At 28.8% G+C, this 72,089-nt stretch overlaps 4 protein-coding genes and 1 long non-coding RNA gene across 11 annotated transcripts; 3 read left to right on the top strand and 2 right to left on the bottom strand.

Moving 5' to 3' along the window:
- Window positions 1–1,890: 1,890 nt before the first annotated feature.
- On the bottom strand, window positions 1,891–18,646 carry LOC135951373 (ral GTPase-activating protein subunit beta). Of its 6 annotated transcripts, none has more exons than XM_065501018.1 (17): window positions 18,105–18,646; window positions 16,571–16,790; window positions 16,394–16,423; window positions 15,888–16,286; window positions 15,556–15,816; window positions 12,974–13,579; window positions 10,083–10,193; window positions 9,866–10,006; window positions 9,263–9,806; window positions 8,964–9,193; window positions 8,401–8,640; window positions 8,141–8,281; window positions 4,058–4,672; window positions 3,299–3,982; window positions 2,750–3,241; window positions 2,410–2,665; window positions 1,891–2,319 (listed from the first exon to the last, which is right to left on the bottom strand). In XM_065501018.1, the coding sequence occupies exons 1-17, from the start codon at window positions 18,294–18,296 to the stop codon at window positions 2,205–2,207; spliced, it is 5,277 nt and encodes a 1,758-aa protein (XP_065357090.1). In that variant the 5' UTR covers window positions 18,297–18,646; the 3' UTR covers window positions 1,891–2,204. The 6 variants fall into 6 exon arrangements, with proteins under 6 accessions (XP_065357090.1, XP_065357086.1, XP_065357087.1 ...); XM_065501014.1 differs by lacking the exon at window positions 16,394–16,423 and adding an exon at window positions 5,050–5,067 and having other exon boundaries at window positions 4,058–4,618; window positions 18,105–18,645; XM_065501015.1 differs by lacking the exon at window positions 16,394–16,423 and having other exon boundaries at window positions 4,058–4,618; window positions 18,105–18,645.
- Window positions 15,684–16,637, top strand: LOC135951375 (uncharacterized). Its single transcript, XR_010575970.1, has 3 exons — window positions 15,684–15,823; window positions 15,898–16,417; window positions 16,499–16,637. It is a non-coding gene; the product is annotated as an uncharacterized LOC135951375 (long non-coding RNA).
- A 3,052-nt stretch (window positions 18,647–21,698) lies between the features above and the next one.
- Window positions 21,699–23,276, top strand: LOC135951063 (uncharacterized). Of its 2 annotated transcripts, none has more exons than XM_065500634.1 (2): window positions 21,699–22,147; window positions 22,250–23,276. In XM_065500634.1, exons 1-2 carry the CDS (start codon window positions 21,788–21,790, stop codon window positions 22,760–22,762), a joined length of 873 nt encoding a protein of 290 aa, XP_065356706.1. In that variant the 5' UTR covers window positions 21,699–21,787; the 3' UTR covers window positions 22,763–23,276. The 2 variants fall into 2 exon arrangements, with proteins under 2 accessions (XP_065356706.1, XP_065356705.1); XM_065500633.1 differs by having other exon boundaries at window positions 21,702–22,147; window positions 22,238–23,276.
- Window positions 23,277–25,179: 1,903 nt separating this feature from the next.
- Window positions 25,180–28,556, bottom strand: LOC135952457 (putative lipid scramblase CLPTM1). The gene is made up of 3 exons (XM_065502403.1): window positions 28,192–28,556; window positions 26,742–27,710; window positions 25,180–26,597 (listed from the first exon to the last, which is right to left on the bottom strand). The coding sequence occupies exons 1-3, from the start codon at window positions 28,222–28,224 to the stop codon at window positions 25,671–25,673; spliced, it is 1,929 nt and encodes a 642-aa protein (XP_065358475.1). The 5' UTR covers window positions 28,225–28,556; the 3' UTR covers window positions 25,180–25,670.
- Window positions 28,557–30,016: 1,460 nt separating this feature from the next.
- On the top strand, window positions 30,017–31,083 carry RpL40 (ribosomal protein L40). Its single transcript, XM_065499492.1, has 2 exons — window positions 30,017–30,162; window positions 30,470–31,083. The coding sequence occupies exon 2, from the start codon at window positions 30,470–30,472 to the stop codon at window positions 30,854–30,856; it is 387 nt and encodes a 128-aa protein (XP_065355564.1). The 5' UTR covers window positions 30,017–30,162; the 3' UTR covers window positions 30,857–31,083.
- Window positions 31,084–72,089: the final 41,006 nt, after the last annotated feature.

Consider the following 72,089-nt stretch of genomic DNA (forward strand, 5'->3'; position numbering starts at 1 on the left):
TAAAATTCTGTTTTTTAAATTTTTCTTTTGGTGAAAAGCCATCTATTTTTCAATTTTGAATTTTAAACAAAGGAAGTAAAAACCTGTAACACAACAGCGAAAAATAAGTAAGACAAAATTTGTTTTTGATAAACTCAAAATATGCTATTAAACAGTAAAATATGCTCTAAAAACGCAAAATATGACATAAATATGCTCTTAAAACAAATATATGCAAAAATATGTATTTAAGGGTAAAATATGCAAAAATATGCACTAACAAATCGATGCCAAAATTCTTAAATAGTTCTGAAACGTGTAAATATCTTATCCATGTTCTCATTAGACTCACCAGAAAAAACATGCATTTGCATATTTTGGTTTCCCTGGTGATCACAGATTGACCTTATTTTCCCTAGAATCGCAGTATTTACAAAGTTATCAACGATTTAACATATTTGAGTTTTCATACCAAAAATCGATTTTTATATGAGTGATCACAGATTGACCTTATTTTCCCTAGAATCGCAGTATTACCAAAGTTATTAACGATTTAACATATTTGAGTTTTTTATACTAAAAATCTATTTTTGGTATAAAATATGAGTGATCACAGATTGACCTTATTTTCCCTAGAATCGCAGTATTTACAAAGTTATTAACGATTTAAGATATTTGAGTTTTTTATACTAAAATCTATTTTTGGTATAAAATATGAGTGATCACAGATTAACCTTATTTTCTCTATAATCGCAGTATTTACAAAGTTATTAACGATTTAAGATATTTGAGTTTTTTATACTAAAATCGATTTTTGATATAATATATGAGTGATCACAGATTGACCTTATTTTCCCTAGAATCGCAGTATTTACAAAGTTATTAACGATTTAAGATATTTGAGTTTTTTATACTGAAAATTGATTTTTGGTATAAATTATGAGTGATCAGAGATTAACATTTTTTTCCCCTAGAATCGCAGTATTTACAAAGTTATTAACGATTTGAGTTTTTTATAGTAAACATCGATTTTGGTATAAAATATGAGTGATCACAGATTAACCTTATTTTCTCTATAATCGCAGTATTTAAAAAGTTATTAACGATTTAAGATATTTGAGTTTTTTATATAAAAATCTATTTTTGGTATAAAATATGAGTGATCACAGATTGAGCTTGTTTTCCTTAGAATCACAGTATCTACAAAGTTATTAACGTTTTAAGATATATGAGTTTTTTATATTAAAAATCGATTTTTGGTATAAAATATGAGGGCTTATTTAACGATTTAAGATATTTGAGTTTTTTTTACTTCAGCTTATTTTCTCCAGAATCGCAGAACCCCCGCCGTTTTGGACTGTCGCACAGTGATATTAAGCCAATTTTTATAAAATTTTAAACATTGGTTCCTCCAGTCATACAAAAATTAACTAGCATGGTTCTATTTGGAACTCTTGTGTGAAGGAAGATCTAAATCCGAGTAAACAGCGTGGTAGTTTTTTAAACCGATTTGAGTCGTTTTAGACATATCTGTGTCACAAACAGTTTTGCCAAAATGGAGTACTTTGAAATTTCAAAATTATATAGTGTGGTTGTGCGATGTGTTGTTATTTTTTTAATTGGATAAGAAACGAAAATCATTACAATAATTTGTATGCTTTATCCATGGAAATTCGAAAATGTTTTATTTCGAATCGAATTACACCACATATCGCACATAATACATAACCAATGAAATTATTTAAAAAGTCAGTTCAGTTTGCCTTTATATGCCTTTGTCACTTAGATTCTCCCAGATTTACAGTCCAGTCCTTAAAACTTTCGACTATTTTCTCAGCCTAAGAATGTGTCCATTCAGTTTAGCTGGAGAGCAATAAATAATGACTTGTAGTTAAAATAAAACAACAATCATTAATATGTTATGAAAAAATAAATACTATATTCTATATTTAAGTAAAAGAAAATGCGATATTTGTATGAAATACATTACTTAGCAGCTAAGTAAAAAACTAAAATTAATATTGGAGTTAAACGAAGAATTATTGAATAAGTAATAATAAGTAAAAAATCACCCAAAACCAAAAGAAAATAATAAATTACTTATAGTAGATAGAATTAGAAAACAATTAAAAACTATACTTTAAAAGTACAAAGTTTTGTTTCGCGCACATGCATAAATAAGTTTTAAAAAAAATAATACGAATATAATTCGAGAAATACTGTATTTAAAATGAGGATTTAAAAAGATGAGCCAACAGTTCTGGCTCAGACAAATCCATTTTATATTTTTGTACAATGTCCTGTACTTTCAGACGACGTCTAACATGGGGTGGCTGGAAACTGTAATTTAAAAAAAAAAAAAAAAAAAAAAAAGGGTATAAAGGGTATAAGTATAAAATATATTCAGTTGAATGAAATGTAGAAATTTACCCTTCATTGTCTAAGCGCCTTCTTTTAGCCATATTGTGAGCTGTCTGTCTCACAAGATTACCCACTACTCTTCGGCTTAATACCATGCCATCTACCAAAGGTGTGGCAAAACTCATACGACCTGGAGGACCTTGCAACTTGACTCTTAAGAGGCCAGATTGCAAAGCATGTATAAAAATAACATGAACATCACAGGCTCGTGGTATTTGTAAAATATTTGCTTCTTCTCCCGTTTTTGTATACGGCAATAAATCCTCTGGAAAATTTTAATTTTCATGATTTATATCAAAATATTGGCAACATGTTAGATGATTTGTAAGTTGTGAGTCAAGTATCTTACCAATTGGAAAATTCAAGAGATCCTCAAAGGATTCCAGCCAAACTAAATAAATTTTTGCTGGTGGTTGAGCCAACAATGAAGGTTTCATAGCGTTAGCCTTGCGTCTAGTCGGTGGCACAGGATCTTTAGACTTATCCAATTCCAATGACATATTTCGTGATCTTTGTGGAACATTTTTATTTGCTTCGCCCAAAGTCGAATTCGTTTCAGTGCTACGTGACCAAACATTTGTCGATTGATCTGTGGAACTCGAAGAAACACAGCAACCATCTGTATCGGAACGTAAGTTCCATTCTGTGGGTACTACAAAAGCGATTTCGGAAGCCACATCAGCCCAATATAAAACTTTGGATTCACCATTGAACTTCATATCCAGGGGTTGAGATCGATTTTGGGGTTTATCTTCAGACTTTTGTGTAGCAGTCTTTAGGGACCAGGAAGTGGAAACTAAACCAGACCAGCCAGAATGCTCAGCTATATCAACGGGCCAACCTAACGAAAATAATGTTGAAGATTTTTTCGATCTAAACCTATAAAACTTAAGCTTACCTAAAGTCAATAACATATTGCCAAAATGTGGATCCAATGTGCGTATATTTTCTTCATTCATATTGCCCACTATTTCATCAGCTGTGGTTTGGCCAGATTTAACATAAAATACATGAACAGTATCATAAGTTCTGGCACTCAACTTGTCCAAAGCATTCAATTCAGCAGCAAAGTTGGTACGTTTCGTATCCAATACAATTAAGGGTCTTTGAGGCGGAGCTCCCAATGTTTCTGCCGGACTATTTGGATTTCTCTCCTCAAAGGTTAGAAATCCGAAATGCGATAGAAACAAACGGGCTGCTTGAAATTCGTGACACACGGAAGGTGGACAACTTTCCTGAGCATGTGATAAAGAATCCGAACTGTTATCAGTTTCAGCCCATGCCAATTTTTCCTGTATAGTTTGATTTTCCAGCATAGTTTCCAATTGTTTTATATTATCTTGGCCATATTGTTCGCGTATCTGTTCGAAAGTGGGTATAGAGAAGTCTGCTACACAGGGTGTAACTTTTTCAACGCCTTCGGGAAAATGTTTCTGATCAAATTCAATACGCTGTGGTACTTCATTCATGGGTATGGGTCGTCCGGGATTGACAGCATGATATTTTGTGCCAGATTTACTGCGGGGCAAATGACGCAATTGCATTGTCCAGGCATGACGTCCAAAGGGGCCGCGAATTAATACTAAAAGCATTACAATCAGTTAAAAATAAATCATATTTCCAAATTAATATTTTATACTAATTTTCCCAATCTTACATGTTACAGTGGGCTGGGGATCTTGGTCGTTGCCCAAAGGTTCCTCCAACAAAGCCAAAATCGTAGAGTTTTCTGTTACAAAATATTTAAACTTTGAAATGGCTTGTTCCGTGGTGATCGAAGAACTATTGGTAGAATCCAAAGAGTTACAGTGTTTCATTAAAGCCACTTCATCCAATAGTGAAGATATAGATTCCGGACCGCATTCACTGGGAAAATAACCAACTTGTTCCAATATTATAGTCAACAAAGCTTCGGCAGCATCACGCACACGCATTGAGGCTGGTTTCAATTCCTTTTCATCCTTAAACTTGGGTATATCTCCAGATTTTCCAATACTTTTTGTACCCGAAATGCCCAATTCGACCACTTCTAAAACAGTTTGCAGGCAATCCTTGTCCTGTAGCAGATACGGATGCTGCATAAGCCAAGCAGAAGTACATTGAAAGGCTGCCACTATGGTACTGTGTAGATCTTTACTGTGAGCCGGTGGTGGACGAGAACATTGGTAACAGATGTAGTCGCAAATCCATTTAACTGCACGCTTACATTCCAAGGCGTCTGTGGAAATTATCGTAAGATTTTGACTTGGTTCTTCAATTTTTACTAAGTTTTCTAGGTATTTTTTTTACATTATGTGTGATTTGAGTTCAATTTGTTTTTGGTATTGAAATCAGTTTTTTGGTTTTGTTTTAACATTATTGAGGTTGAAATGTGAATTTGTATGTATGTTTTGATTTGAGTTTGGTTTGAAAATAAAAATGTACAAAGAAAAAGAAAAACATGAATATGTTTTATGATGTAAACCCAATTATGACCCAATTTTTTATATTTATTTTTAAGGATTTTTTTAGGATTGTTTTTGGGAAAATTTCAATTCATTCAAGTAGTTTTTATGTGTGAATTAAAAAAACATGTAGCATGAGTAGTAGAAAGAGAAAGAAAAAAACGAAAAAAGAACCAGTGTTAGTTATAGTTTAGTTATTAATTACCGTTTGTAAATTTCCTGGCTGCAGCATTTATTAATTTGGCAGTGTTATTTTTTTGTTTGTTTATACAAATGGGAATTATGGGGTTTAAGTGAAAAGTAAAAAAAACAAAATAGAGGGGGAATATAACGGAAAAAACATCACAATATTACAAACAAAAAATGTCAGTTGAATGTATAATTATGATTTGATGAAATGTTTTGTTAATTGTAATAAAAATCAAAAAATGTTTATAAAAAAAAAGATGTTTATTTGTGTGCAAAAATAGTAATAGTAAAAAAGAAGGAATAAAAATCGTGTCCAAGGATTAGTATTAAAAAAAGAGAATAAAACAACAAGAAAAACACATTTGTTAGGATATAAAAAAAACTTTGCATAATTTTTGTAAATTAACAAAATACAAAATAATATACAAGAAAAATTAAAGCCACACTTAATCCATTTTACAAAATAGTAATGAATGATAAGAAGAGTTAAACATTTCATTTAGCATATGCACAATTTGTTTACATGAGAGAATATTTATTAGAAATGTTGATTTATGTGAGATGTTATATAACATTCATTCCAGCGTATATCACCCAAAAATGTATCTTAGGTCTTCAGATTTTTTAAATTTTTGACACACATATACCCTGCATTTCCATATTTAAATTTTCATATTATGAAATTCCAATTTCGATATTTGAAAAAGATATCTTGTAAAGCTGAGATCAGATTTGGTTGATTCGGGAACCATGTGAATTTTTATTATGACTTCTTTAAATTGTGCGGCTAAAAAATAATATTCACATTTAAAAGAGCATTCATAATGCAAATGCAATTTTCTAATGCAGTTTTGACAAATTTCTACCTATTTAATGTTTACTATTTTTTAATTAAAATGTGAAATGTTTAGTAATCAAGATAAAAAATGCTTATAGAAAAATCCGCCATTTTCTCATACAAACATGTATGAGTTTATGTATTCATATCTTGTAAAATTGTGGATTTTGTTGATTCGGTAACCATATGAAAAGTTATCTTCTCCTCAAATCGTAGAACTGCAATGGGATATTTTAAAATAAATACAATTTATTCTTAATGCAAATGCAATTTTCTGAAGCATTTTTTGACAAAAAAGGAAAATGTCAAAATGGATTCAAAGCGTATATGTGTGTCAAATTTGAACAAAGTCTGATCAAAAAATAGAATTTTTTTATAAAAAATTTTTTTATCAATTGGATAAAGTTTAGTAAAAATTATGTATATTCTAACCTACTGGATCTATTGAAAAATTACTCAGTGAAACCAGTGGAGATTCCAAGGATTTAATTGTTATAAGTTCAAACTAATGTTGGGCTTATAATATTCCAATATCAAAAAGTCCTAATTATGGATGCTCGGAACAACGAAGAGTATCGAAAGACGAAACTTGAGTTATTGCAAACCTTGAATTGTTACATTTATTTCATTTAACGTTCAGTTGGAGAAATTTTCCAGAACAGTATCAATCAAAAAGACTATCAAATTATTCCATTAAAATGTTCAATCGATTCCAATTTTTATTCGATTAAAATTTATATTGAATTTTTTTATTTCGATTTTAATTTTAAAGCATTAATTTTATTTCTATATTAATTTTTTATTCGATTAAAATTTATATTGAATTTATTTATTCGATTGAAATTTGTATTGGCATTTTTTATTCGATTAAAATTTCTATAGAAAATTATTTAATCGAATAAATTCTCTATAGATGTTTGTTGAACCGATTCAAATTTCTATAGAATTTTAATAATAAAAATGTCTATAAAAATTTTTTATTCGATTAAAATTTTGTATTGAAATTTTTAGTTCGATTAAAATTTCTATAGATATTTGATCAGTCAATTCAAGTTTCTATAAATTAAAATGTCTATAGAAATCTTTTATTCGATTAAAATTTACATTGAATTTATTAAATTTTTATACCCAAAAATTTAAATTTTACACTGAAAAAAATGTCATTCCTAAGTCCAGGTCCACACTGTGAAACATTTGCTGCAAAACATTTGAGTTTGTTGATGAAAGGGGAAAGAGGAATGAAAAAGGGAACTTTGTTTCATGTACATGAAGTTTTTGTTGAGTATGTCATCCACATTTATTCGTTCGTATTCGTACTATACAGAAATGTCAAAAACTGAAAAGCAAAGACTTCACTATGTGGACACGAATGTAGTTTCAAAAGAGAATTGAAAAATGTTTTGCAGAAAATGTTTCACAGTGTGGACCGGGACTAGGCTGCAAACTTTTCTAGCCAAATTTTAAATTAAGACATTACAGTAAAAACTTTATTTATTCTCCTAACAACATCCAGTTGAGCTCCACTCTTGTTACTTATAAAGCTGCCAAGATAGTTGAAGCTTTCCACACATTCAATGACAATGAGAGCAGTTGGCTTAATCCGTCATTAATGATTTTTTTCTTAACTATTTATATTGATTTACAACCCAGCTTTGTGTTCAGTGCAGTGATGTTTTCATGAATATCATTTAATTTTTTAAGTGTAAATTGATTACATTCTCTTTCTTCCAGTCATGGTCATGCTCATCACTTTTTCAAGAATTAGCATAACAGTAGCATAACAGCAGTACAAATAATATGGGCAAAAGTGTTTACAAATTAAATGCCAAATGCAAATGTTTTATTTTAAGCTCTTTTAAGGCAAACACATTTCAAAATTGTTTATAATATGGATTTGAGGGGAAAATATTTACAAAGTATTAATGTGCTGTTTTTCTATAGCAAACGAGTGCTTTGATTGGAATTAACACATGTTAAATTTCCACTCAGAGTACTCTTTTGGATTAGAAAAACAGCACATAATTTTTATTATATACAAAAAAAAATCATTATTTTCATTGCAAAAGCATTTTGTAAGTAAATATAGATCGTCACATAAATGAAAATGAAATTTAACCCGCATCAAATTAAGAAAAAATAGATGAAACAACAAAAAAAAAACATTCAACCCAAAACCAAAAAGAAAATAGATCAAAGATATATTCAAATGTATAGCAAAACAACTCAGAAAATAAAACGAAAATTAAATAAATGAAATAAAAAAACTTACCCGAGTCTCTTATAAACAAACGAGCCAATCCCGAAAGCAATTCCAAGGCAGCCAATGAAACATTTAAGTCAGTACGCCAAGATGAAATCAAACGATGGCACACCAAATAGGTGGCATGAACAAACAGAGCATGAGCATTATCTGAATAGAAAACAATTACAAATATTTAAACAATTTCATTGTAATGTTAATAATATTGCAAGTTACAGGCAAAGATGTTAAGCTCAATAAATAAATAAATCAAATTATAATAAAATTACCATAACCAGTAGCTGTTTCATATTCATGTAATACTTCCAGTGGTAAATCATCAAATAGTGTTAAACTGGGATATTCATGTTGTGATGTATTATCACGGGCATTTAATGTGGCCGAACCATGATATGAATCGGCTGCCGTTGAACTACCAGCAGCTACTGAATTGCCAATAGTGACGGTACTATGAGCACCTAAGCTACTATTACCAACACTAGCTATTGAAGCGGAACGCTCCGAACAAGCTACTCGTACAAATAAATATATATATTTTTTTTTGATAATAAAACAAATAAAGTAACGCACAAATAATGATGAAATGCATAAAAGCCAACAAAAAGAAGACATGAAATAAAATGTAAAAGAAAAAAAATAAATAAAATTAAAAACCAAATATTTAAGAAAAAATGCAAGTATATGTAAATAATTATAAAAAAAATAGATTTAATAAGAAAAAAGTATAAAATTCAGAAACATTTTATATAGTTTTTTACTAGTATATAAAAGTTTTAGCATAAACGCTAGAATTTCATATATTATACGAAGAAGATTTATATTATTTATGTACCTGAACTTAAAACATTTGTTTCAGCATTTCCCTGGCCAGGAGAGGGTGAACCATGATGCAGATTATGATCAGCCGTTAAAGATTCGGTATCCTCAAAGGTAACAGCATCTTGTACTGTCAACAAAAGACCACCTAATAACATGTGAGTATTTTGAGCATCGGTTTCCACTTGCAAAGCATTCATTAGAATATTAATCAATCGGGGTTTTAGTTGAATAAAAGTGACAACTCTATAAGGACAAACGAGAAATAGTTTTAAATTTTCGTTTAATTTTTATATAAATTTCGGATTAAATTACTTTTCCGAAGACTCATTTGTTAGATCCCTTATGGGCAGCGTTTGAAAATGTAGCGGCAATGTTAAAATCGATAGTAAAATTTGTATAGCTGATCTTCTCAACTCAATTTTATTAAATTGCATAGCTTGAGTTTTGATTTTCAAATCTTTGGCTGGCAAAACAATTTCTAAAGCAGCTATAAATGAGGGCAATAAAACGTGAATGCCATCTAAATCTAAACGAAATAGATCTGCCGAATTAAGTAAGATGCTGGACAAAGTTTCATCACATTCTTTATTTTCGGTAATTTTTAAGCATTGCTGTAGGGCCATATAAAAACGAGCCAAATAAACGGGTAAAATTTCTTCGCCCGTCTTTTTAGCACAGAAAATTTTACACAATGTACCAATTGCTTCAGCCCTACCCGATTCATATTTATCTATAGTTAATGTGGGAGGCAAACTTGAAGGATCATTTAAAGAGTTAGGTTGCGATAAAGATATGCTACCCTTACGATTCTCCATAATCATAGAGGAAGGACGTTTACTGGCCTCAGAAGCTTGTTCTGCAATTAAAAAGAAAGCATTAAATTTCGGCAATTATATGTAAGTGAAATAAACTTACTTTTAGTATTTATTAACCAGGAATCGCCACCAATATGGGCTGCTTCAAATAACCATTCACCAAATAAGTGCAAAATGCTGTTGCATTTAGGTCTAGCAGCAGCTAATGGTGGTCTTTGTTCTAAGCCCAAAGAGGGTAAAGCTAAATAGAAGGAAATGTATATGAATGAACGTATTTAGTTATTTTAATATTATATAGTAGAGTAACAAGTACTTACAACTCAAGCTACTGCTAGAGGGTGGTCCTGAAGTTGGAGTCAGAGGTGCTGGAGCAGCAGCTGTAGATGAACGAGAACTCGTCAAACCAATTAGAGCTGATTTACTAAGACCTTAAAAAATATTAAATTTTTTATAATGAAAATTAAGCAAATGTTAATACAAATGAAATTAAATTATTTTTTTTTTATAATTAAAAAAAATAACCATAGAAGGAGAAGGTAACCAAATGATCCAATTGTGAATACATACTGTTTAATTTTACATTAATTCAATTGCATATATTCTGCAAAATATTTTCACACATTAAGTATTTTCAGTTACAATAGTATGTGTAATAATTTATAATTAAAATGCAAGCTGCTGTTTCATATTACACACAAAACAATTTAATAAATTGTTTCATAATTTTATGTTTATTAATACATAGAATGTAAAGTGGTACATTGTGTTGAATAATTAATTAATTTACAAATTTACTATTAAAGACTGTATCCAGTTATTTTTGAAAAATTCAAAATAGGCTATTGAAGAGGTTTTAAAATGAACTTTACGTATGAAGTCAACTATTCTATTTTATGAGAGATCAATTACGACCCCGTTGCCATAAAGGCCCTTCCGTACCAATTAGTTCTGCAGAATGAAGTTCACAAAAACTGCACTGTTCATTCTCAACATTACCTAAAATAAATTGGTGATACTTTAAACCACAGTGTCCAGTGAATAATCCAGTAAGAATTATCAAGTTACCCTTTCTGAGCGATAGAAATAATTGAGATAGAGAAATTAACCGTTTGGACTTAAGTTCAGTGCGGTTACTGGGTTACTGCGTAACTCAATCCAAAAACGAAAATGTTCGAATTTGTGGGCAAAATACATTTAATTCGAAACGATTTCCTTTCGAATCGAATTAGGGGTATTATAAACTCCAAAATCGGGCAAATTCCGATTCAACCCAAGAACGTGTATCCACGTGGGATGCCAAAGTCGTCGGCATAATCATATGTATGGAATTATAAGTTGTTAAGTTCTTCTAGTAGTTCCTCGATAACCAGAGCCCACTTGTAGACATCTCCTAGTTGTTCGCTGTCGTAAAGTATGCCTGGGTTGATTAACAACTGGCGCGTCATTGTAATTATTTTTTAAGTGCAATCAGACCCGTTTTAGTTTTTTGCCTTCGACAATTTTGCGTCTCACTCTGGCACGTGTGTGATGTAAGGCTTCGTATAACGGTTCCTGTTCTACGTCGTTTGCACCAACCGCGTGTCTTTTAATTTGATAAACCTTGGTGGAGAACATTAAAACTCTTCGTTACTGGTGGAGTACCAATTAAAACTCATATCGTGAAGTCTTTTAAACGTTAAGCTTCCTATATGAAGATATAGGTCGACTAGGGACTTACTTAAATCGAGTGGGATACTCTGGTTTTTTGGTTACGTACCCTTGCCATCAATTTTGAGAATTCAAAAAAAAAATCATCCTAAATCCAACTTAATAACCCTCGATGACAGCATTTCCAAAATTCATTTCCTTATATGTTATTGAGTAAATCGTGCTGATTTTTGGAATTATGCATATCGGAATTTGGACATTATTTATGTATTAGCATCACACTTTGATTTAGTTTTAAACCATGCAAAAATTTTAGAGGAAATAAAGGGTAACAAGTTAATAAATCATTTCCCAAATATGTAAATTCACCCCAAAATCAACATAAACCTGATAAAAGCATTTTTGTGAAGTGAGACCTTAAATACATGCTATAATGTTTGTTTAAAAAATTAGTTTATGATAATTTCTTGATTTGTTTGGAATTATCAACTAAAATGTTTTAACTTTCTATATTTAATATATGTTACTTACTCAGTAGCTGCAAGTACACATATCCTCACTTACTTTACACAAAATATAACTTCTATCAAATGACACAAAATGCGAAGTACATACTACGCTATGCGAAATTCTCTAATTAAACTAAACATGAATTCAAATTCGGCAAAAAATCATTAATACAAAGACTTTCAAGTTTAACCTCGTATCAAACCTGTTCTTATTAAAAATGGTCTAATAACAATTTTCGGCGCAACAATGAGATGCGAAAAAAAATTATTTACTACACTCTTGTTTTTGTACCAGTTTTAATTCAAAAGCAAAAAACACAAATATAGAATTAAAAATTAGCTTGTTTAATGTCCCGTAACGCTCTAACATACAGATCAACAGAAATATTATTTTATCGTATGTTATAAAAAAAATATTTTATGCAAAATGAGATTGCATGTCTACAATGTTTCAAAAATAAAACGATCGTTATATCATTTTATTTGTTATAAACAGCAATCAAGGTTAAAATTTAAACAATTAAAATAAAAGCTACAAATTGCAAAACCATATTTTGAGAGAAAACAAAAACTCACAAACAAATACAGGTCTTTTGGGTACCTTCTTCTCCAATGAATAATATTAACTGACAAACAAAATAAAATCAAGTGCACTGAAAACTCAATAATGTGCTGTGTGTTATAAAACAAAACAATTAAATTTTGTGGGCGTAAATTTTGAACCATAAACAATTGATAACGCTTAAAAAATAAAACTTAAAACTAAAAAAAAAAATATACATAAACATATAAAAATTACTTAATTACATATTTACACATAGTGTGTAGGGTTATTTACAATAAATTTAATGTTGAACTAAAAGCAAACGCGAAAAGCAAAAAAAATCGTACAATTGGATTAAAACCTAGAATAAAACAAGATATTAGTGTAATTAAACAAATCATAAGCTACAAAAAATATTTGTTGCAAAAAATTAGCAAAAATGAATAAAATTACAGGGGTTACGAAAAAAAATTAAAACGAAAAATTAGTTGTAAACGAAATATCGCACCCTTTTGTTGTGTTAAATTTGGCGCAACACTGAAACTTTTTGCCAAGCGTCTTTGCAATGGTGGCGTAGGAGAATGTGGTAAATTCTGCGACGGCAATTGATCTTGCCCAGCACCTGCACTTGTTGAAGGCAGACCAAACGATATAGAACCTAAAACACCAGCAGATTGACTACCACTTGCCGCAGTTGCGCCAGTCGAAGAAGTATTTCCAATATTAACACTCGCCGTCGATGGAGATGGTACATTAGTGGTGGAGCCAGTTGCAACACCACCACTGCTACCATGATGATGGTGATGTCCCATTATAGCATTAAATGCTGAACTAGCCGAGCCACTTATGAAATTATGAATATGGGAATGTTGTGCCGATTGGTTTTGGTGTTGCATAGCCGATTGACTATTATTATTTGTTATATTACTATTATTCATGTGTATACTAATACTGCCATGATGGTGAAAAAAACTATGGTGGTGATGATGCTGATGTGTTGATGCTGAAGTGTTTGTGGTTGTACCATTTGTGGTGGCCTCATTTAGGGCTAAACGTATGTCCATTAAATTGGTAATACCATCTTCAGCTGTACGTACATGTGGTACAAAAATACCTTTTTTTGAAAAAGTTTTTTTTGTTTGTATTAAAGAAAGGCCATTTTTTTTTTTTTTGGTTTGGCATCAAAGTGATAAGAGGAAAAAGTGATAAATATTTAAAATTCAAATTAAAAATAATGTACAGATGTATATGTAATAAAATACTATTTACCGTACAATGAAAAGGTATTGAAATCAGAATTAAATAGAGATTAGTATTTGTAAATCAGTGTAGATTCTAAAAATATTGAGTTTCTCAAAAATCAGAGTTTCATATCGTAAAGAAACTCTGAATTTAAATATTTTAATTTTGAAAATTCGATATTTGCACTAAATTTCTATTAATCTTTAAAAAAATTTAAAAATGTATGTTTGAAAGTTTAACAATTTTGAGGAAGTGTAAATCTATGAGTTCAAATGTAAAAGCTTAAGTTAATTTTATAAAATTCGAACAATATTCCAAAAATATTGTAAACCCAAAATGATTATTAATTAGATACAGTAAAAAAAAGAATTAAAAGATGTAAGGGAAGGAAGCTGTTCACCCTCTCCAATAAAATTTCAAAAATATTTGTACTAAATTTCTTTTAAACGTTAAAAATTTTAACTTCAAAAATTCGAAATAATGTTTGAAAGTGTAAAAATTTTGAGGAAGTGTAAATCTATGAGTTCAAATGTGAAAGCTTTTTTATAAAATTCGAAAATAATTCCAGAAATATTGTAAACGTAAAATGATTATTCAATATATACAGTAAAAAAAAGGATTAAACGATGTACGGGAAGGAAGCTGGTCACCCACTGCCTTACAGAACACATGATTTTTGTATGTTTTGGTCTGTTTAAATCATAGCTTTTGATTTTCGGTTATAATTGATAATTTATACGGCTTTTTCGAAGTATTTGAAACAAGTGAATTATTTCCTAATGTTATAACAACAACATTTGTATAACAAAATAAATATGAGTATTGAACTTTCGGCGTCGCCATACAGAGGGAGAATTTCAAAAATAGTGGAAATAGCGGGCGTATATGAAACATTAAAAACGATGCCAAATTTGTTAGAAGAGTTCTACAAAATATTTCAAAAATGAGGAAAAACGTAGTTTTATCTGAAAATTAAAATTTGTACAGTGCAATAAAGCTTTTCTTTATCAATCTTTTTCAATGACATTTTACAGTTATATGTATACATACATTATCGATTTCAATGCAAAAATTAAAAAATAAATTTGTGATTTGCTCATAAATTGGATTTTTTTTAGATTTTTGGTTCTATTTACGGTAACAAGGTCGAGGCGATAAATTCCCTTTTCATAATAATTCAGAACACATTGGGACATAATTGGATCTCCGTTCCGGAACGACCCGAATCGTATTCGGCCAAAGATAGTCAACTCAGCGACATCTGTACAAACCGAAAGTTTTTTTCCCAGGAAAGAACAATCGGTCGCAGTCGAACTATTGCAACAACAACTGTTCCATACAAAACACTTGTCCGTTAAAGATAAAGATGCAAAATCGGATTGAGAAAAAATTCTTCATGTAAAGGGAGTGCTTGACAAATGTATTTCGGAAATTGTTTTTACATTAGAAATATTTCGGTTTGTTTCGTCTTGGGACGAATATTGATTTTTAGCCGAATATTAGACTCGGTTCTGTTCCGGCGTAAAAGATACGTTTTGCTCCATGTCTAGTAATAATGTTTAACAAAACATAGAATACACATTAAATATTCATTAATTTTTCTCTAATTCTAATTTCAATACCAATTAAATTCAAACTTTCCTTAAGCTTAAACAAATAAAACTATATATGGACAGAATATACAATAGTATTTAAAAAATTAACTTAAAACCTTCAACCACCAACATACTTATGACAACATTAACAAATAAAAGTAATGTATACCATTAATATGCAGTTCATTATCATCAACCTTAAAAACGTTTAATAATATTCATTTAATTATAATTACGTAGACATAATACTTACCTAAAAATGCATCAACTTGACTAGAAATACCCTTAATAGCTTTTAGAAATATTAAGGGTAGAGCTTGTAGACAAGGATGTTGATAAGTTTCGGCACCTTTGTCGTGAGTTAAAGCCCACTGAACAAAGTGAGAAGATTTGCTGATAATATGTGGTGAACATAGAGCTGTGGGATTGCCAATAGTACGCAAAAAGCGATACCAAGTTTGGGCTACACAATCATTAGTCATGCCAACTGGTATTAGTTGAGCATCTTCTTCGGCTAAAAGGTAAAAAAAATTATTTAACTTAGAAAAAGATTCAAATTTTTGTAATAGATAATTAAAAACATACATATTTTCAGTTCCGGAAAAGCAGGACCATAAGTAAATTCCAACAGTCTTGCAGTTAAAGCCAAATTAACACGATTCCATTGGTCTACTAAAGCCACACGATGACGCCACATAGCACAAGACTCCTGCAATGTTTTCCACAATGAGGGTGAGGGAAAACATCTTACGCAAGCCAAAAGCCAAACTTCAAAAAGCACCTGTAAAACTCTCTCACACAATTGATCACCAACATCGTCTTTAATGGTGGGTGGTGCCAATAAAGTTTCATTTATAGCCAAAAGAAACAGTAACAGAGACTCCCATGTTTCACGATCCATAGTTTGGGAAATCTGTGCCGTCTGTTGTAGAGTACGTAAAACACGATGACATAAAACAGCCTGGCGATTAATGGTATCAATGCCTTTAAAGTAAAGTGAAAAATGATCAGGCATGTTTAAAAGCTATTATATTTTGTTATACAAGCCCTAATTTGGTAAATGCATGTATTTCTAGCTATATGACACCTACCAAGCTCTTTTTGATATATAAATGGTAAGACTTGAAATGAGAATGTGTTTAAAATTTAGTTAGTAACTTTTCTAAATTAAATGGTAAATTTTGTTCAACTTGCAGAGCCTTTATATGTTCGTGATAAAATTGGAAGCATATTTACATATGTACTATTCTTTAACTTCATTTACTTACTTTCGCCATCTCGTGGTACGAAAAGATTATGAAAATGGTTAATTATTTTGCGACAATACATATTGGCATCTTCACATATCGGCTTGGGAACACTTATTTTAGGTTGCGGATGCAATGCAGTCATCCATTCACAATATACATTCACGCAATCCTTAATGGTTTCGTGCTCTTGCAGCGGTAATGATAAGCCAAAGCAAATGACATCCATACACCAATTAACCTGAAATGAAAGTAGGTAATATGATCAATGACAAATAAATTTAAATATTAATTATAGATGTCTATCTGACTATCTAATCTCAACAGAATTGTTTGCCTATTTGTTTTATATACATGTGTAATAATGAATATAATGTATGCGGAAAAAATTTCATCATTTTGACGCTGGTTAAAAAAAATACTTGATCTATAGGTTTTTATCTACTTATTTTCAACAACCTAGCCTATTGGACATATAGTGTTCATTTAAATATAGTGTAAATATATCCCTCACTAGTTGGACTAATACATATATTAAAAAAATAGATTAGTGCATTAGTTTCATTTTACTGATAATAATATATTTTTCCTTACAAAAGTTTGTAGAAAGAACTTATTTTTGGCCAATTTTATCACAATACTAATAACTGCTTTATAACTGCTCAAGCAGTATTCTGAGGGTAATTTATATGGGGGCTAGGTGAAGTCATGAAACCTTATCAACAGAAAGTACATACATATACATATGTGAAAAATTTCAGTCAGCTAGCTCCTTCGTTTGGTCCCTATCGTGTTTTAAACAGAAAGACAAGGGTGGACATAGCTAGATCGCCTTAGAATATTGTGTGGATCCACAGTTTATATTTTTATAATTTTTTTGTTAATATTCATATTTTCTGTATTGCCGGCCTTCGGCCGGGCAAAGGAACTTTATACTCTAGGGTGTATCGAACACCGGCTTCGCTAAAATAACTTTTTCTGTATATAAAATTTTTCTGAAGTACTGTCATATAAAACTTTAAACTCTAGGGTGTATCGAACACCGGCTTCGCTAAAATCACTTTTTCTGTATATAAAATTTTTCTGAAGTACTGTCATATAAATTCAAAAAGGAATTTTTGGCTCACAATATATATAAACAGTATCATATTAAAGGTATTTTGAAGCTCATGATACCCATAATGATCAGATTTTGAAGCACAATTCAATGATACCCATAATGATCAGATTGTTTTCCAAATATATGAGAAATGTACTATTATATGTATTTACTTTAAATTCCTATAACTCTTAAACTTAGAGAGAGCAGGCAAAAATTTTAACGTTTTTGTGGTACTAATTATGAGAGCTATCAACCCCAACTAAATTATAAAAATGCATGCTGAAAAAAGTTTCGCTGATCTAGATTTATGCGGTGAGATCTTAATTTCTTCACAAGTTATTCTACAAAATACAAATTATTTACACGTATAAAATCTATTTTTAAATGCATAATTACCATATTATTAGTTATACATACATGCATTAGTATGTACTTTTATAAATAAACAATTACCTCTTCATCTTTAACCAAATGACTTGGTTCAGCATTCTGAGTAATACCCAAGTTTGTGGCCAATTGTTTGACCACAGATACAGCAACTTCACGACCAGCGCTAGCAGGAAATTTATTCAGAACGCTATAGCTTTGAGCACCTCCACTATTAGCAGATATTTGTGCCGATAGAGACACCCATTCGCCATACATTTTATTTTTGAAGTAATTTCAAAATATGTTTGAAACTATCGGTTTGCTAACCATTCAATTCCTTGTTATTGCTTATTTATGGTAATACACCAACAATACTTTATTTTTCTATTATTATTGTTCTATTTTTATAAAACCATGAATTTCAAAACACGTCAACAAAAAACTTTTCTTAATCACTGGGCGAGTCTGAGACTCTTTTCACTATAGGAAATTGTTTTCCATTTTAAACCCGTTTATTTTGGCATATCGAACTATATTAAATTCTATATTTATATTATATTTATTTTTTCAATTAAGATAATTTATTTTTATGTTTTACAGATATTTCTAAATCGTTTTTATATATTTTTAATAAAAATTTACACCTGTCTGCAAAATTTACGCACAATTCTATTTTTTTTCTGTCATATGTCATTTTTTACCTAAGTAGCAGGGATGATAAATGAGAATTACAATATTGTACTAAATTCTACCAAAAAGTGTACTTTCTTGTTTTATCAATGATGGTCAATATACATATTTCGGCATATTTATTTCAATTGGCTTAATTCAAGATTATCAGCCAATTTTAATAATGTGAAAGCCCTTTTTCCTTCGAATAACTCTCAATTTAAGAATATGAAATTTTCTGGCAAATTCGACATTAGAATTTTGTGTTGTATTTAAAAAAAATGGATTTTGTTGAATGAATAAAAAAAAGTAACAAACATCAAAAGTACATTTTATTGAATTGATCATCTCTGTTATGTGCAGTGATGTTAACTAAGCGATTTTATTACCAAATCTAGAGATTTTAAATTAAGAATAAGTATTTTATTTATTAGTAGTAATTCTAACTATTTGTTTTATAAAAAGAACGGAATGGTAATGTTGTAAGTAATATGGCGTTTGTTTATATGTTTTGTAATGTGTTTCAAATTTGTCTAATGTGTTCCGCAATAAATGAATGGTAATGTAAGTAATATGGCGTTTGTTTATATGTTTTTTAATGTGTTTCAAATTTGTCTAATGTGTTTCGTAGTAACTGTTGGTATTATATTTGACATTTCCAGATGCTATATTCGTCTTTAGTGTTTTGAATATATATAAAAATAATCAGCAGAGCTTCTCAGTACACCTTGTTAACCCCATCAAGACTAACCATAAATTCGATCAATCAGCGAACAATTTGGTATCTTGATTTTAGCCTTTGTTTTTTTATTCCTCTAATGTGTTATGTAAGTAAAATAGATGAGTACACACCAACCTTTAGTGTTTATACCCTAATCCGCCCAAAAATATAAGTCTGACAACCACCGACTCAGAATCACTTTCTGAAACTGGTTGAAGTCGGTCCATTTTTTCACCTAGTCCAATACAAATGTCTTTCCGTAATAGAATGATCGGTATCCTCATATATACAGATGTCATGCCACAAAACGGTATGACGATTGGTTAATAATTAGTCATTGTGCTCATATAAGGCCCACTTCCGAAAATCAATTTCACCAGCATAAATGCCTTAAAAATGTTGGTTGCCCAATAAAAGTTAACACAAGTGGCGATGACGATCAGTCCATAGAGACCCACTTAGTAAATCATGTTAACGATCATAAATCTTTAAATCATATATACAGTGAGCCTCAGAAGTGAGTATGCACCAAAAATTATTTGATTTTTTTTTAAGATAATGAAAATCCTAAAATTTATTCATCGATTAAAATTTTAATGTTTAGGTTTGTTGGAGATGGAGTTGAATAATAGATTCGGTTGTGAAAAAAAAAGATTTAAGTCGGACTATAATGTTTTTCATGATCCTAAAAAAATCAAAAAATTCGCGGGTGTTTACTCACTTTTGATGCTCACTGTATTGACAAAAACACAAAAATTTTAAAATCCCTGAAACAAACTTTAAGTCTCCATTATTTCTGAAATAATGGCATAAATATCTACTTCATTAAGTAGAAATTTATAACCGATTATGGCCAATAAGCTAGGTTGTTGAAAAAAAATAATAAATAAATAAAAAAAATAAATAAAATAAAAAGGCTATAGGTTTTGTGTCCATTCACCAAAGTGATGCCCGAAAACCACGAAAGGAATTTAAATTTTCAAAAGACTACTGTGTAGGGCATAATATGGTCAGGCTTGACCGACTAAATTGTAATAGTTGTTTTGTATTTTGGATAAGCGAACTTTATGAGTCAAACCTTCATCAAAATAAAGTATATGAAATATTTTCTGATTAAAATACGACGCTATATTTTATGCCGTTTCGGCGCGTCGCCAATTTCGATAGATATAATATTTTTCGGAAAATGTCTTCAAAAAAATTTTCTTAATTATACACATACAGCCTTGCCGAAGGCACAAAGTATACAGAGGCGACACGACAAAAAATATATATTTGTCTCTTTCGCTCGAAACAATTTCAGCCAGTTTGGTTTTGTGCTTATTTATATAGTTGTTTGTTTTAACGCACTGTCTGTATTAAACCGCAAATTTGTTTTCTCTTTCTATCGAAACAATTTCAAAAAAAGCTGATTTTAGTGTTTTTGAACTGTCAAATTTGACACCTCTGTATACTTTGTGCCGAAGGGAAGAGTCAAAGTAAATTAATAAAGTAGACTCATTAGAACAGCTGACTATTTTTTTTACTTTGGTCTGAACTGTCAATTCACTTGTGGTTGTTGTGGCGAAAAATACAACAAGCCCAAAAGCAAAAACAACAACAGGCAACTTTGAAAGCTCAGACCTTAAACCAAAAACAAAATTGCTTGTGGTTTTTGTAAATGTTGTATTTGTTGTAGTACTGTCGCTACTTTATTAATTTACTTTGGGAAGAGTTTTTACCTGCACTGTATTTTGAAAAGCGGTTTCATATAGTGGCAGTGTTGCCACTACTAAACTCAAAATTTTTACATAATGGTAAACTTTTTAACTTAATACTCTATTATTATAGCGTAATTCTTGCAATGGAGTGTCCGATATCGAAAGTTAGTATAGTTAAAAATAGATTACTTCCATCTCCAGTCGTAGTTTTTATTTCCTAACATAAGAATTAAATATTTTTAATTAAATCTTGATTTTTCTTAAATTTTATTTATTTTTAATATTATTATTTTTGTCCTGTTTTGGTTGTGCAATGTAAAAACAAATTTTACAGTTTAGTTAGACAATAATTCTTTGAAAAATGTTTGAACAATTATTTAGAATATATGTACAATGTTAAAATATGGTATTGCAATGGAATTTAACAGCTGGGTACATATATATTTCCAAGTTTAGTACGTGTGGAGACACCATTTTATGATATGTAATTTGTTCTTTTGATGTGTAATTTAGGAGTACGTCATGTGTAATTTACAATTCTCATTGTCTTGGCAACACTGATTAGCAGAGCAGCTGACAACTTGTTTACAAGCTAAAAACGATATTTTTGTCGCATTTTTTAAATAAATTTGTGTTTTAATAAAACAAGACTATTGGAAGAAAATACAACTGGTAAAATGAGTCAGTTTTCCAGGCAACATTTTGGTGATATAGATATCAAAGAACTGATACACCACTACAAGCAGTATGATTGTTTATGGAATTACAATAGTCCGGACTACAAAAGTAAAACGGCAAAGCAGCAAGCTTGGACCGAGATCGCGGATTACTTTCAAAAAGACGTGAATGAAGTAAAACGTAAAGTGAAATATTTGCGTTCAGCCTATGTAGCTGAAAAAAAGAAAGTATCAAGGAAATGTAGCGATGGTACTCCCTATAAACCATCATTATTTTACTACAATGAGTTGGATTTCTTACACAACATAGTGGTTTGGCGGAAAGTTGGAAGTGATGCAGAACACACAGATGTAGAGTTTGTAAGTAATAATATAAATAAATACATATGGACAAAATCATGATACAATATGTTGTCATGATATTGACAAAATCATGATGAATTTTAATAGGAAAGTGTTCAGATTTCCCCAGACGCAGTTGAAGATGAAGAATTGTTAACTTTCATAGACAGAGAAGAAGAAGTGGATCTTAAACAGCCAGAAATCAATTTCAAAGCTGAATCATTTATCGAACATGATGCAGAGCCTGAGCACTCGCCGCCGCAAATGCCAATGAGGAGTTCTCCCAAAATTATGCATCCACGATCTTTAGCTTCACGACCGCTGAAAAGAAAAATTAGCGGTGATATAAAACCAAACAAATCAGCTATCTCTAATGTACCATCATCACCAACCGTCAATAATTCCCAATGTAAAAATTTGTACATCTCTTTCGGAAAAACGATTGCTCTTCAGTTACAACAATTACCGTTGGATGTAGCAATATTGGCCATGTCTGAAATACATACCATACTTACCAAGAAAACTTTAGAACATATAACATCCTCAAAAAATGGACATGAGTCATGGTCACAATCGGAATCCGAAGATAGTTATAGTGAATTGATTGAAGAAGCTTTCAACGATTCAAGTTAAATTTTAATACCTATCCAATTTTTAGTTGTAATCTAAAAGACCAAGTAACGAAATGATATCACATAGATAATTTGAAAATCAGATAGTAAAACATATGTTTCATTTTCTCATTAAAGTGTCACGTTTTTTCTAGCAAAATATCTAAATGTTATGGTATTTAAATCTGTATTTTTCTTTACTGTTTCTATTCCAAACTAAATACCTATAATATTTAGCATTATACTTTTGAAAATAACTTTTTGTTTAATAAAATCTTTAGTCTAAAATCATTTTAATTTTTGAAATTGGGTTTAAGATTTATAATTTATTTGTCGAAAAAAAACTTGATACCAGAAAATTTTACTACGATAAGGAAACAAATTTAAAATATAGGTTTTCATTTAAAACTTGTTTCACTTTTCCCATTCCGTTATCTGGTTTTTTGGAAATATCGTTTCAGTCTTATTGTAATTAAACATTTTTAATTTGATGTGAATAAAATTTATAATGAAATAAATTTGTTTTAATAAAAAAATTATTTTATTTTTTATACCAATAAATTCCATAACTTTTTGTTTAATAAAATCTTTAGTCTAAAATCATTTTAATTTTTGAAATTGGGTTTAAGATTTATAATTTATTTGTCGAAAAAAAACTTGATACCAGGAAATTTTACTACGATAAGGAAACAAATTTAAAATATAGGTTTTCATTTAAAACTTGTTTCACTTTTCCCATTCCGTTATCTGGTTTTTTGGAAATATCGTTTCAGTCTTATTTTAATTAAACATTTTTAATTTGATGTGAATAAAATTTATAATGAAATAAAATTGTTTTAATAAAAAAATTATTTTATTTTTTATACCAATAAATTCCATAGTTATTTAGTTACAAAATATAATTAAGAACAATTTTTATGAATTGTTTTTGTCTGCACATGAAGTCGTGTGGACGATTCTGATCGATGATATGTTCGAACAAAGTTGTTAGAACATTTGTTCGCCATCAAATATTATTTTCATAAAATTACCAAATTGTGAACATTGACGCGATTTCCCCACACATGTTTTTGTGCCCACAAAACTGTGCAATTTTAAAGCTTATATTAAAACAGTATTGCTCAGCCACAAAGCTTAACAAATTAAAAAACCTTAATACAGTTCCATATATACAGATATAGATCGACGCGGGATAAACTGGCAATTTGCCGATAACACAATTTAAATACCAAAAATAAACCAAAACGTTATTAAAAAAATGCCAATATTTTCACTTTCGTACAGATTATGTGACAGACCTGTTTGATTCATAGTTTATCATGTCTAACCTCTAGAATTCATCAATATATCGTTCATGGTTCCGAGAAAAAAGGAAGCAACAATAGATTCTAACGATGTCAAAAATTGTATAATTTATTTAATATAGTTATTTCCAAAGGCTGAAAAACCAAAACCATAACTGAAAAACCTTAATACAGAAAATGTTAAATTTGTTTTATACTAAATTCAAAAATGTATTGAATACATTTTCTGTTGGGTCTTAAAACAGAAATTACCGAGAACCACTGATTAAGTTAAACATTTCTTAATAGCAAATACAATTATATGTATATCAGCATTGCATGTTTTATATCAAATTAAACTACCATTGTTTATCTTAAACAATCAAACAAATCATTTAATTCCACTATAGATACTACATACATACATATCGCACACCTAATGCAAGTTTCAAGTAAAAAAAATAAGATATATTTTGTGCCGAATCTTATATACCCTTCACCAAAGAAAAAAAAATTGGTAAAAGAAAATGGTGAAAAAATTTAATTTTGTTAAAACAAATAAAATTTTGCTGAACATTTTTTTAAAAACTTTAATGAAATAAAACTATGTTAAAAAAATCGTGTTATTCGTGATTTCTTATATCTCAGCCATTTATGTTCCGATTTTCTTGATTTTAAATAGTAACCAATTTTGTAACGGACTATATCGGATATATTAATCATGTTTATAAGTTATTTGGAAATCCATTTTACTTTGTAAATTTTAATATTGTTTTTTTCTTGCTAAGATTTTTTACAATAAAATATAAATTTTTGTGTTCTATTATTTATATTCAAAATACGTTTGTATATTAAAATTCCATAATTTAGGTTTTTCCTTTATAAAAGTTCCTGAATTCAGTCAAATTTTAAAACCAGACTCTACAAACTTATATATGTATGCCATTACCACTCATTGTGTTATCTGAAAGAGTTCTGTTAGAGAATTAGAAACCCTTAAAAAATTTGAATTTTTGAGTTATGTGAGCGATATGTAAACACTGATTAATGCATTGTTGAGCTAGCACACACAATACGACGATAAGGGCTTTCAAAGATAAGATTAAATGATTTTATTGCTTACCTATTCGGTTTAATATAATAGGTTCAAATGTGGTTGGGTAAGTTCATATTAATTTTATTTTTGTTTAAATTCATTTTCAATATATTTTATTTATACACAACATGTAAAGAAAGCCATCATTATAAATTACAATACATATTAGTGGTAGGTTTTTTTAATTTGTTTTCCTCTGTTTTGTCTTTTGAATAGTCCGTATATAGAAGTCATAAAATAATGAATGTGATATGCTTTCAATATTCATTATTTTATTAAATAAACAAACAACAAATAATACAAATGTTTTATAAATTAGGAAACGATAGAATAATGGAATTACAAATAAAGATTTTCTTTTATATGTTTAAACAAATTATAAAACTACAGCAACAAAGTGTAGAGAACATAAGAATTTAGATTAATTGTTTTAAAAAAGATGAACTACATTTGTTTTTTTATGTTTAATAAAAGATTTCAATAAAATCTCTTGACCTATATAAAATTGTTTTATTTAATATACATTTACTAGAAAAAGGAAATGCTTAAAATTAATCCTGTTTTTTATCTGCTGCCGATTTGGGTTTAGCAGCTGGCGCTGGTTTTTCCTCTTTCGGTGTGTCTTTAAGAGCTTGTGTGGTACCCTCCAATTTCTTTTGTGCAGCTTGCTCAGCCATTTCACCAGAGAAACCAAACTCATTAACACGCTTAAGATCAACACTATAGTGCCAGCGTTGGTAGAGGAATATAAAGAATACAATATCATCACGGAAGCAACCCAATCTATACATAGTGGGCATTTTAATAACGAATGCAAATATGTCGTCAATAAATGTGTTCAAGAACTTATAGGTCATCATGCGCCACGGCATATGGGCAACAGATTTCAATTTGTAATTAATAAACAATTGTGGTGTCATCATAATGAAGCCAAATGTCAGCAAATAACCATATAACATGTTCAACAAAAAGGAATACCAGCCTTTATGTTCATTATAAACCATGGAGTACACAAAATAGCCAACTAGAAGGGGGAAACAAATCCAGCCCAGATATTTAAATGCCAAATTATCGTATGCTTTGGTTTCGCTTTCGGAATATGAGCCCTTGTCCTTAAAGGAGATTTTCGGTAGCACGCCAAACAATTTCTGATCCGTATTGTAGTTGATATCGACAACCTTGTGAATTTTCCAGACTTCAATGCCCAAGCCAATGAAACAGGATACACGAATCATGAAATTAGTTTCATTGTCTAGCACATACAGTAAAACGATAAGCGATTGGAAAACACCAAAAAATACTGAGCGTACGGAAAGACCTTCCAGAGATTGACGGTTATTCCAAAATTGTATGTCATTTTTGAAGGCCAATAACTCAAAGACTGAATGTAATATGGAGATGGCTATTGTTAAACCCAAAAGATATATATTTGTCTCCAACATGGTCTCTTTTAGGGAATCTTGGTCTTCATCATTTTCCTGAAAGGGGAATGGGAGAATTGTTAGAATATCATGTTGGAAACATTTTTTTTATCTATCCATTATCTGCGTATCTCAAACGAATACGTATACAATAATGGATATATTTTTAAATAAATAAATTTCATATATTTTAGAGCTTACCTCGCCGCCACCCGATGCCATTAGTTCACCCAAAACATTACCGGCAAATTTATTTTTCATTTGTTGAGCAGCGTACAATTGCCATTTAAACATGCCAATGGGCTGGAAAGTCAAATGTAATGGTAGTTCAGGGGTTGTCTCATTGATGGGATAGTAATCACGATGTAGATTCCAGTAGTCATTAACAAAAACAATGGGCAAATACGTTTTACCGCCATCAACAAATTTCACATATTCATCCAATGGCGGAGGCACTGTACCTTGCGCCCAGTTTGTTTGATCTACTACAACGTTAAGTGTCAGATTTGGATGCCAATGAGATACTATTGTATCTTTCAAATTAGCCTGGGCCAGTTCAAATGCCAATTTCTCTTGTTCGCTAGCCAACAAATTATAATTACGATTAACACGTATTTTCTTGAATTTATTCAGCTGCTTCTGTTGATAACCCATTAAACCGTTTTTGGCAAAATTCGGCGCTTTTGGATCCGGTGATTCGCCAGACTTTGTAACGAAAGCATGCAGGTAAACGGAACCATTGCTCATTAGTTTGGGTGAAGCCTTAACGGTGACTTGATGATAATGTTGACCATCGCGATTTGGTCCTGATATCCAATCGCCGTATGTTAGATCTTCTTGAAGCCAGAGTAAATTTGATGTTTGTTGGAAGTTGACGTCATCGGCATTTTCCGACAGCCATACGTGCAAATCAAAAAGAGTGCCATTTTCAAAATAATTCCATGCGTGTATTTTGGGACCAGAAGCAGCGGGCGATTTTTGATTTGGAGTTGTGACAGGTGGTGTACCTTTTCTGAAGAAGGAGGAGACGAAATAAATAATGAGTGCGCGGAGTATCAAGGATTTAGTCATGGCAAAGAATGACTCCATTCTTGATGCAGGTGGTGGTTGCGGTTGACCATCAGCTTGGCCTTCAACGGGAGCATTTGCTTCACCATTTTGTTCAGCCACCTAAAAGAAGAATACCAGCTTTTAGTAGGATTGTTTTGATAGAATTTTGTAAATTTCCACTTAGAGTATTTTTGAATATTCAAAAAATTTTATTGTAAAATTTCATATTATTTGTATTTCCTTGATTGAGCCTTATTTTATGAAACGAAAAGTATATTATTCTAGTATTTAAAAAATACTAGGAAAAAGGTAAACTTGAATTTTATCCAAACAAATTTTTTTAACTTTGTCGTTTCGTTTTATAAAATAAAGTCCTTACAATAAATTTTCTTAAAATAAACATTTTATGAAAAAAGAAAATATAAAAACAAAATTTTTTTTTCATTTATATCATTCATAAATACTCTTATGCAGTCAATCATTCTTCCGACACCAGGCAAAATTCAATCAACTATGTACGTGTTCATTTGCATTACATTGACCTTAACATAATTTTTCATAATTTTTTTTACACAATTGTTTTTATGCAGCTCCATCTTACCTCATTCCCAGCGGTTTGTGCTTCTGTAGACATGATTTCTTGTTTATATTACTTAATAAATTCTATTAAATCTGCATATAGTTTAATATATTTTTTGTTTTATTTGCATATTTTTTTCTGCAAATATAATTCAACAATTTGCAGTAAGATTTCTTCCTCGGTTCTGTTTTCCCACCACGTTGCCTTTTGTTCAGAAACAATACGTGTCCCTTTTTAAAACAATTAACTTTTCCTTTAAATTAAAGTTTACTTGATTACTTCATACTATACAGGTTTAATTAATTAATACGATGTACTATTAATATAAAAAAACCGTCTAAGCGGCTTCAAAAAGTTCTTGATTGAAAAAAGCGAGAATGATTTTGCTTAAAAAAATAATATTGCTCTCTTTGGTGGAAAAAAAGTTATTTGCTCATTGTGGTGAAATTTTCGTATGCTGGTGTGGTGAATTTCTTATCACATGTTGAAAGAACCCGCATGAAGTTGGCTGTAGTTTAAAAAATACTTGATTAGTTGCCAACTACATGCAAGAAATGGAAGGGAAATTTCACAGTAGTGGCTTGGAAAAAACTACATATTTACTTACAGCTCATTCAATTCGTCACAATAACGAAAGAAAATTAGTTTTTGACTTTATTAAAAGAATTTTATAATTTCCAAACGAAATTCTTTGTAAATTTGAAGTTTAAAAAAATAAAAAAAAATTTTTATAAAAACTAACAGCCTCTTTTTATAAAACGAGTTTATTTATAATACGAAAAATCAAAGAATTTTTTTTCATATAGTTTTCATGTTCATGTTTCAAATGTTCAAGAATTTTGTTTGAAAATTATAAAATTCGTTCAATAAAATCGAAAACTTAATTTCTTTTATTATTGTGACGTCATTCATTCGCTAAAAGTTTAATAAAAAATATGAAAATTTGTATGGTATTCGTTTGTACACTATTCGTTCGTCAATTTATAGAAAGAAGCTGTTCAGTTTCGGAACCACCATTATACTTAATTAATTTTTATTGTAAATATATTTTTACAAAGTTACAAGAAACGTTGAAAAATTATTTGTTTTAAATATTATTATCTTTTTCTTTATTCTAAAGACACATAAATAAAAATGTTGTTGTGGGATAAATTCTTTATTTAATGGCGTTAACAATAACCTAAAAAGGTAGCGCAAAGTTGAATTATTTTGGTAATTTAGCGGTAACGGTATTTGTTTTTATTTCGGTAATAGTATTTTAATGGTAATGGTCTGACATTAATTATTAATGCAATATACAAAAATTAAAAAAGAATTGAAATTAACACAAATATGGAAATCAAAAATGGAAATCAAGGTGTATTTTATAAGATGAAGTTATGAACACAGATGATTATTATTTGTTTGTTTATGTTTTATATGTTTTGAAAAACAAAACCCGTTTCACATTAGGCAATTTAGTTGAAAAATACCTTCACTAATTTTTTGAACAAAATTATTTGTTCAAATATTTTTATGTATGAAATCAATATCCAATAAAATATTAATTTTAAGTTTAAAAAGTAGGTATTATATTTTTGATATAAATTAGTAAACTATATTTGTATATTATCAATTTTATTTATAGTTGAGGTCACTTTTTTTATAAATATTTTTATTTACTTTCAATATATTTCAAAATATAAAATTTTAAAACAATCTATTAACAAAATTAATAAAAAAAATAGAAAAATTGGACTATAAATTTGTACATTATTATTTTTCAAAATTAATTAGTAAACTACATTTTCAGTATATTTTTTCATTATACAAAAATAATAATAAAAAATTACCCATAAAGATTTTTAACAATACTGTCATTAAAAAAATAATAGTTGGCAAGTCTAAAGATTAACAAAAATTTCCCTTCGACAAAAAACGTCAATAATTTCCCGCCATCTTGGAAATTTCCTTTTTGATTTTTGATTAGCATTTGACTGCACGTTTCTTAAGGTAAGAAAAAAAAATAATTTAAAAAATTGTGAAATTCATTGAAAAAAATTAAGAAAAAATATTTTAATTATAATAAAATACAGTAAGTTAGTGAAACAAAAGAAAATACCATGGAAATTGTTGAAAATTATAGTTTAAAAAATATATTAAAGCACATAACCTAAAAAAATTGTTTAAACATGAAACACGTCGCAAAAATGTATGTGTATTTTTCGTGGAACAAATATTTTTGTATTTTATTATAATTTCATGTTTACTAATGTAAATAAAGTGAATTTAATGTATTTTCTCTTTATGTTTATTATAGATGCAGATCTTCGTCAAAACTTTAACTGGTAAGACCATTACCTTGGAAGTCGAGCCTTCCGACACCATTGAAAATGTCAAGGCTAAAATCCAAGACAAAGAAGGTATTCCCCCAGATCAACAACGTTTGATCTTCGCCGGTAAACAATTGGAAGATGGTCGCACCTTGTCCGACTACAATATCCAAAAGGAATCCACCTTACATTTGGTACTCCGTCTTCGTGGTGGTATCATTGAACCCTCTTTGCGTATCTTGGCACAAAAGTACAACTGCGACAAAATGATCTGCCGTAAGTGCTATGCTCGTCTCCATCCTCGTGCTACCAACTGCCGTAAGAAGAAGTGCGGTCACACCAACAACTTGCGTCCCAAGAAGAAGTTGAAGTAGACTACTGGAATGTGGATGGATGTCACAATCACAATGCTCTGGGAGAAGCAGACTATCATACTCCCTTTTTTTCTATGTATACATTCAAAACTACAAACCAAGTTTTTTTAATTTTTTATATTTATTTTAAATAAACTGAAATTAAAATTACTGTAACAACATCATACTAGTAACTAATTTTGGTGAATATATGGAAAACATTTTTTATAAAAATGATACATAGAAAATATGTTTATTTTATTTCTTTGTGAACATAAAATGATTAGAGATTTTTGTAGAAACTAAATTTTATTTTGGACAAAGGTTTATTAGGTAAATTAGTTTTCATACATATGTTGCACAAAATAAACTTTTAGCTAGAATTTAGATTATTTTTATATAAACAAATTGAACTTAGAAGTTTTCGATGTTCCATATCATAAATTGATGAATATAAAAATTACTTATTTAGGATCATTGATTAATTAAAATTAATTTGTACGTATGATTTAAACAAAATACGTCATCCAACTACGTCATTGCTCACAAATATGAACAAAACATCCAGTTTTGTAATAGTGAGGGGCACTGTTACAGAATTTTATTTTAACAATTTTTTAGGATGAAGTCGCATTTAGTTTTTAAAGTGAACATGAGATTTGTTTCTCTTGTTTTTAACAATTTGTTTACAAAAAAAGTTTTTGGTTTGTGAATTTACAACTTTTAACGGAATTTTAAAAGCTAAACATTGATGCATTGATCGGCAAATTTATATGTTCTGTTAGGTATAGGATTACTAATTTTGGATTAGCATTTCATAATAACATTTCAAATGTCAAAACCGTTTATCATTGATCACAAACCCTGTCAGCGAATGTGACCATAAATTTTCAAATTTTAAAGAAATGTTGAATTTTTCCATATCTTGCTCAGAAATCTATTATCTTGTGAAAACTAAAGCCGATTTACCGCATTCGTGAACGAATAAGTTTTCGTACCGAAAATTAATTATAATTGCTAGATATCGAATGCCTTAATCTTAAATATGAAAATTACGAACAGATTTATTCGATCACAAATGTGGTAATTTGCCCCATTATTCCTCGTCGAACTTTTTATAAACTTTTGTTACAAAAACATATTTCAATTATTCCGATACATGTCGGAATAAATTTTGAAAGAAATTCAACAAATGAGAAACAGGAAATTGTATTGTAATATGAGTGAAATCGTACCTACAGCAATTTATAATTGTATCATTAACATCCAACAATTCAGATACTTGTTAGAATTAATCTATATATATAAAAATTAAATGGTCCATGTATTATTTTATTTCCTAATAAATAAACAGGCAGGGTTGGATAAACTTGAAGAACTAACATTAGTAAATGACACCGGGCGAAGCCGGGGCGGTCAACTAGTATTGAATAAAATTTAACAAATGGGAACATCCCATTATAATTTTCTATACATTCTATTTGATGTCCAATAAGAGAATCACAAAAACAACATAACTCTCACGTTTGAATAAGTATTCGTTCGCAATCAAACTTTTACTATATAATTTTTAAAGGGATTTCAAATACTCTTTTAATTCAAAAGGGGCTCAAATTTTAGCCCGTTTCACAATATCGAATGAAAGATTTCGTTAGCATTCTAAGCGAAAAACTGATTCGATCAAATAAATATGAAGTTAGGGAAGGAAACCAAAATCAGTTTCGATATTGTGAAACAGTGTGTTTCGTTAGCTTTCACTAATTCATTCTGTCACACAAACTTCACATACCTTAAGGAAGCACTTTTTAAACATTTTAAACACGAAAGCTAATGGAAGAAATATTTGTTTGTAACACCTAAAAGTATGCATACAATATTTGTTTAATGTTTTTTTTTTATTTATACATTTTAATACCCATCATCAAAAAGAAGAAGGGATTTTGTCATTCCGTTTGTAACATATCGAAATATTTGTAGAAATATTGGTAGTAGAACCAACAGCCAGCAACATTTGTCTCTAGCATAGATGGGGGTAGTGCACTAATTTTGCAGATTGCACTAATACTTAGAGATAGTGCAAAATTATTGCAATCATTTTGTTCATATTTAGTGCTGAGTTGAAAATTAGCAGCCTCACTAAACATTAGTGATAGTGAGTTAAAAAATTTTGCACTCAAAATTAAATTAGTTGATTTAAAAAAATGCAATCATCAGTTTATTGCAACCTTTTTGTATGCACTAATTTGAGTGCAACTTCAAATTGTGCACTAAATTTTTAAGTTCAAAATGGTTTAAGTTTATTCCTGTACACTAATTTAAAACTTAAGACTAATATTTCATTAAAAATAACAAAAAATATTTAAAATTTTTATTTTTCGAATTTAGATTCAACAATTTCATGACTACTCATTTTTGAAAATTTAGTGATAGAATGTTTAATGCAGCCTTTTTTTGATTGCATGTTAAAATTTTGCACTAATTAATTGTAGTGCAGATTTTTGCACTAAATCTTCGTTTATTGATAGTTATAAAATTATCACTATCACTATTTTTTTTAGTGCTAGTTAAGAAATAAGCATTATCACTTAAGCTGATAAAAAATAGTGCAAACTAAATTTTTTGCAATTTTAGTGAGTGATAGTGCAATGCTGATTTCAATCAACATTTAGTGCACTACCCCCAACTATGGTCTCTAGTGCCCTTACAAGAAAATGACTTGTACATTCATAATGTCTTATAATCAGGGACATAACTGTTATAACCAATATTGGAAAAAATCCTGAAATAATTGTTTATCAAGAATTTTTGAAAAATGGTCCCTGAATAACAGTTAAAAATAACCAATATTATTTTGGTCTTTGGTAACCATTATAAACAATTTTTATTTTATTTGGTCTTCAATAACCATTATGATAGATTTTTATTTTTTTAGGTCTTTAATAACCATTATAAAAGATTTTTATTTTTTCTGGTCTTCAATAACCATTATAAAATATTTTAATTTTTTTAGGTCTTTGATAACTATTATTAAAGATTTTTATTTTTTTTGGTCTTCCGTAAACATTATGAGTACCAACAAAGTTTTTTGGTCGTATGGACCTGGTTTTCTTGTATTTTAAAATAGACAGAGAAAGATAAATTGTTCCAGAATTTCATAAGAATCAAGAATATTTATGATTATAAACAGTTTTCTTTTAAAATGTGCAATATGTGATAGCTATGACTAATTATGGACCAATCGGCATAAAATTAAGTGGCATGTCTTCTGTATATATGAAAGTTATTTGTGCTAAATTTTATTTGAATACCAACATTTTTAAGAAATTTATACTCGTTAAAATGCTTTTCGGAAGTGGGCCTTGTATGGGAGCTATGACTAATTATGCACCAATCGTCACAAAATTTAGTAGTGATAGTTCGTCTTATATAACACTTATTTGTGCTGAATTTTGTTTGGATATCTATATAACTAAGATATTTATGAGGGATTATCTAGTTTCAGATAGGACAATCGTTTGGGGGCTAGGAGAAATAATAGACCGATTTTAACCAAATTCAATAGACTTCGTTCTTGGGGCACTATATACGCTATATCACTATGGTGGTGTAGGATATAAATATTTGTAATGGCTGTAGTCTATCGAAGACCAAAAAAATAAAATTTTTTTATAATGGTTATCAAAGACCAAAAAAATAAAAATCATTTATAATGGTTATTGAAGACCAAAAAAAATAAAAATCTTTCATAATGGTTATCAGAGACCGAAATAAATAAAAATCTTTCATTATAATTATTGAAGACCAAAAAAAATAAAAATCTTTCATAATGGTTATCAAAGACCTAAAAAAATTTAAATTTTTCATAATGGTTATCATAGACTAAAACTTTTTTGAGTTATTTATAATTGTTATTACGGGACCTATTTGTTTGCAGTTATTTTTTCTATAACCAATTGCTTATTTAAAAAAAAACAAGTAAGAGTGCTATATTCGGCTGTGCCGAATCTTATATACCCTTCACCAAATTATACTTCAAAATTTTAAATATTTTTAGGAAAACAAAATTTAATTTTTTTCCAGTTGTTTTTTGAATTTTTTGGAAAAAAAAAATTTTCGATTGTTATTTTAATTTTTTTTTTTAAATTAAAATTTTTTTTTTTTAAATTTAAAATTTTTTTTTTTTAAATTTGAATTTTTTTTTTTTTAAATTTTAAAAATTTTTTTTTTTTAAATTTTAAAAATTTTTTTTGTTTTTTCAATTTTTTTTTTTTAAAAAAAATTCGGGTTCAAAATTTTTTTCCCGATTTTGACCCATTGTAGGTCCAACTTACTATGGTCTTATATACATCGTTGCAAATGTCTTTGAAATATCTATCATTAGATATCCATATTGTCTATATTAATGTCGTAATAATCCAGATATAGGTAAAAAAATAGGTAAAAAATCGAGGTTGTCTTGGTTTTTTCCTCATATCTCAGCCATTTGTGGACCGATTTTGCTGATTTTAAATAGCAAAATTCTCGAAAGCATGTCTGACAGAATTATTGAAGATTTGGATCCCGAAGATATCTGGGGTCTTCAGAAAACTGATTTCAACAGACAGACAGACAGACGGACAGACAGACAGACAGACAGACAGACAGACAGACGGACATGGCTTAATCGACTCCGCTATCTATAAGGATCCAGAATATATATACTTTATAGGGTCGGAAATGAAAAATGTAGAAATTACAAACGGAATGACAAACTTATATATACCCTTCTCACGAAGGTGAAGGGTATAATAACAGTTATTTCGGGTCCCTGCTTATAATAATTAATATCGTGAAATTGTATATATGTTTTATATGAAACAAAATCTTTCTCCCAACTTTTGTGAGAATCGGTTCATAATTGATCCTAACCTCCCCCCATATCACTTACTGATGGTGAGTATATAAGATTCTGCGCAGCCGAATATAAACCTCTTACTTGTTGAATAAAAAATTCCCCGGGAGTTTGTTCTATGGGAGTTTTTTACATTGAATTTGAATAGAAAAAATGAGAAAAAGGAAAAACTCCCGTGGAGTTTTTATTCATAATTGGCCTGATTATTTTAGGACATTTTTGGCTTGAAAGGCAATAATTTAGTTATAATTTCCTAAAGTTGAACAAAATTTAAAGAAACACTGGAGTTTTTTCCTTAAGTAATAATGAACAATTAATGAACATAAATCCCGTGAATTAGAAAAATTTTCTCTTGGACTAATTGTGGTCCAAATTAGCAAATATACTTTGTTAAGCCCCTAATTTTTAAATGTTGTCTTAGCAATTTATTTAATTAAATTAGAAACATTTTGCATTCATAAAAAGCAAAACCAAATTTAGGTTAACACTGTTTTTTTTGCAACATTAATAGGGCACATAGTGCAACTGATTTCGAACTTCATTTTCTCTAGCATACTAAAAAGAATAATGTATATGTACTTACATTGCATTACATCTCATACATTATCCAATTAAAGATCAAGAATAAAACTAGAATTTCATGTAAACCGTATAAGAGTTTCATCTCTTTGTATAAGTCATATTCAGCATTAAATATTTAAGAGCATTTTTAAAAAGCATAATGTTGCAAATTCACCACAAATATTTTTTTTACTATATTTCTCTTGTCTTGTGTTAATTAAAAACATGAGAAAAAACAAATATTCATACAAATGAAGAATATAGTAAAAAAATCTCAAAGGAATTTAATATCACTACAAGCAAAAGCAATCCACATTCATTGATGGTGTACAATTTGTTAGTAAAAAGTACTAAATGAAAGCAAAAAAGGTACCATTTTGTAAACTTTGTCGAATCATTATCCATTTTAAATTGAAAATATTGAAGTTTAATTTGTTCTAGGAGTCTGTCACCAACTAGTATGGATTTACATACCGGTTACATAGAGTCAGTTAAAAAGACATATTATAGACAGTCCAATAACCATAGGCTGTCAGTATACTTAAGCAAAAGGAAAATAAACTGTATGAGAATTATATCAACAAAGTTTTTAAATAAAACCAGTTTCTACGAATAACTCACAAAGAAGTGCAGTAGAAAATAAACTTTTAAAGTGACTACACTCCAGATAACTTAGATACACTTAAGTTACAATTGTCTTCACACTAGATTACATGGGATGCATAAAGAAACCAATTGACTTCTCTCTGTACTACAAAGAGTTCATAATATGTATATAAATTGGAGTCAAACAAATGGTCAGACATTAGTGACAATTACTGTCTATAAGGGACACATTGTCTACTTGCTTAACTGCTGGGTACTAGTATGCAAATTGTACCAGAATTTCGTATCATATCCCACTATTCGCACCACAAGTAGATAAAAAATCAAAATACCAAAAAATGTACAGCTGCATTGTGCCTAGTGGCAGCAATTCATTAAAATTGTATAGAGCTTGACTTGTAAATTGGAATATTTCTGTTGTCATTATATATAGTTCTACACTGTGTATCGTTACAGATTTCTGTAACATACTACATACATAGCAGAACAGAATATTAAAGAATTAGCAGAACAACAAGAATTGAAAGGAATGTAACCATAACAAAATACTGTGCCCAATAAAACCTGAATATGGAGCAAATATCCAAAAATACTGAAAACAATGAGAAAAAAAATTAAACATAAAACCACAGTAGTACTTGCATTAAACATAAATACAGATGTGGTAAAAATAATATGTACACCTACTGACAATTGCTGTGAATGGAGTAATGTTATTTTGTGTTGAATAGGAACATAGACATGTTTAATGATTCAATATTTTTCCACGTCGGAATTTTTAAAAAAGCACTAATGACAGAGCCTTTAGCGCTGAGTTGACAACGTTTTTCAGGTGTCCAAAAATTAACAAAATTGATTGAACCGGTAAAAAGTTTTGGATCAAATAATATGAACAACTTTGTTCGAACTTAACACTATAAATATTTTGTTCCCGATAACATCACTCTGCTACAAAATTACACTTTTTGTCAGAACTTGAAAATCGACCTAATGGGGGTTGTAGGCCTAGGTGAGGACATACTAAAACCGTTTTCAAAGATTTTGAAACACCCTTAAAATTTTGAGTTATTTTGTAAAAACGATTTTAGGGTGCTTTATTAACTCTAACTCACACATTTTTAAACCGATTTCAAAATCTTAAACAGTTATGCACAGACAAAGAATTAAGCTTTCATAAAATGTATGCATAAAATGTATATTATAAAAAATTGTGTAAGTTTTTATAAAAAGTTTGGCTTTTTTTAGTATTTTTTCAAATTCAACAATAGTTATTTTCATTTTTTTCTATGGAAACCTATTTTTATTTGCACAATGATTGAAATACAATTTTATATAGAAAAAAATGTGATATTACTTGATAAAATCGGCTTATATTTCCAAAAGTTATTAAACTTTTTCGAAAAAGTTTACCTTGTAAATTCAAAATTTTACAAATATTTTTATACCCTACACCACCATAGTGGGGAAGTTATAATGCGTTTGTGCAGATGTTTGCAAAGCCCAAAAATACTAGTCTAACACCCACCTCAAAGTATACCGATCGACTTAGAATCGCTTTCTGAGTCGATTAAATTAGATAATTTTTGTAATTGAAAACACATTTTTGTTATTTTTTGTGTTTTCAGTTGCAAAAATTATCTATTCAATAATTTTTGTATTTAAAGTTCAACCAATAAGGAAAATTGTATATTCAATTGTCAAAATTATCAAATTCAAAATTCAATAGAAAATATCAGAAAATTTTGTTTTTGATCACATGAATACTTGATTCAATTATGAAATAATTGAAACCAGTTCAACATGTGATAAATGTTTGAATTGAAATATAGTTTTTTCTGTGTACAAAATGCTCAATGCTTCTTATTAAATATGTGTTTAATATATTCAAAAATTAAGTTCAAAGAATATTTGTGTAAGTGTACTTATTATTCTGATCATATGTGTACGTACTTGTATCGAAGTATAAAGAGCAAAAGCTAAAGTAGTAATTTTATAGTACCACTACTAAGACTTCCAGCAGTAAGAACCAACAGTAAACAAGCTGAAACCTATAAAATCCAGGAGAAGTAGATGGCAAACAAATTAAATAAAAACTATAAAATAACCAAAAAACAATACATAAATAAACAGAACTGAACCGAGCTAAAAAAATACATACTCGTACAGCCTATGGAAACGATTTCTGTTTGTAAAAAATTAAAAAAAAAAATGAAGAGCAAAGTAGGGAAATGAAACCGCAGCCAGTGTTGCAAGAAGATGATGCAGCGGTAGTAAGTATATAAGTCGATAGTTATTGACTCTATAATACTCTACTTAACTACTTAGTACCCTGATGTTACACAGATGAATCTTGAAATGTAGCAAATTTGAAGTAAGAAATAACATTTACATTGTGTAGGGTACTACTACTACGTGCAACATTGTATTGGTCATGTCAAAGTGTAGGGCATTAACAACATTTAACTCACAGATTTTTCGGTTAACAAATTTTCGCATAAAAAATAGCATAGGCATGCAAAAACAAAAGTACAAAATAAACGAACTAAGATTCAGGATGGGATGCTTTTTAAAGGCCTATAAGATTCAAACAAAGAGTGAAAAAAAATATAACAAACAAAAAATATATCGCAAACATTTTAGTAATAAAGGGCAATTCAAGTAGTGTTATGATGGTCAAGTTTGTAAAGTTACATACAGTGTCTCGCATAATGAAATCATGAAATCAAACGCGATTTTAGACATGATGACATTCAAATTCATACAATATTTAAGATTTATATCACATTTAAAAATTTGTAATTTTTCAAACATTTTTCTTCGTATTTGAAATAAATTTATAAAACAAAAAAACAATAATTGATAATATTCCTTATGGTAGCAATTGTTTTTAGCCACTACTGCTTAGTACTTAGGAACTTAGTTGGACAATTCCGGTGAAATGTGTTCAAAACCTTCATATAAATAACTTTAAATGGGCGTTATAGGCGAAATAGGTGTTTTACTTTCTTTATTCTCCAAATATAAATTATAAAATTTTGTCGGGGAGATTCTAAAACTTGGGATATCTAAATTAAAAGTTTTTTGTTATAAGGAATCCACATTTGGGCTTAAGATTAAAGGTAATTTAATCTTAAGCCCATTTTTTGGGTTCAAAATTTCTTGCAAAATTTACTTATATATTTTACGGTCCATTTATGTTTACAAAGCAATCTTCGGGTATACAACACCAAAACAAGATATAACTGAAGCCATTCATTATAGTTATTCGATTTGATGTTTCTTAACAAAAAGGAAATTGAGATTTTGTTGGCAAAGTCGGTCGTTATATAGTAATATAATGATATACTGATGCTATTCAAAGTATTGGCCATTGTTAACTATGACCTTTTCCCATTTTTCTGGCAACATATGGATTACGAGCCATCTTTTGTGGCCAGCAAAGCAAGCCAATTTCGCATACTCTGTTCTGACGTGAAACGTATCCCATAGAGAGCGTTCTGCATCGACCGGGACAAATAGTAGTCGGACAGAACAAGGTCTGGAATATATATATAACAGGAATTGCATCATGTGACCTAGCGTTGTCACGATGAAATATTACGGTTTCATGCCTGCCCGCATATTCTGGGCGTTTTTCGGCCAATGCTCGCTTCAAACGAATATGTCCTCAACTTAGCGTCGTGGATAATTGGCTTTGGTGTCGCTTTGAGTGGTTGTCCGCTCTTCACATACGATCTCGTACGCTTCGGGTTATCGTAATGAATACATTTCGAATCGCAAGTAATGATTCGGTGCAAAATTGATTTTATTTATAGAGTTTAAGCAGCATTTCAAGGTCTCTCAGATTTAATTCGTATGGTACCTAATTTCTCTGTTTTTAAAAGAATCCTTCTGCTTGCAAACGTTTTGAAATTGCTGATTAAGTAGCTCCCAATGATTTAGCAAGATCCTGTTGAGTTTGACAATAATCATCATGGAGTAATGCCTCCAATTCTTAGTCTTTCAACTTTTTTGGCTGGCCATTACTTCGGAACCGCACATCTCGCACGTTGAAACCGATAAAACACATTCACCATAAGCTTCGGTGAGCAATCTGTATGCTTCAGTGGCAGTTGTTTTCAAATTAAAGCAAAAATAAGTGAGAATAAAACAAGTAAGACTGCTATATTCGGCTGTGCCGAATCTTATATACCCTTCACCAACTTATATTTCAAAATTTTAAATATTTTTAGGTAAACAAAATTTAATTTTTTTTCCAGTTGTTTTTTGTCATTTTTTGGAGAAAAAAAATTTTTCGATTGTTATTTTAAATTTTTCGATTGTTATTTTAATTTTTTTTTTTAAATTTTAACATTTTTTTTTGTTTTTTAAATTTTTTTTTTGTGAAAAAAAAATTCGGTTTTAAATTTTTGTTTCCGATTTTGACCCATTGTAGGTCCAACTTACTATGGTCTTATATACGTCGTTGCAAATGTCTTTGAAATATCTATCATTAGATATCCATATTGTCTATATTAATGTCTTAGTAATCCAGATATAGGTCAAAAATCGAGGTTGTCTTGGTTTTTTCCTCATATCTCAGCCATTTGTGGACCGATTTTGCTGATTTTAAATAGCAAAATTCCCGAAAGCATGTCTGACAGAATTATTGAAGATTTGGATCCCGAAGATATCTGGGGTCTTCAGAAAAATGATTTCAACAGACAGACGGACAGACAGACAGACGGACATGGCTTAATCGACTCCGCTATCTATAAGGATCCAGAATATATATACTTTAATGAAAAATGTAGAAATTACAAATGGAATGACAAACTTATATATACACTTCTCACGAAGGTGAAGGGTATAATTACAGATATGTACCCTACAAAATGAAATATAAGTTATTAAAAACAAAAACCGCGTTCAAAAGATACGCCATCTATTGTAAATACCTAATTTTTTAGTCATACACAAAATATAATGTTTATGTTGAAGTCAATGTTTTGTCCCGATATGAAGTTTAATACGCCTTTAAGAAAATTCCACTCCACTCCACTCCACCGTGCAAACTATTCCTCCTTAGTACTCTATTATCTAATACTGGCTAGAGTTCGTTTTAAAATTTTGGAGTTAATAGCGGGTTTTTTCCTAAGATTTATCTTTACTCCCATGTTGGCAGTTGCTATCTTATCGTATCAAATGTTCGTTCTAGTATAAGATTTATGGAAGTTTATATCGAACTTTATTTTGATTTTTCTGAAGAAATAGAATGATATTCCAAGAATTTTAAAATTTCTTTTGTAACTATTGTTAGATTATACAATAATTAGGTTAATGTTAAATAAATACTTTGGCGTTCTTATGAGACACACTGTACGTATTATCCGTACTTGTACTATGTAACAGTAAACTCAGTACAGTGGGGCGAAATAAAATAAAAATATACATTTAATTTAAAGCTACTTTTGCACATAAAAGCTTTCAAATATAAATTTTATCGGTTTGCTTTGCCTTTTTTCGTCTCCACTGTGCAACAAGTATTACTCTCGTAAACCATATTGGGTCTCTGGTTGATAGGTTTGGTTTTATATATGAATCTTGATTCTTGGTTAGCTGTTGGCATGTTATTTTACATGCATGAATGGAAATATGTACATGGTGCAGTTGGATGTGTGTTGTATGATGGCATTGTGGTGTCATTGCTGTTCTTTAATTCTTTTTTCGATTCTTTTTTTGCCTTCATTTACCCAGTTTTAAGAAATGATTGAATTTTTTCTGCTTGTTGTGGTTTCTTGTTATAAAGGAAATCTTTTAATAACCGTTATTGGATGTTTAAAAAAAGGGAAAACAAACAGATATGTATGTTGTATGTGGCATTTGAAAAAAAGGGTTTTTATTAATTCAACAGACATTTGTTTGGTCAGAATATCAAATTTAAAGAAATGCTATTTTAGTGCAGGTGAATGCTTAATTTCATCATTTGTACGAGTATTATTACAAGTCCTCAACTAATTATGTAAGTATTTCCCAAAATATTGTATACTTTTAATATTTTAACTTATAAATACTGGGATAATTAATCGGGGTTTAGATTTAATCGTTTAATAATCGGTTAATTTTAAATTATTCCACCACGAATTTTGTGTATTTATTTAAGTATTTTTAAAAAAACGAACAAAAATACAAAAAAATAATCAAAACAGAACAATTCAACCAAAAAATAAATAATGGTCTTTAGTTTTAATAAAACTCGACTTGGGAAAAAATCTCTCGCTGATTGTAGATGTTGGAGAAATCGAAAGTAATACATGATAAAGAATATCTAATATCTCCATTATACCATTGTAGTCCTTTTTGGATTTTTTAGATTTTGAATACTTTTAATAATTTTGATAAGTTCTGATGAAATACTCGTTTCAGTAGTGTCTCCATGTAAATTAAATGTGTCAGTTGTTATACTCACTGAACATGTTTCTTGGATGTTCGAAAAAATATGTAATTTTACTTTGACATTTGTATTTGAATTAAAACGAAAAAATAAGTACAAAAAAATATGTTAAAGTGCAAAAAAAAGAAATTTCGGTTAATCGGTTATTCTACACAAATTAATCGGTTTATTTGTTATTTGAAAATCTGCAATTTTGAATTATTCGAACAGATTAAAGGTTAATCGATTGAATACCCTAATAAATACTATACTTTAGTGTTTGTGTTTACAGGCTATACTTTACTTTTCGGCCATACAATTTTGGATTTGAAATAGCAAGCAAACAAGGACTATTCAAGATACATTAGTAAGAAAGTACTAGAGTTGTCAAATATTCGACATATTCTAAAAACCGGTTTTCGAATAATTCGAAAAAGCATAATTTTTAAAAACCGGTTTTCGGTTTTTTCTATTTAAAACCGGTTCGAATAACCGGTTTTTAGCCTTTTTTGTCAATTGGCTTGTAATTTCTACATTTTTCATTTGCGACCCCACAAAGTATATATATTCTGGATCGTTATAGATAGCGAAGTCGATATTGCCATGTCCGTCTGTCCACCACTATGTTGAAATCAACTTTCCGTGGCCCCCAAATAACTTACATACGTGATTCATACATCAATATATCGGGAATTCTTTCGGCTCGATTGCTATTTAAAATCGAGAAAATCGGTCCACAAATGGCTGACATATAAGGAAAAAACCAGGACAACCTCGATTTTGACCTATTTTTGACCCATATCTGGATTACTAAATCATTAATATAGACAATAGATATCTAATGACAGATATTTCAAAGACCTGTGTAACGACATATACATAAGTTGGACCCTACAAGGGGTCAAAATCTGAAAAATATTTTTTTTAATTTTTTTGTCCAAAATTATTTTTCCCCAAAAAAGATTTTTTAAAAATAAAAAATTAAAAAAAAAAATGGAAAAAACTTTTTTTAAAATAAATAAAAAACTATTTTTAAGTATAATTTGGTGAAGGGTATATAAGATTCGGCACAGCCGAATAAAGCTCTCTTACTTGTTGTATTAAAATTATTAAAAATAATCGCATAAAATCCTAAAATAAATAAAAAAAATATTCGATTTTGTCGAATAATTCGAGATAAAAAAACCGGTTTGTCGAATAACTCGAAAACCGTCCTTTTGTAAAAAACGGTTTAAAAAAACCGGAAAATAGGAAAATAACCGGCATTTCGAATAATTCGAAAACCGGTTTGACAACTCTAGAAAGTACTAGCCCAAACATATAATACCCTAAACTGAGTATATTTCATTCATTATTCTCGTGATTTTCGTAAGTGGGCCTTATATGGGAGCTATGGTCAATTATGGATTGAAACCAATAATACAATAATAAAAACAGTGTTTTAAAAGCTTCAAATAAGATTTATCAAGTACTTGTTCAAATATTTCTATCCCTAATGTTTTATTTTTGTATATATAGATTGCACAAAGACGCATCAAAAGAGGAAGCATTTCTTAGTTTTGTTAATTTTCGGAAGGAAAATAAATTTCACGATTAATTTCCCTTAGATTTTTTGTTTTTTTAAATTTATTAAAACGCATACAACTAATTTAGAACTTTTAATAAAAGATAAAAAGAAGTACCAGTATTGTTTGAGTTCAGCAGCATTTCAAAATCTTTAATTTCAATCTTTCTTAAAGGTTGCGTATGATTGACCATAATATTAATAGGCAAGCCGATTTCTTTAGACCCCTTTTACGCTCAATTTGGGTAAAAAATATATAATTTTAAAGGTATTTATTCACAGATGTACAGAATATATATTTTATTGAAATCAGCTGAGTAATTAGAAGTTAGGAGTTATAAGCATAAAAAGTTGTTACTAGCACATATGCAAAAAATGTGTACATGTAAACTTTAAGCTAAAAAGTAGACAAACCCAGCGGAAAAAATTCTAGGTCTTCACTTTGTAGGCCGTCTAAAAGACCTGTTTACACCGCCTTCTCGCAGAAGACGTTCTAGAAGAACTATGATTCTCCTTCTAAAAAATATCATACACAATCAAAATTGCATTGCAAAATCAGGCCTAACAAACCTTTATTTAATATTCCTAGAAAATTTTAATTTCGAGAGTCTTTAAGCTTGGTCTGAATCACTTATATTTTTACGATGTTAAGCCGAAATTGGGCGGGATCGGCTTAGTAGGAATGACCCCTATATAAAGGAAATATAATTGAAGAATTATGTATAATAGTTAAAGTAAAGATTGACATGAGTTAATTTTTATATATTTTATGTTATCAGTAGTATTATTTATTTTAAATAGCATATTCCATTTGTACTGTTGACAGTTTGGTGCACCAAACCACTATAAGTATTGCTGCTTGCGTGCAGCTTGTATTTATATTAAAGCTGTAAACGAAATTTTCAATAAACCTAACAAATTAATGCGCATATCCAAAAAATAGTCTACTTTTCGTTGACAAAGCAGTATTTAATGCGTAGTAATGACTAAAATTCTATTATTGAAAAGAAACGCAAGTTTGTGTATCTGTTTGCATAAATTTTACGCTTGTACATCAGCTATTTATACTAAAACTTTAAACCGAAGCGTATGGGAAGTTTTCAACGAAAATGTTTGTTCGTTTGATACAAACATTTTTTTTTTGCTCAGACATTCGCAGTAAGACTAAAATTTTAAGCTTGTGTATCAGCTATTTATACTAAAACTTTATACCGAAGCGTATGGGAAGTTTTTATACTAAAGTGATGAACGAAAATGTTTGTTTGATATAAAAATTCAGTTTTGCTGAGGCATGCGCAGCAACGAATAAAATTCTATTTTTGAAAAGAAACGCAAATATGTGCGTCAGCTATTTATACTAAAACTTTAAACCGAAGAGTATGGGAAGTTTTTGAACGAAAATGTTTGTTCGTTTGATACAAAATTTTTTTTTTGCTCAGACATGCGCAGTAATGACTAAAATTTTAAGCTTGTGTATCAGCTATTTATACTAAAACTTTATACCGAAGCGTATGGGAAGTTTTTGTACTAAAGTGATGAACGAAAATGTTTGTTTGTTTGATATAAAAATTCTGTTTTGCTCAGACATGCGCAGTAATGAATAAAATTCTATTTTTGAAAAGAAACGCAAATATGTGCGTCAGCTATTTATACTAAAAGTTTAAACCGAAGCGCATGGGAAGTTTTTGTACGAAAGTGTTTGTTTGTTTGGTAGAGATCGGAAGTCACCTTCCAAACAATTTTAACATTTATTTCTAAACATTTTGAGAACTATAATTTCAACATTCTTCAAACTTTGTCCGAATCATTTAAGAAAGTAAAGTTTTAGCATCTGTCGAATTATCATCGAGTTGTCCGGAAATGAAATTCTTGAAATATTCTAAGTGAATTAAAACATAAATTTACTCTTTTGTTGCAGACATATTTATTCAAAAACAAAAATAATATTATAAAAAATTCATATTTAAATTAAATAAAGCAGAAATATCGTACTTCCCCATTAACATAAAACATAAAAGAATTTGGCTTCTGCTTTTAATATGTCTGATGAAATCGGGATATGATTGTTTCTTTGTTGACAAAAACCATATTCTATTTTTTTTATAACTACATTATATATCCTAAAAGAAAGTATTATAATACTTTATTTTAATAATATAATATACATAATTATATTATGAAAATGGTTTAATACATTATTTTGCTTCAAATGTTACCGAATCCATTATAGGTATTCCAAATAAATTGTTTTATCTTCACCTTATTTTTTTTAATCACAAATCATCACAAAAAATTCAACAAATTGAAAATGAGGAAAACTGAAATGTGCAAGTTATTCCTAATATTGAATAGGGGTTTTTAAACAATCAAGTAATTTTGAATTATCTGATGCAATGATGCAAGTAATATGTACATCAAATAAATATTACTTCAAACTTTATTATTACATTACATTGTAAATTACTTAAAACATTGTTAAAAAACTAACAAATCCTTTAAATTTTTAATTTCAAAAAGAACTAAAAGAGTATTTTTATAAAAAAATACCAGAAAGAAATATTGAATTTCTAAAAAGAAAATGTTATATCAAAGTAAAATTTTTATGAAAATTAATCAAATTTCATTCAAATATGAGCAACAAAAACCCAACCCCATAAAGTATAAATTCTGGGGGTATCATTATTGATACACCAATATCAATCAATATGTCCATAAAATGAAAAAATTAAGTTTTACATTAAATTTTTTCTGAAGATAAATTTAAACTGTATTTAAAAAATTTATTATTTTTAAAAGAATAGTCTGCAAGGATATTTTGTAAACCCAAAGACTTTTATAAATAAGTAAAATAAGTATATCCGCTATAGTTTAACTTAGGTTGCTATTTAAAGTCGAGAAAATCTGCCCACAAATGGCTGACATATAAGCAATAGATTTTTTCACCAATATTTTTATACCCTTCACCATGGTAAATCGATTTTTTGTTACTTTACAGGAGAAAGAAAAAACCTAATTAAATCCATAAAATTTTAGACACAATAAAAGTTTTAATGCAATTTTTAATAAGAAGAGACATCACATTTTATTTATCATTTAAAATAGATTTTTTTGAATGAAGTTATTTAATATAACCCTTTTTTCATTGATATTTTTTTATTTTTAAATTAGTTACTCCTTTTTTATATTAAGCCATCGATATATAAGTTTGTTATTCTGTTTGTAATTTCTACATTTTTCATTTGCGAACCCACAAAGTATATATATTCTGTATCGTTATAGATAGAGAAGTCGATATAGCCATGTCCGTCTGTCCGTCTGTATGTTGAAATCAACTTTCCGTAGCCCCCAAATAACTTACAAATATGATTGATACATGAATATATTGGGAATTTTTCCGGCTTGGTTGCTATTTAAACTAGAGAAAATCGGCCCACAAATTGATATAAAGAAAAAACCAGGATAACCTCGATTTTTGGCCTATTTTTGATCAATATCTGGATTACATACTAAGTTATTAACATATGCACTATGGATATCTAATGATAGATATTTCAAAGTCCATTACAACGATGTATATAAGGCTATAATAATTTGGACCTACAATGGGTCAAAATCGGAAAATTTATTTTTTAACCCGATTTTTTTTTTTAACAATAAAATTTCTTTGTCATAATTTTTTTTCACTAATAAATTTAAAAAATTTTGTATTTAAAAAATTAAAAAAAAAATTTGAAATTTTTTAAATTTTCAAAAACAATTTTTTTTTTTAAAATTTTGTATAATTTGTATTGTTACGAAATTGTACTTGAATTCAAATATAACGATTTTAACGGCTGATTTAAAAGTAACATAATGCTTTCAAATAACAGTGCTGTAATAGCAAACTGTAACATATCTGTGGGCATTATTAACATTGAATAAAAGCTTTCAGTTGACCATTGATCGTAAGTTGGCAACGCTGTTTGCTGCGACCGTATATTCGAATTCGAATATTCAGTTAAAGAACATTGTAGAAAGTACACCACAGATGGCGTATGTATTAGAAACCTCTAGACAGTTAAAGAGAAATCTAGAGTGCAGATGGCAGTATTATAAATAGTGGCAGAGGTTGCAAGAGTTAGTGAGTTTATCAGAGACGCTTTTCGAATAAACATCAACTGAGTGCCTTAAAGAGTGCTGTGTTTTTCAAGTGAATTCGTGTACATTATAAAGTGTGTCAGTATTTCTGAGAATTTATAAACGTGTATAAAAAACATTGAGTGACTATTTAATTCTGTGGTTGTTGTACATTTTAAATAAATAAATTGTTGTTACAATTTTTAAACTACTAAAAGGCTTTTATTTGCAATCAAAAGTATCCGGTTTATTTAAAGGAAATAAACAAACGTTTTGAAAAGGTTAAAACGTAACAGTATTTTAAAGTACATATAATTTGGTGAAGTGTATATAAGAGCCGAATATAGCTCTCTTACTTGTTTTCACCAGAATTTGTTTTCCAACCATTTTTTTAAAATTTTTTTTTCAACAAAAATAAGATTTGGCACAGACGAATATGGCAGTCTTGTTTTTATATCATGAAAAATTTTATAATGTTCAGAATATTTTTTTTCATAAAACTCTAAAATATTTGAAAAACCAAAGTGCAATTTCAAAATGTTTACATTTTGCGTTGCAAGATTATTTTTTGTTTGTTCAGTAATGTTATCAGTAATTGTAAATATTATAAGACAATTATTAAAATATTTCAAAAATTACTTTTTTTATATATACTAAGAAATATTCTTAGTATATATATTAGAGTGACAGCCGATTTTTTTTTTTTAGATTTCAAAGAGTGCCGGGTGGAATATTGTGACACTAGGCCTAAATGTTAAGTGCTGAAAATTTGAGCCAAATCGGGCAACGATTTCTGGATGCGCATCGAGGTCAAAGTTCAGATATATGCAAAATTTTACTGTTAATATGGAATAAATAGGTGAAAATCGTTAACTTTCTGCATTGTTTTCTATAAACGTGTAGATTTATTTATACTAAAGAATATTACATTAAAAAAATTTTTGAAATTAACCCTGTATCTCCTTTGGTTCAAAATGACCCAAAAACTGTATTATCGCCAAAATTAGAGAAAAATGCAAATTTTTCAGTTTTTGAAAAAAATTTGCTACTAAATAAATACTTTTGCAATTGAATGCAAAATAATCGAAATATGTACGTAATTATCGTTGTAATGAGATATAAATGACAAAATTTTATTAAAAAATTTTAAAGTTATTACAAATTCGCCAGACCATTACGTGTTTCAGGCCCCTTGAACAAAAAATTTAGGAAAAAAGTTAAGATATTTCGAGAAAAAATAAAATGAAAGCTCATTTTTACTTAAAATATGTCCATATTTACTTGTATATGAGTTTTTGTCTTCGTAGGATACCGTTAACCTATTCGCAGGTATGGCCAAAAAAAATAATTTTTTTTAACGGCTGTTTCAAAACTCCATTTTCAAATTTTTAAAAATTTTGTTAAACAAATTTCAGATTTTTTCGATAATCACATTGGGGTTTATTGAGATCAAAATAGGGAATAAAAATATGAAAAAATTATGTCAATACCTCTTACAGTTTTTCCGTACCTGCGATTTAAATTTTGCGTTTTGCAAGAAAAACTAATTTTTTGTCCATATTTAGGCGAATGAGTCCAATTTCCTTACTGTTATAAATTTTAAGTAAAACCTATTCATAATATTATAGTCCTTGTAATTTTAAATATGTACTGAAAGTTTTACTAAAATCGGAAAACGATAACATTTGAATAATGAAGGTCAAATGTCAAATTTTTCAATATTTGGAATTTCCAATGAAAAGATAGCGAAATGTTATATATTTTCGGGCCGATTTTCATGAAACTTGAGGAAAATATATAATGGTGTCTAGCATTTACAACAACAGTGCAAAAATGGATTTTAACCTTTAAGAGGACTTGGGGTCAAAATGGTTGTGTTTTTCGTGATTTTAAAAGTTGAGGGTAATTTGGACCCCAAGTGCTGCTAAGGGTTAATTTCCAGTTTTGTGCTGTTATTTTAAATTCTGGACTTTATGTTATATTTTCCTTCAGTTGCATTAAAATCGGCCCAAAAATATATAACATTTCGCTGTCTTTTCATTAGAAATTCCAAATATTGAAAAATTTTACTTTAATTTTTCTCGAAATATCTTAATATTTTTCCTAAATTTTTTGTTCAAGTGGCCTGAAACACGTTAATGGTCTGGCGAATTTGTAATAACTTTAAAATTTTTTAATCAAATTTTGTCATATTTCGATTCTTTTGCATTCAATTGCAAAAGTATTTATTTAGTAGCAAAATTTTTTCAAAAACTGAAAAATTTGCATTTTTCTCTAATTTTGGCGATAATACAGTTTTTGGGTCATTTTGAACCAAAGGAGATACAGGGTTAATTTCCAAAATTTTTTTTTAATGTAATATTCATATATAAATAAATCTACATATTTCTAGAAAACAATGCGGAAAGTTAACGATTTTCACCTATTTATTCCATATTAACAGTAAAATTTAGCATATATCTGAACTTTGACCTCGATGCGCGTCCAGAAATCGTTGCCCGATTTGGCTCAAATTTTCAGCACTTTACATTTAGGCCTAGTGTCACAATATTCCACCCGGCACTCTTCAAAATTTTAACAAAATTTTTTTTCCATACAACTGATTGTCACTCTAATATATATGATGATATTTATGTACATATATCAAAGTAATAATCTAATATTTTAACAATATAATCGTATGTAGCTTAAGTAGAAAAAACTCAGTTGTAATAGTCAAACAATTCAAAGTAAGTTAGTAGTATAAAATATTTTTGTTTTTTTATGAAATTATAACTAACGATTTTTACCACTACTATTTTTATTGTTTGAATTATGTACAAATTTTTGGGGAAACGGAAAAAGAAAAGTGAAAATATATCTGTTGTTGTATTGTATCTATACACAAAATGTTGTGGTGAATTTTATAAAGCTATAAATGTATTTGAAAACCCCAATGTTAATTTATTACAATTTTGTTAACGATTGTTTTTTTTTTATTATCGTTCATATTTTTAATGTTTTGCAACCACACACAATACTGCTGTTTTGTATTTCTCTGTACAAGTACAAATTGTTTTTATAGTCAAAAATAAAAAAAAAGAAATATTTTCGGATTATCATTTTTATTGGTCACACTACATAGCAATTACAAAAGATAGATGGCGTTTTTAGAATTAAAAAATAATTAAATAAATAAATAAAAAACATATTAAAACGTTGTAAACATAAAATGTTTTCCATAATTGCTTTGGTTGTATGTGTTTGGAAAAGTTTTTAATTAAATTTACATACAAATAATTGTTTAACCCCATTTAATAGTTGGCTTTTATTCGTTTCTTGTAGTGATGTATGTATGTATGTTTTGTATCTGTATGAAATCATGATGCGAATTGTATAAATAAAAATAAAGTGTGACAAGTTATGGTTCATACCGCAAATATTAAAATATAATGATATTTAGTAATCAATCACTTATGGCGATTTCTTTTCTGACACAAAATGTTGCCAACATATTTTATACCATTTATTAAAGATTACCCATACCCTCATAATGTTTTATATTTTTATCGATCACAATAGAACAAAAACCATTACCATTTATGCAATTTTCTTTTATGTACCTGTTAAATATTGTAAAACTATACATTTTGCTGTTTAAAAACTGCTATATTTCTAACCCTTTGATAAAATTGAGGGTGAAACGTGTAGCATATCTTCGGCGTTTTAGGGCAACATTATTTGAAAAGAACACGTTATTAAAACGCCCAAAATATAACCCCACCTTAAAGTACCGATCGACATAGAATAACTTTCTGAGTCGTTTAAACGATGTCAGTCAGTTCGTCTGTCTATCTGGCTGGTTGTTCATGTAAATCTTGTGCGCAAAGAACAAGTCGCAATTTTTATGATATTTTGGACCATGCGATTTTTTCGGTCCAAGAACGAAGCCTATTGAAATCTGTTAAAATTGGTTCATTAGCCCCCATACAAATTTCCTTCCGAAATAGGACTTTATCGGTCATAAATGTGTTATTTATAAAGGCATCAAATAAGTTCCGTCCATCATTAGTTATGGCTTTCATATAAAGCCCACTTCAGAAAATCACTTTAACGATAGGTCCATAAGAAGTCATAGCTCCCATATAAGGATCACTTCCGGAAATCACTTTACTCATATATTCCGTGTAAGTTATTATATGGTAGGGCTTGACTATCGTACTTGTTAGGATTGGTTTCATTTACAAATTGGTTCCGTGAAATAATTCTCTAATTTCGTTTTATATTTACTGTAAAACAGTACTCGTTTTATATTTACTGTAAAACAGTACTTCTTTAACTGGATTTATTTGCACGTATGTATGAACATTTCTTTTTCACACTGTCAGATGCCACTTAAAATGTTGTATTGCCTACGAGTGAATACTTTTGACGTACAATTTGTTTCATCATTATCATTTTTTTTCTTCTCGGAAATACTTAAAAAGGCATACATCTGTAAGTCCTTAACAAAGTTAAAGTAATGAGTATAAGTATGTTGGCCAATACAATAAAAAATAAAATGAAAGAAGAAAAAAACAAAAAAAAACTTTTATCGTATGCCACTTTTTTGTAGGTTTTTATTTTTATTTATTTTTCTGCAATCTGTAGTACATTTAATGATACTTGATTATCTTTCGGTATGGTCAACTGCATACAAACTGAAAGCCCCCAATCATTAATTAATGAAAGAGGTAATTTTCACAAATTTACATAAAAGAGGAGTTGAAAGTTTTAATTGAATAAAATAAAATGAAATACAAACTTACTTGCACATATGCACAAAAATACTTAAACAATATATCGTATACTCGCCTATATTGTGCACTGAATTTATTTATTTTTTTTTCTCCTCCTTGTACGAAAAATTTATTCCTTTCCGTCTGACTGATATTGATTAATACATAAACAATAAATAACAAGTTTCGAGGAAAAATCTACGATAAAAAGTATTGTATATATAAAAAAAAGAAATTAAATGAACATATAACATTGCACATTTACAAAACGATAAATCTTTGGGTTCAAGTAAAACGATTAATTTTCGCGTAAAATAAAATGAAACAAAAAAAAAAAAAATGTTAAACAAAAAATCGAAAAAAGGTATGGATAATATTGAATGTACCGTCCATACAATAGATTCAAGGTAAAAGCCTAGAATGAGTTGCATTAAGAGTGCATAGGAAAAACAGAAGCATTACCTTGCAACAAAAATAAAAAATGAGAAGAGACAGACAGAATGAGAATAAAATAAAAATGACCCCAATGGTATTAAGTATAATTAATTAAAAAATATATCGAACTAAAAACGAACAGCATACATATAGTTTTCATTTAAAAAGAAATATTGAGATTCATTGTAAAGAGTGTTAAATTAAGAAGTGTTATAAACTTTTATATATAGAAACCTATTCGACTATATACACAAAACTATCATAATATTTTGAATGAATACAAATAGTGCAAATAATAGATTGATTTGTTTTCATATTATCCTTAAAATATTTCGGCTATATGTTCATGGTTTTATCAAAACACTGCATAAAAAAACATTTTACTTTAAAACCATACTTTATATTCTTGTTACACATATGTATACCAGAAACCTGCCTGTTGTTTTTCTAAACACATATTTGAATTAGTTTGGTAACGGTATTTGATGTAATTTCTGTAACCGCATTTTAAGCATAGTTGCGGGTAGTGCACTAAATGTTGATTGAAATCAGCATTGCTCACTAATATTTCAAAAAATTTAGTTTTGCACTATTTTTTATCAGCTTTAGTGATAATGCTTATTTCTTAACTAGCACTAAAAAAATTAGTGATAGTGATAATTTTTTAACTATCACTAAATAAAAAATAAAAATCGAAAAATAAAAATTGTAAATATTTTTTGTTATTTTTAATGAAATATTAGTCTTATGTTTTAAATTAGTGTAGAGAAATAAACTTAAACCATTTTGAATTTAAAAATTTAGTGCACAATTTGAAGTTGCACTCAAATTAGTGCATACAAAAAAGTTGCAATAAACTGATGATTGCATTTTTTTAAATCAACTAATTTAATTTTGAGTGCAAAATTTTTGAACTCATTATCACTAATGTTTAGTGAGGCTTCTAATTTTCAACTCAGCACTAAATATGAACAAAATGATGAAATTTTGCACTATCACTAAGTATTAGTGCAAACTGCAAAATTAGTGCACTACCCCCACATATGATTTTAAGGATAACGGTAACTACGATCTGAGGTGAGTGTAAAGGCTAATTCAGCCAAAAAAGAGCGAATGCTTTAATTTTTTAAAATGGATTTTGACATAAAAGCGTTCGGGCGAATAGTTTTTATATGTTTGACATTTAAGCGTGCTTATTTTATAATCAGCTGTGCTCCCGATGACACCTTATTAAATGCACCTTAACATGGTTGTTGACATTCACTTGGGAGAATGTAGTATTAATGTCAAACTCCATTCATAAAACAAGTAAGAGTCCATATTTAAAAAAAAAAATGGAGAAAAAAAGTTTGTTGAAAAAAATCAGCCATTTGTGGGCTGTTTCGATCGATTTTAAAAATTGTTGTGAAAATTAGTTGAAAAAAAATTTTGTATAAAATTACTAACGGAATGACAAACTTATGTATATATATTTTGAAACGGTATCCGCTGAATACTTTCGCAATGACCTAAAATATTACCAATTTTTTTAGCTTGTTCTATGAAGGGCAACCCGTGCCATTCGTCGCTCAAAGTTTTGAAGTGCATTTTAAGGGGGAAAATATGAAATTTTTTCAGTTTTTGTAAAAATTTTGCAATTTAATTTAAAAGAATCGAAATGTGTACGTAATTGTCGTTCTAATGAGATATAAAAGACAAAAATTGGTTAAAAAATTTTAATGTTATTAAAAATTCGCCAGGCCATTAATGTGTCTCTGGCCACTAGAACAGGAAATGTAGGAACAAAATTAACATATTTTGAGAAATATTAAAATAAAAGCTCATTTTTACTTAAAATATACCCATATTTATTAGTATATGAGTTTTTGTCTTAGTAGGAAACAGTTAACCTATTCGCAGGTATGACCAAAAAAAAAATTTTTTTTAACGACAGTTTCAATTCAATCAAAAATTTTTAAACTTAAGAAAAATATAACATGAAGTCATAACATATTTTGAGAAATATTAAAATAAAAGCTCATTTTTACTTAAAATATACCCATATTTACTAGTATATGAGTTTTTGTCTTAGTAGGAAACCGTTAACCTATTCGCAGGTATGACCAAAAAAAAAATATTTTTTTAACTACATTTTCAAATCAATCAAAAATTTGTTAAACTTAAGAAAAATATAACATGAAGTCTAGTATTTACAATAACACACAAAAATGGAAATTAACCCTTAATAGCACTTGGGGTCCAAATGACCCTGAACTTTTGAATCACGAAAAACACAGTCATTTTGACCCCAAGTGCTCTTAAGGGTTAATTTCCATTTTTGTGTGTTATTGTCAATACTAGACTTCATGTTATATTTTTCTTAAGTTTCATCAAAATCGGCCCAAAAATATATAACATTTCGCTATCTTTCGATTAGAAATTGCAAATATTGAAAATTTTGACCTTTGACCTTCACAATTTAAGGGTTAAAGTTTTCCGATGGCCACATGTAATGCTGAATGTGGCCGTTGGTATTTTGGTACTGATGAATCAGAAAATGCAAAAATTGAGAGTAGACGACTAACATGACGGGTGAATTCCAAAACGTCTGTATGCAATGCAGTCATAACTTTATCAAGACAAAGCAAGCAAATGCGTAGTTAAAATTGAAAAAAAACTTAGCATACTGCCTGAATTACTTTTTCATACATTTTGCGATATGAAACATTATCAAAGTTTACACTGTTGCGTTAAGAATCGCTCTACTTTTTAAGGTTGCATTGCACACAGACGCACATTGGGCTGAATCGCATCCAAAGTGACGCTTAACTCAGGCAATAATGTTAGATTTTTTCAATATATTTTTTTTTAAAGATTATGCCTTATTAAGTAAAAAAAATAGAAAAAATTTTAAATACAAAATTTTATAAAAAAAATTTTCACAAAAGAAGAAATTTTCAAGTTCATTGAAAAAAATTTTAAAACCAATATCTTCCTATCGGGATGAAATTTGCAGCAAGGTTATTCCAATTGGATAGTAGTTTATATATTTTTCAACAAGATCAGTCAAGAACTCACTGAGTTAGAGGGGTTTTAAATTTGACACTTTGACCAAACAGGTGTTTTTTCTCATCCCGAGTTACCTCAATTTGAGGCCTTGAGGCTTCGGCGCGTATTAGTGATTTAACTCCAAATTCAAAACTTAAACTCAGCTACACCTCCTCTATAGCCATGGGTAATTTTATTAAAATCGGACAATTCATTTATTTCCAGTTTTTCATTTCCGCCACAGTGCAGCGCGAGTCTTTTAATAAAATCTTAATTTAAAGAAAGGCGCGCAAAAATGTGCAAAATTTTTTTTGTTAAAATAAAAGCCTAAATGTTGTACTTTTTTTATTATATAGTTTAGAAACAAACAACTACAAACATATTTAGTTATTATCCATCAAAAATTAAAAATACTCTAAATTTGGAACATTTAGAAAAAAAAAATAAAAATACTTTTCAAAAAAGAATTTAAATAAAAGATTCTTATTCATATACTCAAATATCTGAAGTTGATGGTTCCATCATAAAAAGTTAGCTTTTAAATGTTTTAAACAAAAAAAAATTATTTTAATTGTGTTTAATTTCTATTTTTATTACTTTATCTGAAAATACGAAAAATGTTTCCACTTTGACAGAATACTGCCGAAAAAGTATGCAACCTAGAATAACGATTTTAGCTATTAGTGATGTAGAATTTTGTCTACTTTTACCCGGTACCAAATTTAATAAATAAATATTAATTTTAAAAAATCAATTAAGCGCCACTTTGACCATGATTCAACCCAACGTGAGACGTTTTGGAATTCATCCGAAATTTTTAATAACAAATAGAGAGCAGTACAAATAACAGCTCTGTGGAATGACTATTAAACTAGAGGTTATTTCTTTTTGGTGCATAAATCCTAAATCCAAAACAGTGCCCACTTCAAAAATTTGTACAAATATATAAAAGATTTTGGTTATTACTAGGGTATAATGACTAATGATCGTTCGATTAATCGAATAATTTCTTACGAATAATTATTCGAACAATTTAAAAATGGCCATTTTCGAATAACGAATAATTCGAACAATTTTATGTAGAATAATCGAATAAAACGAATAAATGTTCATATATATTTAAATTTATTAAATTGCTTAAAATTTTTCATAATTCCAAATTTAAATAAGTATTAATGACTCACAAAAATTGTATTGTTTCTAAAATTCGACAAATAACTAAAGACAAAGGGACTTTCGATCACTGTAGATGAGTGTTCCGATAGCTCCTTCTATAAATATATAAATATTACTGCAAGAAGTTACAATTCTAAAAACAAATCTTTCAACATTTTTGACTTAGGACTTGAACCAATGAAAATAAAAGGTACGGAATAAAATTAGAAGAATCGCAATTAATAATCAAAATATTAACTTAGATTAAAGTGGAGTTAAATGTGATGGAGAATGTGATTTTGAAATGGTCGTCGAAAGTGATACATATTGAGGATTACATTTATAATGATAACGTTGAAATAGACAAAGGCCATGATCTTAAAATATATTTAAGTGATGTTATTATCCGGGTACGTAAGTGTTTCAAAATATTTAATAAATCGAATGATAAACACAAATATTTCAATCTAACGTTTTGCTGCAAGAAAAGCATGGAGTTCGTCTTATACATGATTTTGAACATCTTTGTCTAACATGGTAATAAACTTTTTGAGTATTTGTAAATGCGTCAATCATGTACTGCCTGACTTCAAATTAGCCATGTTCACTGACAATGATATCAATCTTTGGACAGATTTATGTAATTTCCTAAGACAACTTGATTAGGCAAAGATTCGGAACCCTGATAGAACTTTAGGGTATAATACAATTTGATATAAATAATTTAGACAAAGTGAATAATTCATTTACTAAAGAATTAGTTACTCATTTTAAAACCCGAATTAATGAACGACATACAAAAGTTCTTAATACGTTTATATTGTACTTGAATTCAGGATCATGTCCAACTAGCTCAAATTTTTTAAAGCATAGCTCCAAAACGGAAACTATAGGTATCAGGAGTTAATCTGATCAGAATATTTCTGATGCAAATTTAATGATGGTTTTTGTTTTTGAATGTTTTTTGACATTATCAATACTTGAATTGTTAACTTTAACGTTATTTTTTTGTTTTTCTTTAACAATAAAATATTTAAAAAACCGACATCAATACTTCATTCTTTACTTTTTTAAAAAAATTTAAATTATTCGAATAATTCGATTAATTTTAAACGTGTGATCGAATTATTCGAACAAGTTAAAATCTCTTATTCGAAATATTCGTTTTATTCGAACAAGTGAAAAATCGAATAATTCGAATACCCTAGTTATTACCAAATAAATTTATGAACTTTATATGGTTACATGTTTAAAAAACCGCTCAGACAACAATATATACATATGTATGTATATTTTTTATACCCTTCTCCATGAGTCGCAAGAGTATATATAAGTTTGTCATTACGTTTGTAATTTCTACATTATTCATTTGTGAAGCAACAAAGTCTGTATATTCTGGATCGTTATAGATAGCGGAGATGATATAGCCATGTCCGCCAGTATGTTGAACTTTCAGTAGCCCCCAAATAACTTACATACTATACATGATTCATACATCAATATATCGGGAATTCTCCCGGTTCGGTTGCTATTTAAAATCGAGATATTCAAATGGCTGAGATATAAGGAAAAAACCAGGACAACCTCTATTTTTTATCTATATCTACTAAGTCATTAATATAGACAATATGGATATCCACTAATAGATATTTCAAAGACCTTTGCAATATAAGTTCAAAGTAAGTCGGACCTACAATGAGACAAAATCGGGAAAAATGTTTCTTACCCCGAATTTTTTTTCATCAAAAAAATTTTTTTTGTTGTAAAATATAAAAAAAATTGCCATACAAGTTTTTTAGCTAATACATTACAATTTTTTTTATATTTTGAAAATAATTTTTTTTTTTAATTTTATTTAAAATTTTTATTTTAAAGTATAATTTGGTGAAGTGTATATTTGTTCTTAATTTAAATATGTTGGCTTTTGAGATTTAATATCTCAAGAATTTTAACATTGAACTTTTGAAAGAAATGTGATTTATTTTTCAAATTTAAAAGAACATATGTTTATCTTTCAAATGAAATTAAATTTAACGTTGATTGGTTTAAAAGTTATGTGAATTTTTTTTTAATTTTAAAGACGTCATATTTTTGGGCCGGAGTATTATGATTAGATGCAATACAAAAACAAATGTGGTATAATATGGTAATTGCGTTAAAATCGAAGATGACAAATCCCACTGCTATCCACTTTGGTATGGATCATCCCATAAACCAATCTAAAATCTAATATATTCAAATAACATCACTGTAAGCAATACTTTGTTTTGTAAATTGTTCAAATGGTGTGAGTAATAAGAGGTTTTTGGCATTTTTATGTGTTTTATACAAAATTTCGATTTTTTTGTTTTACTATGCATTTTCAAAAAAAAACTTTATACAATATATACAAAACAACAAGAACAACAATATTTATATACATACACTACAATATAACCGTTGTGCAATTATACTAATGCACTCATTAAGTAATTGAAAATTGTGGTGATTTTCGCAACAACAAAAAAAAAACAAATACAAATCCACAACAAAAAGGACTAACCAACAGATACATACTTATATACAAACTAACTTTGCTGCGAATACTTACTCTCGTACCTCTGCCATCCAATAAGTAACAAAGAAGGCGAAAGGCTGCTTATTCTCTTATATTCACCATGTTGTCGTTGTCCTTATTGTTGAAATATGCATTTACAGATTGTCGGAAAAAGCAAAGAACTAAAAAAAATATAGCGTAAAATTACACAACTAAGAAGGAAAAACAAAAAAAAAATCAAATGAAAAATCGTTATCGCCTGAAATATGTGAAATGAATTGGAAAAAAAGGAACGAACAGCAAAGAGCTAAACAATTCACAATTGTGTGAAACAGTAACAGCAAGATGATTATTAAAAAAAAAGAAAAAGTAAGCGGACTATATTTGTTATAGTAGTAAAAGTTGACTTTTTTGAAAGTACAGGGAGATTTTGTCAATGGCTGTTGTTTTCAGAGGATGTGCAATGGTTTGAAATCTTAATAATTTCTTTGTGTGGAATGTTCTATGTTAACATTTAACTACCGATCTTAGGTCTATTTAGAATCTGAATATGCTAGAGTGAGAAAATTATTTAATTTTTTTCCGAAGTTCCACCCTAATATGGACAGTTATTGTGTACTTATTTTAATTTGTTAGCATATGTATTAGTTATTTTTTTTTCATTCTAATACTTAATGGTTTTCCCCCCGTCTTACTCCAGACTCCATTCATTACAGTCCATTTAAGTAAATAAAAACAGATTGACAGTGTTGCAGTTTTTTCTGTCATTATTGCATCAGTTCATTTTTATACATACATTTTCCTAAGCGTAATTAGTACGAGTACACAACTAACTATGCATTACATACTATGTAACGTAGTTGTAATATAATACTCGTGCAGAGTAAAATAAAAAAAAAAAAAAAAAAATACACCCATTGTCAATTTATAATATCAGCAAGTAATTTTCAAATTAACTGCAATTTGTTGCAATTTCAGCGCGAATACTTAAGTGTAAAAACGTGTATGAGTGCTGATGTTTTTCGTCTGTTTTTTTTTCATTCTTTTCAATTCCTTTTATTCTTTTAGTTCACAGTGTAAATAGACAGCTGTTTTTTTGTAGTGGATGGATACTTTAGTGCGTTTAATTAATTTCATTTAGTTTTAATGTACAACGAAAGAGTCTGCCAAAATGTCTGAAGTACGCGAATTTAGTACGTGCAATTTATTACTCAATAAAAGTGTTTAATCAAAAAGTTATTGGGCAAGTGCATTAAATTAATTAAGTAGTAGTCTTGAATTAACAACAAATTTACTTAAATTTTGTAATAAATACATTGTTGTTGTATGCAATTTTATTAGGTTTTTTTTATACAAAGTGTTTTATTAATTAATTATAGTACAAAAGTTTTTTGTATTAGGGCCTTTCACAGTGGATTATATAAGTTGTATGCATCTCATAAATGATTTTTGAAAATGATTGAAATTAGCCATAAAACAACTTGTATTGTAAAGTTAAGATGTTAAGCAATAATTATTTGCAGAAATTATAGTTATTATGTCCACAGAAGTATTTAAAAATGGCGACAGAATACACTACTTTCCACTTTAAAGATTTGGGGAGTTAAAATTATACCTATTTTTTCAGAATTGTTATACATACCTTGTTGGAAAGGGTATCTTGTTCAGATTCTATATATGTAAAGAGTTTTGTATATATTGTTAGCAGATTTTTAATTTATTCATTTAAAATATATAATGTTTTTTGGCTTTCCTACGCAACTTTGACTAGGATTTTAACTATTGGCACCATTTGCCGCCAATCTAGTTTTAACATAGAATTAAAATTTAACTTATTATCTAAAATATATATCAAAATTAGCAGCCTTTTGCTGCCTATAAACAAATGGCATGCAAAAATGTTGAGTAACTCAGAAATTTAAGAAAAAAAAATTATCAAATTTTTTTGATTTTAGCTATGATTATTTCGCTATGATAGGTTATACAAATTTATAAGCATATATAAAGTAAATTTAGTTCTTAACAAAACAGTGTTTTAATTTTTTAAAAAATGAAAATTGTATAAGTTAAAAATTGTATAGTATTTTCTCCCTCAGCGCATATGTATAAAAAACACAAAAAACTAAATATAAAAAGTTTAATAACTTTTGTAAATATAAACCAATTTTAACAAGTCTATATAACATAGACTCATTTTTGTCTATATAACATTATCTTTAAAACACTGTGCAAAAAAATTAGGTTTTCATAGAAAAAAATTAAAATAACTATTCTAGAATTTGAAAAATTACGAAAAAAAAATAAAAAAAGTTAAACTTTTTAAAGAAACTTACATAATTTCATGAAATATTCAGACATTTATGAAAGACTAATTCGATGTCTCTCCATAATTGTTTAAAATTTTGAAATTGGTCTAAAAATATGTGAGTTAGAAAAAAAACTCAAAAAAAATCAAAAATGTATTTTTAACCGTTCATAACTTTTTTTTTAATAATTAGATTTTTATGATTAAAAATACATATTAAAGCTTAATGTCCCACCTATTCAACAACAAAAAAAAAATCTTACAAAAATACTCATCAATTCAAATGTTACAGATTTTTGATCCAAAAATTACCAAAATGTTCCACTGTGCGTATCAGCAAAAACTTTTAAAAATGGTTAAAATGTTCATTTGTGATCTCATGAAACATATATATTCTGGATCCTTATACACAGAGAAGTTATGATGTTTAAAATTGGTCCATACCAATTTTTTTCCACAGGAAGCATGTTAGCGTATGAGTAATATTGATGAATTATAACAAGTATACATACTTGAGTGGTCAATTACACAGGTCAACAGCAAAAAAAAGGCTAGATTTGATACGTAATGGTTACTTAAGTAAAAAAATGGTAAAATTTTTTAATTCTATGGATAGATTTTTTTAAAAAAAATTTTATTTCTAAAATTTTGAATTTTTTTTATAGATATTTCTCCACATAATTTATGATAACTCAAAAATGGTTATTCCGATATTATTGAAGTAAACTTATAAAAGTTCAAATTTACATAAACTTTAATCTATTTATATATTGCGTTTTAATCGGCTCAATAGTTTCAGAGTTATAATAACAAATTGAAGCAAAAAATATATTTTTAGGTGAAAATAAAAAATTTTTGTGTTTTAAAAAACTCATGAAAAATCGAAAACGGCAGAATTTGTTCAAGTTTATTACTTTGTAGCAAAACCGCATATAATAGCAACAAAATGAGAAACGGGCATAAAAATTAATTTATTCCTTTTGAATTCATTCACAATTAAGTGAATTCGCTCATTTTCACAAAATTTTCCTTTTTTTTAAATACAAAAAATTTAGTAGTTAATGTTCTTCTTTTGATTGATTAAATTTTGAAAACATTTTCTCTATGCTATGTACAATTTTTCACATATATATGGTGTTTTAATCAGCTCAGTAGTTTTGGAGTTATAATAACAATTTGAAGCAAAAAATATATTTTTTATGTGAAAATATCAAATTTTTTTGTTATAAAAAAATCATGAAAAATCGAAAACGGCAGAAATTGTTTAGATTTATTACTTTATCGCAAATCCATATGTAATATGAACAAAATGAGATATCGACCATAAAAATCGATGGATTATTTTCGAATTTATACACAATTAAGTGAATTCGCTTATTTTCAGAAAATTGTATGTGCTTATAAGCGTGTACTTTGAGTGTAAATTTTACATGTGTTTGGTTTTTGTTAACATTTTTGTTACAATAACACCAATATTTGTATAATATATCTTATAACTTTTGATTATATTATCCAATTGTTATAAAATATTCCGAATTTCAAAGATGTACCTCTGATGAAAGCATGTTAAGTCGACTTAGTTTATTTTTAGAATTGCAGTAACGTTTTGTATATTAATAAAACTAAATACATAAAACGCAAGGTGAAAATTTTGTTGCATATAAACGTTTTATACAATTTTAATATAGTTTTTACCTAAAAAGCCTGCAATTTTTTGCTTATGCAGTATTATTCATTTTCATTTAATCTTTAACATGATATGGACAAAAAAAGTTTTTCTATTGTTTTCACATCTGCAAAACCTTCCTCTTAACTAAACTAAGCTCTTTTTTATATGTATGAAATAAAAAAAAGGTCCGAAAAAAAAAATAAATTTTATTGTTTTTATTTACTTTTCTTATGTACATACAATGTTGTACGACGCTGTTACTGTTTATATTTTCGGGTCAGTCGAAAATTTTTTCTGCTTGTTTGTTGATGATAATTATTCTAGTCACATCTGTTTATGCTAAATACCAAGCAACCAAACAACCGAACATTCAACCAACCGTAAACGTAAAACTTCTAAACTGCTGCAAAAGGACTAATAAATAAATATGTATATACACATACATTTACTCACACTATAATAGATACTATGTCTAAAATGTACCAGTACAACAATTTAGGAAGAAATAATTTTCCATTCAAGTCGAAAATTAATAAGGAGGAGTCGAATACTATAAATGAATGCTAAAACAAAGATGATGTTGGCGACGATTGAGAGACTACGTCAAGAAGGACGTGTACAATGCATATTAATGTTAAGCATACAAATTTTTCTTATTATTTTTTTGTTTTGCTTAAACCAGAAATAAAATGATAAAATTAACAAAGTAATAGTTGTAAAAAAAATATTTTTTAAGGCTTAATAACTATTTACTTAAGTGTTTGGTTTTTTCAATCTATTTACTTATGTCTTCATGTAGCAGGCAATAGTTTTTGTAAAACTTTTTATTTGTGAATAAAAGAATTTAACCCTCTAACCCGCAAACTTTAAAAAGCTAAAAAAAATTTGTCGAATAATTTTTTTAGGGTAATTATGACCCAATACACTCAGAACAGCCATTAGAAACTAATTTGCAAATTAAGTTTAGGAACCAGGTGCAAAAATGTAAGGAGCTATAATTATTATAGGATTTTATTGAAATAATGAAAAGAACTAAAAAAAAATATTTCGAATAGATCGGGTGACTAAAAGTTAGTAAAACTGTGATTAATAAAGAATTACACACAAAATTCACGTGCTAAAATTATGACATCACTCACAAAACAGCTGACAGAACAAAAACGACCTTCGAGGGATATGTTAACAAATCTGTAACTAAAGTCACAGTTAAATTTAAAAAAAAATATAATTAATTTTTGAGATAATTGGTGTTTGGTAAAAGATTAAAAACATCTTTAAAAGGTCAGATTTTTAGAAGTTTGGAAATTTTCGGATGAATTTTTTGGTCTAAAATTTATTCTATATGATTTAATGACGACGTCATTTGTTGGCAGAGTGATAACAATATTATATCCAACATATTCAGTATTAAGAACTCTGTAGAAATCCTTTGTCAAAATCTGATGAATAACCATCACTCTAATATATTTTCATGTAAATTTCCTACATTTATAGTAGGAAACTTTTCCCTTCACCTTCGTGAGAAGGGTACACGCAGAGAAAAAATATAATTGGGCATGGTTACTGTAACCATTTATATAGTGTTACAAGTTTTTTAACTATATTATAGTCACAGTAACCATTTACATGATTGTGGTAACCATAATATGGTTAACTTACGATTCACATGATTGTCTCAACCATATATATGGTTACAGTAAACATATATATGTTTGTGGCAACCATATTTATGATGAATAATTTTATCATAATATGTTGTTCTCAGATTATGATAAGCCTTAAGCCGAGAGCACCATAATATGATAAGTCCTTCATCATATGAATGGTTGTCACAAACATATACTTGTTTACTGTAACCATATATATGGTTGATACAATCATGTGAATTGCAAATTAACCATATTATGGTTACCACAACCATGTAAATGGTTACTGTGACTATAATATAGTCAAAAAACTTGTAACAATGTTACAAGGACAGTAACCATGCCCAACTATATTTTTTCTCTGCGTGTATATATAAGTTTGTCATTCCGTTTGTAATTTCCACAATATAATTTTCCGACCCTATAAAGTATATATATTGTGGATCCTTATAGATAGCGGAGTCGATTAAACAATGTCCGTCTGTCTGTCTGTTGAAATCAACTTTCCGAAGCACCCAAATAACTGACATACACGATTCATACACCAATATCTCCGGAATTCTTCCGGCTCGGTTGCTATTTAAAATCTAGAAAATCGGTTCACAAATGGCTGAGATATAAGGAAAAACCAGGACAACCTCGATTTTTGACCTACATATATCCGGATTACTAAGTCATTAATATACACAATATGGATATCTAATGATAGATATTTCAAAGGCCTTTACAATGACGTATATAAGACCATAGAAGGTTTGACCTACAATGGTTCATAAACGTAAAAATTATTTTTTAACCCGAATTTTTTTTCACCAAAAGTTTTTTTTTTCGCTAAATATTAAAAAAAACAAGTAAGAGAGCTATATTCGGCTGTGCCGAATCTTATATACCCTTCACAAAATTATACTTTAAAATAAATTTTTTTTAAATATTTTTAGGTAAACAAAATTTAATTTTTTTTAATTGTTTTTCAAAAATTTTTTTTTTTAGTTTTTAATTTTTTTTTTTAAAAAAAAATTTATGACAAAAAAATTTTTTGATGAAAAAAAAATTCGGGTTAAAAATTATTTTCCCTATTTTGACCCATTGTAGGTCCAACTATAGCCTTATCTACATCGTTGCAATGGACTTTGAAATATCTATCATTAGATATTCATATTGTCTATATTAATGACTTAGTAATCCAGATATAGATCAAAAATAGGTCAAAAATCGAGGTTGTCCCGGTTTTTTGCTCATATCTCAGTTATTTATGGACCGATTTTGCTGATTTTAAATAGCGAACTTCTCGAAAGCATGTCTGAAGGAATTATTGAAGATTTGGATCTGTCACCAGTTATTGAGCCGCTTCTAAGTTATATTTCCGGTGTCACTCAGATTCCCAAGCATTTTCCTCAAAATATCCGAAAGTACAACTCATGCTTTCAAATGACGTCCTTCGGGGCAACTAATATCGTAAACAACCTTGGCTTCATGACTACCTTTAAAGTTCAAACGCATATGTACCACAGAATTGGATCATTGCTCCCGCTGATGATGCCAAGTTCCTTCAAATTTATTTTACTAGAAATGAAGCTACAGCAGCCGAAAACTATTGACAAATGAGATTTCATTTCCGCAAAACTTCAGCCAAATGTAAATAAAGATTCAAGCCGTTGTCGACAAGGTATTCTTAAATCTTAAAACCAACTACAAAAATTCCGATTAGCTGTGGGAACGTGCAATTTTGACACCAACAAATTATGATGTCAACAAGCTCAATGAGCAAATTCAATTGAAACTGGCTGGCAAAACAATGAAATACAAATCGATTGACACAATAATGAACGAAGAACAAGCCGTCAATTATGCTACTGAATTTTTGAATTTATTGGAACCAGCCGGAATACCACTACATTGAAGGTTGGATTACCGACTTTGTCCGACACTGTGTATTAAAATCGAGATGCAATATAAAACAGATGTTTTCTAAGGGCCAGAAATGCGGACCGGGTTCAGCTAGTTTTCTATAAAATAAGTCAATATTTATAAAAATGTTTTTAAAGTTTTTCAAAAATATGTATGTATGTATGTTCAAATAATCTTTAGAAAATATATTTCTTAAAAATAATCGGTTTGATTGGTTTTCAATTTCGGTTTAGCATCCATGCTTTTTCTGCATATTTGTATGCATATTTTCCAGTTTTTTTTTTAGCTTTTTTCTGTTTACTTATTTTGTGCACATTTCAACTTGTGCCGCTTATTAAATCATTTTAATATAATTTGTGTTCATGTTTATTTTCCCTTCATAATATCTTTTGATGTTAATAACTTTTAATATTTCGTTGGCCACTTTGTTGTTTAATATTGAAAAAAATAAATATGAAAAAACACCAATCGCCAAGAAAGAATGAATAAATCCCGAAAAATTCTTAATAACCATTGTAAAAAAGTAAAAAGAAAAGTTCTTATCAAGTAATTCTTTATTTTAATGTATGACGGCAGTGCTGTGGTTAAAATTTTTTAATTAATTTTACCCGTCATTTTGTTGTTGTTTACGTTAGGTTTTCTTCGCATATTTATTATGTTGACGAATGAAAAAGACAGTCCTTTGTTTGCATTTTCATCTCTTATTCATTTCGTCCTTTTACAATTGTTCACTTTACTTTGTTGTAAGAAATCTTTTCATGAGTTCTGCATCTTGGAATTGTTGATGTGCCATTTTTTTTTTTAAATTTACTTGTAGTATTTAATTCGAAATTAGCAAAGGGATTGCTAATTTAAATGCTTAAGTTAATGGTAAATTAAATCATTTTAATAAGTAGTACAATGTATAAAAAATATATATCGCTGCGCCTATGAAAAGAGATGAAGGTAAAATTATTATTTGTTTTTGTATGAAATCCATTTAAAATTGGAATAATATGTAATATTTTTATTCTGTGTAATATTTTTCATTGTTAAAAAGATATGTACTTCAATTTGTCCTGTCATGCCCGTTGTTTGTGTGATGTACAAGGCAATATTTGCTTGCCTTTAATTTATATCAAGTCATTACAATGAATCGTAAAATGATTTCTATGCTCCAGGTGCAGGGTATTAAAAATCCTTCCCTCTTGTATTCAAATTCAGCATTCAAACTCGCTTCTTCTTTGGCCTTCTTAAAATAGGCTGCTTTTTAACGATACTCTTGAGTGTTTAATTTTAAACTTTATTAACATTTTCTTATTCTTGTTGTCGTATTTATCAACAGCTTGTGGGCATTTAAGTTTTATTTTCTTTCATAAAAATGAAAAAAAGAGTATAATTTTGTCTTCACAACATATTGTCACCTGAAAAGTTATTAAGCTCAATATTAATAAAGTTATTTAACAATCTTTTTTTTTATGCAAAACAAAGATAAAAATAAAAACGTATATATAAAAAAACAGAAAGGTTACTTTGAGTAAATATCCTTGGATTTTTAGATTTTAAACTAAAAAGGGTTTTCCTTTCGTTCCTTTTTTCTTGTTTATAATCTTAATTGAATATTTGGCCTTAAGGTGTAGATTGGATTAAAAAAAAGAAAAGAAAATTTGAGTAGAGTTTGTATATTAAAATACTTATGTATCTATGTTTTTAAGTATTTAATCTTTTTTACATTTTGTTCAGCTACCAAAAACCAGAAAAAGGTAAAACAAATAAGTATTAAAAGTATAGACTCACTCAACCTCTCATTTACCTTGTAAAGGGTTGTTTAAGTGTAAATGTCGTTATCACTTTAGAAGATACTAAGTGATAATCAGTTTTGAAAATTTTAACGAAAATAGGCAAAAAAAAAACCAAATCTTTTTAATAATTAGATTTGGTGTTTAATTAAAACTTATGAAAATATAAAATTTTAAGTAAGAATTGAATATGTTTTAAGATCTCTAGGGGGACACGTGTAAGGAAAAGAGTTACGTTTAAGAAAAGGTCACCATTTTTATTTCAAGTCATTAGGGAAATTAAGATTTGTAAAAATGTATTGTTTGTGGAAATATACAGTGAGTAACAATACTATTTTGAAAAATATATTCCTTAGTTTTTAGGTTTTAAAATCATGACATAAATGTATATTTGTAAGATAAATTATAATAGGGTTCTGGATTAAATTGTAGTAAAATTTAGACTATTTAGGCAATCAAGTTAAAAAAAAATACATTTATAGAATGTGGTTATACATCTTATCATTCACAAAATAATGGAAATTTTTAAATGGAAAGAAATGGGTTTTTAACAAGCGATTAAAAATTTATATACCATTGAAATTTTGCGATTTTAAGCCATTATTCACTGGTACACGCATGAGTTTAGAAAAATCCCGGATCATGGTTTTGCACGGTTTGCCAGAACCGACTGCACCTCATGTCAACCCAATTAAGGTGCAACTCTCGTTTGGGCTAGTCTCATATTAGTAAATGTTCAGGACTTAATCATGAAAGATAGTGGTCGGAAAATGACGTTGCCCAGTGCTTCGATATCATCGTCGCCAGTTTACGCCACACCTCCACCCTTCCCACCGCAATCCCATCGATTGCAGTCCGTAGAATTGGGGTGATATCCATTTTGCAGTTCAACTATAATGGCCTCCAAGGGAAGATTTCTGAGATAACCCGATTTATGCGCCAACACAACATCGTGGTCTCTGCGGTACAGGACACTAATCTTACGAGAAGTTGCAGTCTGCAAAGTTGCAACGGATACAACTCAGAAAAAACCAGAGTTGGAGGCATCGCATTTATCATATATAACTAGAGATGCCAAACGGGGAATCCCGTTCCCGAAAATACCGGAGTTTTCGGGATTTCTTAAACCCCGAAGACCGGTATTTTTTAATTTTAAATCCCGGGATTTTCGGGATTTTCCAAATTCCGTTTTTCATAAATAAATATGGGAAATTGTCATTTTTGTGTGCGTCTTTTATGCATTTTGACATTCTACATGCCCGAATATCGCAAATTGATGTTCAGCAAAGTTGTTAAGCTCAACTCCTGCTACAACATAGTTAATAAAGGAAAGCGGTATTTTTGGTTTTCCTAGATTGGGGCTCTGGAAAATCAATTCTTCACATTTTTTGGTAAGTTATCTAACAAATCTCAATTTAAATCCTCTTCAAATGAAACTGATTTTATCTCAGTTGAGGAGCTCGAACAAAATGAAAATATTTCGATTGCTAAAAGGCTAAAAGATATTATTAATAAATATAAAAAACCCAAATAACATTAACGAAACCAAATTATACTGTAGATTTGCAACTTGCAAAAGAAATAGATCATTTTATTTCTGAAGGAACAGGAGGAAAATACTTGCAGATTTGTTATAGTATTTGCAAACGGTTTTGCCAATATTAAAGATGTTTTTCGGCAGCAGCATATGTCGGAAACAAAATTATTTCCAGAATGACAGACGAAACCATAGATGCAATAGTATGCTTTTTAGTGTCTAATAAAAATTAATTGCTAAATAAAAAATTTACTTTCAATTGTAAAGACATAATTATGTACGTTTCTTTCTTATAATTTTCGGGATTTTAGATTTCCCGAAAATCCCGAAACCCCGGGACCAAATCCCGAT

Source organism: Calliphora vicina, chromosome 2 (assembly GCF_958450345.1).
Source record: "Calliphora vicina chromosome 2, idCalVici1.1, whole genome shotgun sequence".
In the NCBI taxonomy this organism is placed as follows: domain Eukaryota; kingdom Metazoa; phylum Arthropoda; class Insecta; order Diptera; family Calliphoridae; genus Calliphora; species Calliphora vicina.

What these genes read in the sequence shown, in the direction of transcription:
- RpL40 (XM_065499492.1), top strand. Translation starts at nt 30,470, where the DNA reads ATGCAGATCTTCGTCAAAACTTTAACTGGTAAGACCATTACCTTGGAA.
- LOC135952457 (XM_065502403.1), bottom strand. Translation starts at nt 28,224, where the DNA reads ATGTCTACAGAAGCACAAACCGCTGGGAATGAG. An exon ending in CACAAACCGCTGGGAATGAG is followed by an intron (nt 27,711 to 28,191) that starts GTAAGATGGAGC and finishes TTCTTCTTTTAG; the next exon opens with GTGGCTGAACAAAATGGTGA. An exon ending in TGGCATCGGGTGGCGGCGAG is followed by an intron (nt 26,598 to 26,741) that starts GTAAGCTCTAAA and finishes TTCCCCTTTCAG; the next exon opens with GAAAATGATGAAGACCAAGA.
- LOC135951063 (XM_065500633.1), top strand. Translation starts at nt 21,788, where the DNA reads ATGAGTCAGTTTTCCAGGCAACATTTTGGTGATATAGATATCAAAGAA. An exon ending in AACACACAGATGTAGAGTTT is followed by an intron (nt 22,148 to 22,237) that starts GTAAGTAATAAT and finishes GAATTTTAATAG; the next exon opens with GAAAGTGTTCAGATTTCCCC.
- LOC135951373 (XM_065501018.1), bottom strand. Translation starts at nt 18,296, where the DNA reads ATGTATGGCGAATGGGTGTCTCTATCGGCACAAATATCTGCTAATAGT. An exon ending in CTCTAGCAGTAGCTTGAGTT is followed by an intron (nt 10,007 to 10,082) that starts GTAAGTACTTGT and finishes CCTTCTATTTAG; the next exon opens with CTTTACCCTCTTTGGGCTTA. An exon ending in TCTCTTGAATTTTCCAATTG is followed by an intron (nt 2,666 to 2,749) that starts GTAAGATACTTG and finishes AAAATTTTCCAG; the next exon opens with AGGATTTATTGCCGTATACA.